At 36.4% G+C, this 72,089-nt stretch overlaps 3 protein-coding genes across 10 annotated transcripts; 2 read left to right on the forward strand and 1 right to left on the reverse strand.

Annotated features, from left to right (window-relative positions):
- The first annotated feature begins 29,039 nt into the window (after positions 1-29,039).
- On the forward strand, positions 29,040-36,387 carry LOC141689539 (succinate dehydrogenase subunit 7A, mitochondrial-like). Of its 8 annotated transcripts, none has more exons than XM_074493867.1 (5): positions 29,040-29,234; positions 29,331-29,399; positions 30,390-30,428; positions 31,070-31,172; positions 35,997-36,387. In XM_074493867.1, exons 1-5 carry the CDS (start codon positions 29,151-29,153, stop codon positions 36,038-36,040), a joined length of 339 nt encoding a protein of 112 aa, XP_074349968.1. In that variant the 5' UTR covers positions 29,040-29,150; the 3' UTR covers positions 36,041-36,387. The 8 variants fall into 8 exon arrangements, with proteins under 8 accessions (XP_074349968.1, XP_074349969.1, XP_074349972.1 ...); XM_074493868.1 differs by having other exon boundaries at positions 29,041-29,234; positions 29,331-29,378; XM_074493871.1 differs by having other exon boundaries at positions 29,042-29,204; positions 29,331-29,378.
- A 169-nt stretch (positions 36,388-36,556) lies between these two features.
- Positions 36,557-39,495, forward strand: LOC141689538 (pentatricopeptide repeat-containing protein At3g62890-like). The gene has a single exon (XM_074493866.1). It carries the CDS (start codon positions 37,027-37,029, stop codon positions 38,971-38,973), a length of 1,947 nt encoding a protein of 648 aa, XP_074349967.1. The 5' UTR covers positions 36,557-37,026; the 3' UTR covers positions 38,974-39,495.
- Positions 39,496-41,032: 1,537 nt separating this feature from the next.
- LOC141689098 (uncharacterized) lies at positions 41,033-42,914 on the reverse strand. The gene is made up of 3 exons (XM_074493273.1): positions 42,262-42,914; positions 41,936-42,084; positions 41,033-41,431 (listed from the first exon to the last, which is right to left on the reverse strand). The coding sequence occupies exons 1-3, from the start codon at positions 42,557-42,559 to the stop codon at positions 41,312-41,314; spliced, it is 567 nt and encodes a 188-aa protein (XP_074349374.1). The 5' UTR covers positions 42,560-42,914; the 3' UTR covers positions 41,033-41,311.
- Positions 42,915-72,089: the final 29,175 nt, after the last annotated feature.

The following is a 72,089-nucleotide window of genomic DNA, read 5'->3' on the forward strand; positions in this document are numbered from 1 at the left end:
TAATAATTTAACCATTACGAGTTTTAAGGCGATTCCTTCGCGAGTGTCTTACCAACTGCCTAACACTTTTACCATAATTGTTTCATACACTAATTAACCCTTTTTGGTCTTTAACCTATGTTTCAAAGTAAGGCGAGGGGAAAAGTTTCGTTCGCGAAACGCCGTTACTTAAAACGGTCGTTTCTCCTAAATCGTACATCGGAATCAAACGAACTACATATCAAAACGAAGCTCGTAAGATGAACTATCTAAAAATGGCAATGGTCATAATCTAGCAGGGAGTTCTCGGGTCCAAATGTTATGAACAAAAGCAGTCTAAAGTAAATCGGACATTACGACGACTATATTTACGCGATTTCCCAATTTATACCAATTCAAAACAACCACAATTCAACCCCAATTCACAATCCAATCAAAACTCCATCCATATTACTTTACAACAGCCCCAAATCAACTCATTATAATCAATTTACTTAATCCTAAAACTTGAATTTAAACTATACTACATTCTTTAATCAAATCATAAGATTTCAACATTCCAATCTCCACCATTCCAACCTAAACTCTTAAACAAACAAGCTTCAAGCTACTCTTTACTCTAACAACCAAAATCAACCTAATATACAAATTAAAGCTAGGGTTTGTAGATGATATACCTTCCTTGAAGTGGTGTGAGTAGCTAGGAAGCCTTAGGAAGCCTTGAGGAGTCTTAGGAAAGCTTGGATCTTAAAGGAAAAGCAAGAAAAATCAAGTTAAAAACCTTAAAATCACTATTCATTATCGTCTTCATTGATTTATTGGAGAAGATAGAGAATGAATGGGATGCTTAAACTCATAATATAGCCATATCTATGCATAAGGAACACTAGGGAATTATCTTACCAATTTAGGAGGCTTGGATCTTGGATTTTAAAAATTCTTTCCTTTGAAATTGTAAAAAGCCGAGAGCAAGCTTTTGTTGAAGAGAAATAGATTTCTTTTGTTTTGATGAAATGATTTGTTTGGCTTGGTGGATGTAATTTTGTTTTTGTTTTGGTTAATTACCTTTTTAGCCTTAACTTTGTGTGGTTCTACTTCAACCACATCTCCTTCCTTCCCATGTCATGCTTATGTCATGCTATGATGTCATCTTCCCCTCCTTGTCCTCTTCTCATTGGTTGGGTGACATCATCCTCTCTAATCCCTTTGATTAACTTCCTAATTGTTTGCCTAATGACCGCTGATCTGTTATACGGTTCGCTTAACTTTCGTTTTCGTTTATCGTTTGAGGGATCATACCCGGGATCTTATTACTTAGGTTCCCTTAACCTTTCTCAATATATTATATTCCTTTTATGATCCTCTCTTATAATCCTTTAATTTAAATCTTTTTTATCCTGTTACCTTATACTCAATTCTTTCTGTATCTAATGGATTTTCGGGAAAAATCAAAGTGTTCGGTATTGGATTCTGACGATCTTTACATACACTCATATACCATGTAGAGTACTAATAAAATCTCAGAATATCCATAACAGAACCCCTACATAGTGTGGCATGAAAAGTTTTCTCATTCAGCTAAAACACTATTCATAAGGGTTACAAAAAGTTGAAAATTTTGGGGGTTATTACAGTCTCCCCTCCTTAAAAGGATTCCGTCCCAGAATCAAATAGAAAACAAATGGGGGTACTTTTCTAGCATTGCGCTCTCTAGTTCCCAAGTTGATTCTTCTACATTATGATTCTGCCATAGTACTCTGACTAGCTTGATCACTTTGTTCCGAAGCACCTGCTCCTTCTTATCTATAATCCTTACTGGCTTCTCCACGTAAGTCAGATCTGGTTGCATATCCACCTGCTCGTACTCCACTATGTGTCTGGCATCCCGATGATACTTCTAGCATTGACACATGGAACACATTATGAACTTGTTGCAAGTTAGGGGGTAAGGCTAGTTCGTAAGCTAACTTTCCAATCCGTCTTAATATCTCAAAAGGTCCAATGTACCTTGGGCTTAGTTTTCCTTTCTTTCTGAACCTCATTAATCCCTTCCAAGGGGATACCTTTAGCAGTACTAAGTCCCCGACTTCATATTCCTTGTCCTTTCGGGCTAGGTCTGCATATTTCTTCTGTCTGTCTTGGGCTGCTACAAGCCATCCTCTGATAAGATCCACTATGTCTTTGGTTCTTTGGACCACTTCGGGTCCGAGCATCTTCCGCTCTCCTACTTCATCCTAGTATAAGGGAGATCGATACCTTCTTCCGTACAGGGCCTCATAAGGCGGCATTCCGATGCTAGCATGAAAGCTATTGTTATAAGAAAACTCGATCAACGACAAGTGGTCATCCCAACTTCCTTTAAGGTCTATTGCACAGACTCTCAACATATCCTCTAGTGTCTGGATGGTCCTTTCACTCTGCCCATCCGTCTGGGGATGGTACGCGGTACTCATATTTAACTTGGTCCCCGCACATTCTTGAAAGCTCCTCCAAAATCTGGAGTTGAACCTGGGGTCTCGGTCTGAGACAATGGACGCTGGGACTCCATGTCGCGTCACTATTTCCTTAAGGTAAATGTCCACCAGTCTATCGACTGTGTATCTCTCATTGATAGGAATGAAATGGGTTGACTTTGTCAGTCGGTCTATAATTACCCATATGGCATCATGATTGGCTTTCGTCCTTGGCAAGCCTACAACAAAATCCATCGCTATCTGTTCCCATTTCCACTCGGGAATCTCCAGGGGTCGTAAAAGTCCACTGGGTCTCTGGTGCTCTGCCTTTACTCTTTGGCAAGCCAAACATTTGTTTACCCATTCTGCTACATCCCTCTTCATGTTGGGCCACCAGTAATATTCCTTCAAATCCCTATACATCTTGGTACTTCCCGGGTGAATGGAATACCTTGAACTATGGCTTTCATCCAAAATATCATCTTTAAGCTCTTGAACGTTCGGAACCCAAATCCGGTAGGAGTACCTCATTATCCCTTTATCATCTTTCTCAGTATGGATCTCCTCTCCAGTCATTGACTTTCTGCCTTCATTCATTATTTTCTTTTGGCACAATCGGATCTTTTCCAATAACTCTGGCTGCATTGAGATCTCAAAAAGCTTTTCAGTTCCGATTCCGGTTACCTTTACTTCTATTTCCATTCTCTCAAAATCCCTTATCAATTCTTCCGAAGTCGTTACCATTCTGAGTCTTTCCTTTCTACTAAGGGCGTCAGCCACCACATTGGCTTTCCCCGAATGATAGAGAATCTCACAATCATAGTCCTTGATTAGTTCTAACCATCTCCTCTGGCGCATGTTGAGCTCTTTCTGCGTAAATATGTACTTGAGGCTCTTATGGTCTGTGAAAATCTCGCACTTCTCTCCATACAAGTAGTGCCTCCAAATTTTTAAGGCAAATACTATTGCCGCGAGCTCAAGGTCATGAGTAGGATATCTAATCTCGTATTCCTTCAGTTGTCTCGATGCATACGCAATCACTTTACCGTGCTGCATAAGCACACACCCTAATCCTTTGTGTGACGCGTCACTATATATCACAAAATCTCCTTTTTCGTCCGGCAATGCCAACACCGGGGCCGTTACCAACCTTTTCTTTAATTCTTGAAAACTGTTCTCGCATTTCTCCGTGCATTCAAACTTCTCTGTCTTACGAGTAAGTCGTGTCAAAGGGGCTGCGATCTTCGCAAAGTCCTGTACAAATCTACGATAGTAGCCGGCCAATCCTATGAAACTCCTTACCTCTGTGGGTGTGGTTGGCCTTTCCCAATTTGAGACTGCCTCTATCTTGGAGGGGTCAGCCAATACTCCTTCTTTATTGATCACATGTCCTAAAAACTGTACTTCATTCCGCCAGAATTCACACTTCGAGAATTTGGCATACAACTGCTCCTCTCTGAGTATTCCTAGAGCTATCCTCAAATGCTCTGCATGTTCTGCCTCAGTCCTGGAGTAGATCAAAATATCATCGATAAAAACTATCACACACTTGTCCAAGTACTTCTTAAATACTCTATTCGTTAAATCCATGAAAGCCGATGGGGCGTTGGTTAATCCAAAGGACATTACCAAGAACTCATAATGCCCATACCTGGTACGGAACGCTGTCTTGGAAATATCTTCGGGTTTAATCTTTAGTTGGTGATATCCAGTTCTCAGGTCAATCTTGGAAAAATAAACAGCATCCTTTAGCTGGTCGAACAGATCGTCTATTCTAGGTAATGGGTACCTGTTCTTTATGGTTAGCTTGTTCAACTCTCGATAGTCGATGCACAGCCTCATGCTCCCATCTTTCTTCATAACAAATAAAACCGGTGCTCCCCACGGAGACACACTGGGTCTTATCATACCCTTATCCAAGAGTTCATGTAATTGGATAGCTAATTCCTTCATTTCTAACGGGGCTAACCGGTAAGGTGCTTTTGAAACTGGCGCCGTCCCAAGAGCCAATTCAATAGCAAATTTAATCACTCTATCGGGTGGTAATCCCGGAAGGTCTTGTGGGAATACATCTTCAAATTCGTTGACTACTGGAATATCTTGTAAGTTGGGCACCTCCTTCTGCGTGTCCACCACATAGGCTAGGTAGGCCTCATTTCCTTTTCGTAGCATCCTTCTGGCCTGGGCCATAGTCAAAAATTTCTGCGTCTGCCTCTTTCCTCTAAATATAACTTCTTTCTTCCCTGGGATATTTAACTTAACTTTCTTCCCTTTACAGTCTATCTGAGCATCATTGCTAGATAGCCAGTCCATTCCCAAAATTACATCAAACTCCCCTAATTTAAAAGGGATCAGATCAACACTAAAAGATTATTCCCCTATGCCTATCTCACAGGCTGGGTGAATCTGGTTAACAGGAATAATTTCATGATTGGCTATTTCTACTTGTAAGGGTTCTATCAAGGGTTCAGCTTTAAGTCTTAATTTACGCGCAAAGTCCCTTGATATAAAAGATTTAGTTGCTCCCGAATCAAATAAAACGTTTGCACTGACTGAATTTAGAGAAAGGGTACCTGCTATCACATCTGAGTCTTTCATAGCATCCTGGACTGTCATGTTGAAAGTCCTCGCAGTAGGTGGCTTATTGGAGGCAGCCCTGCTGGCTCCTGAAGCTGCTGGTTTGTTCATTGGGCATTCCCTCTTCCAATGACCCGGGCGTCCACACTGATGACAAGTGGTGGTTGGAATGACGGCAGGGGCTGATGAAGGGCATTTGTGAGAATAGTGACCTTCCCGACCGCACTTAAAGTAGGTTATTGGCTTTCCTTTACACTCCCCAGTGTGCATCCTTCCACAAGTGTTACAGGCTGGGGTCGAGACTGGTTGGAATAGGACATTCTTGACTTCTGGACGCTCTGGCTCACACTCACGCTCATTGGCCGCTTAAACCCAGTGTTCTTTCCCGGTAGGGACACTGCTCCTCGATTAAATCTAGTTGGGAAGCTCCTTCCTGTGGAACCTCCACCCATGCTCATACTTTTCCTCTTTATTCCCTTCTTCTCCCTTTCCTTCTGCATCTGTTCACTTCCGGCTTCTACAATCGTTGCCTTTTGCACCAGAGTGGCATAATCCGTAAGCTCAAGGATTGCCACCCTATTCTGAATCCACGGTTTCAGTCCCTGCTGAAACCTCCTAGCTTTCTTTTCCTCGGTGCTCACAAACTCCGGCACAAACCTTGATAACTCAGTAAATTTCGCTTTGTACTCTGCTACAGACAAGTTATTCTGCTTTAGCTCCAAGAACTTGAGCTCCATCTGGTTTTCCATAAACCTCGGGAAATACTTTCCCAGAAATAACTGACTAAATCTCTCCCAGGTTATAATAGCATCTGTCTCCATGTTTTTCTTGGCCTCCCACCAGTAGTTAGCCTCTCCTTTCAGAAGGTAGGTAGCAAATACAGTCTTCTGTGCCTCATCGATACTCAGAATCTCAAAGGATTTCTCCATTTCCTTTAACCATGCCCTTGCCTCAACTGGGTCGGCTGATCCGTGGAACTCAGGGGGATTAAGGGACTTAAAAGCCCTGAAAGAGTTTGCCACAGCATTGTTATTTCCTTGAGGGGGTGGGTTGGGTTGACGTTCCAAGTTCTGCCTTAGGAGTTGCATGAACTGGCTCATGGGATCCATGCCTGGGTTTGGTACTGGTTGCTCAACCTCAGTTTCTCCTTCTTCAGCCTCTATCTCAAATCCCTCAATATCATATGTTTCCTCTTCCTCTTCATACAGGGAGTCATCCTGCTCCACATAATCCTCATCTTCCTCTTCACTGTGTTCCAGGTTCCTATCATCCTGGTTATGGCTTCCCTGGTCCTCAGATCCAGGGTTCGCCCTAGTTCCAATCTTTCTTGGCGGCATGATACTGATAATAAAAAAAAATTATTGGGAAATTCAACGTTAGGTCACAATCAAACACAACATTGTGTCTTGCACAATTTTATAATGGGGAGAATGTATCTCACAATTTTATTATTTTATGACAGTTCTAATACGAAGTGCAGTAATAATATTGATAAAAACAGTGATCTCGTCACTAAGGAACTGAACCGAAAGGAAACAAATATATACATAATACGAGAAATACATAGTTTGATCTGGTCAAAAGTACAACAGTGCTACAGCCATCTGTCCCAAAAGTGATACACAAGAGTCTATCTGTCTAGTCAGAAAAAGGGATGCTATATACAAGTCAACTATCCCGGAAAATTGGCTCTTACTAAGGCCTCGGCTAACTAGACAACTAGACTATTCCATCGTCAATCCTGAATCACACACCGGAGCGGGTCAGCTCCCATACCCTTTCCATCGCACGACAGAAGATATAATCGGCCTGTCGCCTGGAGATCCTACCATGCCTGTCCCCTGGAGCGATCTGAGCCTCGCTCGGGACGTGAGCTCTATCCCCGTAAGCTCCCTCCTCAAGGATCGGGGTATAGAAGCCCTAGTCTCATAAGCTCGGGTACACCTGCCCGCCCTCTCCGCATCCAACTCCCTCCTGGCCTCATCCAGTCGGGCCTCGGCAACAGCCACTCGGGTCATCAGTACATCCTGAACATAGCCGTGGGCTAACGAAGACTGCCTGTGGGTAGGGTCAAGAGGTGGTGAATTCGGAGCCGCTGGGGGTGCCTCCTCAGTCTGCCTAGGCTCGGAAGTATGGGTCTCTGAGCTGTCATCATAAGGGATCCAAGATAGTGGTGGAGGGGTAGGAGCTCTGACCACCGGAAGTGTGGGTAAAGGGGTACCAGCATACACTACCATAGGTCCGACACGCTCCTCAGCTACTGGGACCCCGGGTCCTCCTCATCTGGAATAGCAATGACCTCTGTCTCTGACTCCTCTGAGGGGTCCTCCTCATCTGAAATAGCAATGACCTCCGTCTCTGACTCCTCTGAGGGGTCCTCCTCATCCTCCTCCATCTCAGGCTCCTCCTGATCCTCAACATCTAGCAGTGCCTCATCATGCTCACGCTCGAACATCTCAGGGTCCTCTATCTCAGGCGCCTACACATTAAACGAGCTAAGTTACTATCATGATACTTATAAGGGTTCTTGAAGGGTTTTAACTGTCAGCACTACTTTAAGTAGTACAACCATGAACTTTGCAAGAGTTCTTATTATCTTTGTGAGTTTATTATTATATCGTCGCATCATCTCTGAGGTTTATAACGCTTGGCTCTGATACCATTTCTGTAACACCCCCAGATCCGGGGTCAGAGATCCGGGTCGTCACGGTCTTTCTTTCCACAATATCACTTCACTTAATTAATAATAAATAACCTTATGCTGTGACCCCACACTAACACACACCACAACCCGTTATAGTCTCAGAGATGAAATTGAAATAAGTACAAGTCCTTGAATCCATAATTAAAAGTTATTACAACCCAAAATGATTACTTGATAAATTTACAGTTAATTGCCATTATCTGCCACAAGTTATAATTATACATAATTGATTCTCAAAAGTAGAATACCTGATCTATCAATAGATCTACCTCTGCAGCTATAGCAGCTACAACATCAACGGGAAGACGCGGGACGCTTCCCACGCGCTTGCGCTGGGTCTGCTGGAGTCTGGCCATCTTTCCTAACTGTTGTTGTGTGATGAAGAAATAAAGCAAGAGTGAGCCTTACAGCTCGCAAGATAATATATAGTGATAACAATAATACAAGTATCTAAATGGATACTTACTAGAATCTTTTATCATGTGTAAGGTAATTACTTACTGGGTATAAGTTTTAAAAGAAGATGAAGTTACCAATTACTTCGCTACACTTATACCATTTTAGAATCTACTAGAACTACTACTGTTCCAAGTATAATAAGATTCAAGAGGTCATCCCATAGATGAGACCACAATAAAACTTGAAAATATTTGATCTTTGAAATATTTTGAAAAGAAATGAAGTTACGAGATACTTCATTCAATGGATACACCAATAAAACTGTTTGACCCTGTCAATGCTTCGGCAACCACCCATTAGTAGCCTTTCGATCGAAATGCTACGGGTAGTGTTGCAGAATTATCCAAATGGATGATGAACTCATTACGGGAGTTTGCCGCGCCAGGAAGACCACTTACGATGATCAGTCGTAGTAGTACAACCCCACCATTTTCTACATGTAGAGGAGAACCTGTCGGATTTACTTGTCAACCGAACACTGAACTCCTAAGGAATGGACCGCCTTAGCGGAACTTCCAGGCCATTTGGGCCAATATAATAAGGCTGGGCCGGCGCTACTCGACCACTTACGCCACTCCTAGTTCAGATGAAATCCATGACTCTGAAACGTAAAGCTCGTCCCCACTTTCCCCAAGTAGAAACTTGTTGATATGGCTCCACCAAGAAGTCGTATCTAGTTGGAAAGGAAAACTCACCGATATTTCCCAGGCGATGCCTGTTAATGGATTAACTTGTTCCAAGAATTTTACTTCCCGAGTGTTGGGTAAGTAATCAAAAACTCTTTTATCAAGACAACAACCTTGTTGCGAATATAAAATACACCACAGAGCCGGATCCCTCCGGTTTTGAGCGAGTATTTAAATCCCCTTTTTAAAAGGAAGATCTTAAATATAAAAATGAGTTTTGGGATCCGCTCTAACTTTTGAAAATCATTTTAAAGACTTGAAAACACTTTAAAGAGTGTTTGGAATAATGCTGATTTAATAAAGTAAATCAGTCTCAATATAAAGAAATATCTGAATACTATTATTTAAATAATATTCCCATAAAGAGTAATTGAGGTAGAAGTTGGAAAACTTATACTTGAAATGAATAGTAAATAATCAAAGATATACTTATATGAAAGTAATATCTTTATTTGAATATCAAAAGTAAGTTTGATTATCGAACATTATTCTTTAATAAATAAAGAATATTAATAAATAAGAAGCGGAGTCATAATACCTCGAATGAATATTATAAATAATATTCATTAAATAAAATAAAGGAGTCATACATCCTCAAATGAATATCCAAGTAATATTCAATAAATAATATAAAGGAGTCATAAGTCCTCGAATGAATATTCAAGATAATATTCATTAATAAAATAAAGTTATCGAATAAACCTTATTCGATTAATAGTTTTGAAAACTATAACCATATATATATATAAATATATATATATATATAAAATCTACTCGGGATCCTCGACTCCCGGTTTTAGAAAATTCTTTCACCTTTGGGTCCCTATACTAAGGGTATATGCAAATTACCGTTATTCTCTAGCATAGGTATTATCAACTGAACCAACAGATATATATGGCAAGAATACGAAACAGGCATGCATATGTACCATATCACATGCTACAATATATCGCAAGAATTTGCTAATATAACCATCATGCATCTATTACAAGATAATGCATATACAAGTGTATACATCACAACAACAGTATAACGGGTAGAAAACTTTCCTGAGCGACTGGGGGTGATAAAAGGCTCGGGACGAGTCTGGTAACCTATAAACAACAAGTAAGTTGGAATTAAACCAAAGTCACTTGTAAATCTATACTTTAACTAACTTAGACTCTAACGCTTGTTTTGCGCTTACTGATTCTCTTAAGTCACTCGAGTACCCTCGGCTCCACCATTTTTAATAATTTAACCATTATGAGTTTTAAGGCGATTCCTTTGCGAGTGTCTTACCAACTTCCTAACACTCTTACCATAATTGTTTCATACACTAATTAACCCTTTTTGGTCTTTAACCTATGTTTCAAAGTAAGGCGAGGGGAAAAGTTTCGTTCGCGAAACGCCGTTACTTAAAACGGTCGTTTCTCCTAAACCGTACATCGGAATCAAAAGAACTACATATCAAAACGAAGCTCGTAACATGAACTATCTAAATTTGGCAATGGTCATAATCTAGTAGGGAGTTCTCGGGTCCAAATGTTATGAACAAAAGCAGTCTAAAGTAAATCGGACATTACGACGGCTATGTTTACGCGATTTCCCAATTTAAACCAATTCAAAACAACCACAATTCAACCCCAATTCACAATCCAATCAAAACTCCATCCATATTACTTTAAAACAGCCCCAAATCAACTCATTATAATCAATTTACTTAATCCTAAAACTTGAATTTAAACTATACTACATTCTTTAATCAAATCATAAGATTTCAACATTCCAATCTCCACCATTCCAACCCAAACTCTTAAACAAACAAGTTTCAAGCTACTATTTACTCTAACAACCAAAATCAACCTAATATACAAATTAAAGCTAGGGTTTGGAGATGATATACCTTCCTTGAAGTGGTGTGAGTAGCTAGGAAGCCTTAGGAAGCCTTGAGGAGTCTTAGGAAAGCTTGGATCTTAAAGGAAAAGCAAGAAAAATCAAGTTAAAAACCTTGAAATCACTATTCATTGTCTTCTTCATTGATTTATTGGAGAAGATAGAGAATGAATGGGATGCTTAAACTCATAATATAGCCATATCTATGCATAAGGAACACTAGGGAATTATCTTACTAATTTAGGAGGCTTGGATCTTGGATTTTGAAAATTCTTTCCTTTGAAATTGTAAAAAGCCGAGAGCAAGCTTTTGTTGAAGAGAAATAGATTTCTTTTGTTTTGATGAAATGATTTGTTTGGCTTGGTGGATGTAATTTTGTTTTTGTTTTGGTTAATTACCTTTTTAGCCTTAACTTTGTGTGGTTCTACTTCAACCACATCTCCTTCCTTCCCATGTCATGCTTATGTCATGCTATGATGTCATCTTCCCCTCCTTGTCCTCTTCTCATTGGTTGGGTGACATCATCCTCTCTAATCCCTTTGATTAACTTCCTAATTGTTTGCCTAATGACCGCTGATCTGTTATACGGTTCGCTTAACTTTCGTTTTCATTTATCGTTTGAGGGATCATACCCGGGATCTTATTACTTAGGTTCCCTTAACCTTTCTCAATATATTATATTCCTTTTATGATCCTCTCTTATAATCCTTTAATTTAAATCTTTTTTATCCTGTTACCTTATACTCAATTCTTTCCGTATCTAATGGATTTTCGGGAAAAATCAAAGTGTTCGGTATTGGATTCTGACGATCTTTACATACACTTATATACCATGTAGAGAACTAATAAAATCTCAGAATATCCATAACAGAACCCCTACATAGTGTGGCATGAAAAGTTTTCTCATTCAGCTAAAACACTATTCATAAGGGTTACAAAAAGTTGAAAATTTTGGGGGTTATTACACTTTCTGAGGACAAGTTCTGTTGAATGTTCTGATGACTAAGTTCTGAAGAATCTACATCAGAATTTGTGTGAAGAATTGCAAAAATAGGCATTCACTTTTCAAATTAAGAAATCAAGTTCTGATGACTGTTAAGTTCTGATATAAGTCTAAGTTCTGATATTAAATTCTGATTCTTTACTTGACTTATTTGTGGATAAAATTTAAAAACAGTCTCAGTTTAAACCAGAATATGTTGAAGTGGAAGATTAACAGTCACTATATATAGGGATAGTGGTACAAGTACATGCCCAGTCATTTTTACTTGCTTCTTGTGCGCATTAAACCATGTTTTACCTTTCCAATGACTGTTTTTTCTTTTTCCAAGTCTAGGGAGATGAGGTAGAATTAATTCTACCTGACTGCATTAAATTTTTTTGTGTCTCCTGGCATTCTTTTGCCTATATAAACACCCACTTCACATCAGCCTATACATCAATTCTTTTATCACAAACTCACCTTCATTTTCTTTATATCAAAAACATCATGGTCAATTACAATATGTTTTTGAACTATGAAACATTCAACATGGAGCTGAGCTGTGAAGCCTGGCAGCAGGAATGGCACGTCACTGCCATTCCTGATGAGATATGGGACTCAGTTCCCCAGGAGGTACTCACCCACCTCATGTTCTTCTACATGGACTACCATCACCATCTGGAGCGATTGGAGGAGGAAAGGCGGGAAGCTCTCCGCCAGCAAGAGCGAATCATCAGACTCGCTATTCTGTTTGTCGAGAGTAGGAAGAAGAAATAACTTATTTTCTTCTTCCTGTTTTTCTTCATCGTCAGCCTTGCCCTGCTTCTTGAGCTAGGACTAAGGCTGTTGATGTTAGGTTTAGAAGCTTAGGACAATCTTGTAAAGCTCTGATGTAATTTAAATTTCATGAATGTATTCTCTTGATATATTAATGGAATTTCCTTTTTCTTTACAAGTTTTTGTCTCTGACATGTTTGTAACTTAAATGCACTGATAAATCCTGATATATCCATGTTCTGATGACCATTTTTATTTTGATTTAAATTAAGTTCTGATCTTACAATTTCAGTACTTATTTACTTGATTTATTTTGGTCATTATCATTCTTCAATTTTTCTCAGAATATTGGAGTTGCAGTGAAAAATAATTGAATAAGTGGGAACAGTTTACATTTTGAATTAAAACTGATTTACCTCGATTAATGGAATTACTGGGTAAGTGGAACGGTTTTTCTTTGAAAAACTGCAAGTGGGTAAGTTATGATTACTGTTTTCCCGTGCCCATTAAATATCCATTATTGCTGCATGTCTGACAGGTGTTTAACGGTTATATTTTTTTTACCAAGTATAAGTAAGAGAGAGAGAAGATTATACAATCTTTCATTTACTTTTTCAACTTTATCTCTCTCTTTGCTTTTACTCTCTTTCATCTCCTGACGTTGGTTTTTCATACAGACATTTTATCAAACACCTAACAGGCACTCTTAAATCTCGATTTTTCTCATGGCACCTAAGGATTTGATCATTGATGGAGCTAAATTTGTTCCAAACAACTATGCTGCAATTCTCGATCATGCTGAAGCTCCATCTGAGTTGCATTTTGTGCAAGATCTTCTTGCACAAAGTGAAATTGGGTATGCATTGACCCAGCCTTCAACCTTTTCGAGTCAACAAGTTCTGACATTTTGGCGGACTGGGCACTTTGATAATGGTGGTACACATGGTACTCCCAGTATTGTTTGCGAAGTGGATGATTCTACTCATGTGGTAACTCCTGGTACAATTCGAAAGGCCCTACATTTACCAAAAGGATGTACTTTTTCAACCCCAGAGGAATCAGCTCTTCAAGAGTTAATGGCCAGTTTGGGGTATGAGCAGAGTTTGGAAAAGCTTGGGCAGTTAAAACGGGCTCATATCAGAAAGGAGTGGAGCTTCTTCTTTGACTGCATCACTAAAGCTTTTGGGAATAAGTGTTCCAACTTTGATGCAATCCCTATAATGAGTCAGCACATCGGGTACGCAATCATTAACCAAACTCATTTCAATTTTGCAAATGATGTGATAGGTTTTATTGGGGATAAGATGACAGAAGATAGGAATGTTGCCTACTTTGCTAGATTTTGTCAGCTTATATATAGTTTATGTTGTGCTGATGAACCCCAACCTGCCAGTCCTTTAACTCCACCTTTCAAAATTGCAAAACGAGCCTTTAATGATTTGGTAAATGCTGATCTTAAGAAAAGGGTGGTTAAACCTTTATAGATTCCTCAGTCTGTAAAACAGATCTTGGTAAATGCTGATCCTGACACCTATAGATCTATTTTTCCTGATATCCAACCTACCACCACATCTCAAACACCACAGCAACCAACAGAACATACCACTCATACTACTCAACCATCCCTCAGAACATATCTCAAATCATATCTCTCCACTTCACAGATAGCTCAACCCTCATCCTCAGCACCTACTGTGAAGCCTTCATCTTCCAAGCCTAAGAGGACAAATATTGTTCCTCAAACACCTCAGAAGAGAAGGAGGATTATTTTGAGAGATGAGTCTGACAGTGAGGAACAGGTTTCTACATCAGAACCTGTTGTCAAAGAAGCTGAGAAAGTTCATTCTCAGAAGGATTCTGGAATTGGGAGATCTAAGCTTCTCAAAAGGCTTAGAAACATGACTTCTACTGAAACTCCCAAGGAATCCCAACCTTCAAAGAGATACAAGAAACAGAGATCTAAAAGGCCAGTTTCAGATGATGAGGAAGCAGCAGCTAAGGAAGGAGATCATGAATCTTTGATCTCACAAGAACCAGAATCTGCTAAAGCCACTGCTTCTCCATCAACTCCAACTCAGGAAGCTGCTACTGAAAAGGCCAACACACCATCTGTGTCTCCTGTTCAAAAGTCTGTATCTCCTGTTAATCCAGGCACAAGTGCTGAAATTGATATTCAGAACCTGGTTGTGCCTGAAGTATTTTACTTAGAAGCTCCAACAGCAATTTATCATTTCACAACACCTGTTACTGATGCTGCTCAAACTCCAGAACTATCTACTACACCTTCTCTGCATCTAGATTCTGATGATCAGAATATAGGTGAGCATCAGGATATGGCTGTTGATCAGAACTTGGATCCAGATCAGCACTTAGAAGATGATGCTGAAGCCTCAATTGCTTCTCATACTGTTCTTTTGTCAGAAGTTGCTGCTTTTGTAAGTTCTGATGCTGCAAATGCTGGAGATACTGGTGATGCTGCTCCAAAAGCAGATACTGATGAAGCAGGTCCTTCAGGACATGCCCCTCAACAAACTGTTCTTAAATCTGAATTAGTTAAGAAGTTTGTTACCAGAGAAGCACCAGTGCCTTGGAGTGAAACTCCTGCAGGACAGGAGTGGACTAAGGAATGGAACTCAGTTACCTGTGTTCCATCTGCAAAGAATCTTGCTGAGCACTTGACTAAAGCTGATGAGATGTTAATTACTGATGATTTCAAAACACAGCTTAGAGTCACTGCATTGAGTACTAAACATCTACAAGGTCTCCATTCAACTACTCATGCAGAAATACATAAAATTCAGGAAGAATTAATAAAGCAAGAACAAGTTCAGAAGATTGATAAGAAAAAATTCTTCCAACCTACCTTTGACAGAGTTACTTATATTGAGAAGACTCAAGAGAACCAACAAGCTCAGATTGATGATATTATGAAAAATCAAGCTTCTCAGCAATCTCAACTTAATGAAATCCAAGCCTCAGTGGAATTGCTTGTCTCTCTTCTCTTACTTGCTGATGCCAAAAAGGGGGAGAAAGTAATTAAGTCCAAATGCAAAACTGATAAGACACTGAAGGGGAAGGATGATGAAAAGGATGATCAAGGAAACCCTGGAATGGGTAGAGGTCATAGTCGAGGTAGAGGTTTCTCATCAAGAAAAGCTGAAATCACAAGTCACAGGACAAGTTCTGATGTTGGAAAAAGAATCACTTCTGCTACTGGTAAAAGGATAAGTTCTGATGAACTTTTAGATCTTGATGAAGAAATGTCAAGACAGTTATTTCTTCAGGAAAATCCAGGAATGGACTTGGAGAGTTTAATGGAAGAAGAAGCTAGACTTAAATAAAAAAAAGTCACATCTAAATCTGAAGCTTCTGGTAAAAAGACACTTCCAAAACTCAAAGGCATTGTGATAAACGAAAGGACAAATACTGAAGCAACCTTGGCTAAATCACAACCACAGATAGATCCAAGGTCCAAGGGCAAAGAAAAAGTTGGTGAACCTATCAAGGTTTATGTGCCTCCTGTGAATGAAGAAATTACTGATGAAGATGATGATCTTGCTCTGACTTCAAGAAAAGTTTTTAAGACAACCTCTGACATGGCTCAAGTTGTTCAGAGTCAAGAGATAGTAAGTTCTGATATTTCAAAGAAGCAACCTCTGACATAGCTCAAGTTAACTTGATATCAGATGATAAATCAAAGACACTCCTACCAGGATTCACTAAAGCAAAACAGACTCAACCTTTGAAGACTGCTGCAAGTGGTTTTGAAGAAAGAGTAGTTACTAGAAAGGAAGCAAGAGACAAAACTGGATTGGGAAGTGCTGATGAAAGAAGAATACAGAACACTACTAATGATCCAACTTCCTTAAGTGAACCAGGTATTGGAGCAACTCTTGAAAGATTGAATCAACTAGAATTTGTACAAATGGTTTACCATACCTACTTGAAAGAACACATCTTGTTGTACTTCATGACAGATGGTAGGGTTTATCATATAAGGGAAAATGCCATTCCACTGAAGTATTTTGAAGAACTGGAGCATGTATTATTCTTACTTTAAGTGAATGACAGAATAACAAAAAGTGCTGTAAACTTTTTGAAGAATCAGATTCAGAGATAGAAAAGGCTTTATTATGTTAAGTCTGACAGTATATATCTTCCAAAGTACAGAGATCACAAGGGTGATATAGTTGAAATGAAGCCCAACACTGCTAAGATTATAACTACCTTTCTGGGTTACAGGGCTGTGGAATTCAATCTAGAGTCTGATAAGGCATATTTGATCAGACTGGATCAGGATATAAGAAAAGCTAAGATTAATGATCTCAGGGCTGCAATCTTTCAAATTGGTGAAGATACTGCAGAACTTAAAGATGCCAAAAGGAGGATGATTGATGAACTCAGATATGCTGAGAGATGTTTGTTGAAGAACTATCTCTGAACAACTCCTGACATCAGAGAGATCAGAAGATGAAGCCAAGTCAAGATCTACAACTGCTTAAATTCTGATATGAATACAGACTGAAGTTGTTATCAGAAGTTAAAGATTGGTAAAGCTTTAAGGACTGTAAGTTGTAGTTATCTAGTCTACTTCTCATGCATTTGTACTTAATGTTTTTGACATCATCAAATATCTGTTAAACTTGTATATTATGCTAATTTACAAGTTGGGGAGATTGTTAGATATATTTGATAATGTCATGGCTAATATGATTTATGTTTAGTTTTCAGATCTTTCTTAAACATGATAAATCAGTACTTACTGGAAGTCAGGACTTAAGGATATCAGTACTTATATTATCAGAAGATAATTATCAGAAGATGGATATCAGAACTTAAGTACTGAAGGACATTCAGATAAGGACAACAGTTGATTAAAGGAAAGAAGATCGAGATAAACATAAGAAGAGATATGCATGAAGAAGGAATTCTATGAAGAATAGAATACTTGGAAGAAAAGATATCTGATTGATATATTTTAGGAAGCAGAATTATATTCCATATCAATTAGCGATTATCTTGTAACTGTGTAGTATATAAACACAGACATAGGGTTTACACCAAAAAGTGTTATCATATTCGAGAAGATTATTCAATATAACCCTAGCAGCTCTCGTGATATTTGTTCATCACTGAGAGGTAACAGTTCCATACTGTAACAGAGTTTATTGTTTTAATAAAGTTTGTTTTCTATTACTTGAGTTATAAAAGTATGATTTCATTGTACTATACACTGTATTCACCCCCTCTACAGTGTGTGTGTGACCTAACATCTCTTCTTGAACCAAAAGAACATCTTCATCAGCTTCTACAAGCGAAACACTACCCCCTCGATTTTTTTTCAACTCTCACAAGTCTTCTCTTGCCTTTGGACACATAAATTGTATATGACCTAATTCCTCATAATAAAAACACCTGATATTAGGGTTATGTTTCTTAACATACTTCTTTTCCATATCACGCGCACGTACCACGAATGCACTTCCCTCAGATGTGTCACTCGATTCTTGTTTCATCAATCTTTCAGCCTCCAAAAGAACAGCAATAGTCTCATCCAAATCTAACTTCATTTTCCCAACCAATAAAGAAGTCATCACATTATTATACTTCTTCGGTAGAGACACTAGTAGTATAACAACTTTGTCCTCATCCTTCAATTTTTCATCCAAATTATTCAGCTGGTTGATTAAGCCATTAAAACGATTCAGATGATCTCTTAAATCTCCGTCTTCTTTCATCTTGAGCCCGAACAAATCTTTCTTAAGAAACAGCTTGTTGGCCAAAGACTTTGAGTGATAAGTCTTCGTTAACTTCTCCCACAAATTCTTGGGATTGTCCTCTTCAAGAACATCATACTTGATTTCCGGTGCAAGGGCCAACCGGATCGTTGATGCCGCACGTAACTTCATATCTCCCCACTTTGTATCATCAACTTCAGTAGGCTTCTTCCCTCCGAGAGTCGCATATAACCCTCGTTGAATTAACAGATCTTTTACCGTGCTTTGCCACAAGGTAAAATTGTTTCTTCCATTAAATAATTCAATCTCAAATCCCCCAACCTTCTCCATCATGAACCTTGGCTCTTGATACCAATTGTTAGGGGGAATACACACAAGTATAGAACCAAATAAACAATATAAAACACACACTCAATATATGACGCGGAAAAATCCATGTCCCAACTTGTATTATTAATCAAAACAATTATCAATAATATAATCAATCTCACCAAACGGTATTCACTCAATCGATACTTAAGTCAAACAATACTCAAGCATACATTAAAATAATAACATGACTATGTATATATAGTCATCACAAACTTAGCCAACAAGACATACCTAATATGATTACAATAATAATTGTCTACCCATACAATTATTACTCATTTCCATAATAATAATAATTTTCAACACATACAATTATTACCCAATTCAATTATGATAATAATTATCTACCCATACAATTATTACCCAATCCAATTATGTTTTCTATCACCAAGCCCATACTACCTATTGGGTTTAACCCCCAACAAGTAGTGGATGGAGGTTGGGGGTTTTCTTCAACATTATTGTCTGAACCTAATAAAACCTTAAACTGATCCATTACAGAGAAATCAGGCAACACAACATAACCCTTACCAGTAAAGACCTCAATTTTGGTAGGATTCTCAAACTTAATTAAAGTGCTAAGGAAAGGGGGATTCAAACGAATACGTTTATCACGAACTGTAGAAACACAATTACCAAACTTATGCTCATGCAGATTGGCATAAAATTCACGGATTAAATTAGGATAATAAACTTTAGGTAGATCAAGAACAAAATTATCCATTCCAACAGTTTGAAATAAGGCTAAAGCACCAGATTGTTGAAGGAGCTTACCGTTAACTGGAATACCAGGAAGAATGGGACGAGTATCCAAGGCATTATCGGTAAACCTCTGTTCCAAATCAGGCGAATCAAATGAGAGAGCGAGCTTGAGCTTCTTGGATTTCGGAGTTTGAGACACTTCATCAGCACTCTCGGTTCCCAAATCAACCACTGTATTGTCTTGCTTAGAGGTAGAACGATTGGCTAAACGGCTTGATTTTCGTGTTGCACGAACCATGGTGGGAGTGAATTGCGGTGAGTTTGGAGAGATGACAGTAATTAGCGAAATTGACTGAAGCGGCGGTGAAAAGAGAAGTGAAACCCTAACCCGTGGTTTTGATAGACTTTTTAGGTGAGAATTTAGGATCAAAATTTTAAAATAAAATATAATTATCCTTAATTTAACATTTATCAAAATAACAAATTATGTCTATCCATTTAACAATTACCACATTTATCACAAAAAATTAACCTAAAGCAGCACATCATATAACTAGCAACAATATACAGATAATGACATGTAAAAATTAATAAATCAAATTAAACATAAATTATGACATTTAATAAATAATCATAGTAAGCTAACATGAAAATTGATAATAAGCTAATATTACCAAATTTCCAAAGATAGCTTGCGATTATACACTGCACATGCCAAGTTCCCTTCGAATGGTAGAAAATATTGCTTCGCCAAGGGGTTTTGTAAAGATATCTGCCAATTAATATTCAGTATGCACAAAAACTAATTCAATCTTATCTTTAGCAGCATTATCTCTCAAGAAATGGTGACGAACATCAATATGCTTTGTTCTTAAATGATTCACTGGATTCTTTGGTATGTTGATGGTGCTAGTATTGTCACAATAGATTGGAACTTTGCCACACTTGATTCCAAAATCTCGTAGAATCTGAATCATCCATAAAATTTGAGAGCAACAGCTACCAGCTGCCAAATACTCACCTTCTGCTGTGGATAATGCGACTGCATTTTATTTCTTACTTTGCCAAGATACGAGACTTTGTCCTAAGTATGTACAAATACCACTTGTGCTCTTTCTATTAGTTTGACATCCTGCATAATCTGCATCACTATACCCCATAAGATCAAATATGCTTATAATAAGATAAAATAACCCAAGATTAATAGTCCTACTTAAATATCGAAATATTCTTTTAACTATATTTAAGTGTGATTCCTTAGGTTTAGCTTGAAAATGAGCACATACACAAACACTATACATAATATCCGGTCGAGAAGCAGTAAGATATAAAAGACTACCAATCATGCCTCTATACTTTTTGATATCAACTGCCTTACCATTTTCATCTGAAGTCAGCTTGCTGTTTTGATTCATGGGTGTAGATTTTGACTTGACATGCTCAAATCCAAATCTAGTCAGCAAGTTCTTCACATACTTTGACTAATGAACATAGATGCCATCCTTTGATTGCTTGATTTGGAGTCCTAAGAAATAGTTGAGCTCACCCATCATGCTCATGTCAAATTCACTACGCATACACTTAGAAAACCACTCACACATAGAATCATTAGTGGATCCAAAAAATATATCATCTACATATATCTGGATAATCAAAATATCATTACCATTTTGCCTAGTAAATAAAGTAGGATCGATTTTACCTCGAATGAAGCCATTTTGATCAAAAACTTACTAAGCCTCTTGTACCAAGCCCTTGGTGCTTGCTTTAAACCATATAATGCCTTCTTGATCTTGTAAACATATTTCGGATGTTGTTCATGTTCAAAACCAGGGGGTTGCTTGACATAAACTTTCTCTTCCAAAAATCCATTAAGAAAAGCACTTTTAACGTCCATTTGATGTAGCTTGATCTTCTTGTAGCATGTATAAGCAAGAAGCATCCTAATTGATTCCAATCTAGCTACAAGAACATAAGTTTGATCAAAGTCAATGCCTTCTTGTTGATTGTACCCTTGTGCCACGAGCCTTGCTTTGTTTTGAGTAACAGTACCAAATTCATCCACTTTATTCTTGAAAATCCATTCCGTACCGATGACTGAAGCATTCTTTGATGGCTTGACAAGTTCCCAAACATCACATCGTTCGAATTGATTGAGTTCTTTTTACATAGCCGTGATCCAATTTTCATCTTCAAGTGCTTATTTGACATTCTTGGGTTCCTCTTGAGCTAGAAAAGCAGCATAAGCACAAAAATTTGCATTGCCTTTCCTTGTCTTGAGTCCATCAATAATATCACCAATAACCTGCTCTGGAGGGTGATTCTTCACTGTCCGTGTAGCTTTTGGCAATGAATACTTTGAGATATCTTCATGAGAGGTCTTCCTTATCTTAGATGGAGGAGCTAAGTCTTCACCATCATAAATTGGCATTTTATCCTTTGCTTTATTTCCTCTAGGACCATTGAGAGTCATCTTTTCCATCTTTACAATTGCATAATCAACTAGAGTAGAAGTTTCTGCTTGCTGATTTCCAGAGGCAGTTTCAATGTCAGCTTGCTGTTTTCCAGAATCAGTCTCTATTTCAGCTTTCTATTTTGAAGTAGCCTTCTCTATTTCAGCTTGCTGTTGTCCAGCTTCACCTGCATCATCTTCCTCGTCTCTTGGAAGATCATTGTTAGGTTCTTGAAAAGTAACATCTATAGATTCCTCAACAATATGCTTAGACAAATTATAAACTCTATAGGTTTTACTATTCATAAAATAACCAAGAAAAATAGCTTCATAAGATTTAGCATCGAATTTACCATCATTACCAATTGTCTTGAGCACAATACACTTTGAGCCAAAAATCTTGAAGTAACTGATGTTGGGCCTCTTTTTCTTTAGCAATTCATATGGAGTCTTGTCCAAAATAGGTCTTATCAATACTCTATTCAGATTATAACATGCTGTGTTAACTGCTTCGGCCCAAAAACTTCTAGGTAGCCTGCTTTCTTGCAACAATGTCCTTGCTGTTTCTTGCAATGACCTATTCTTTCTTTCTACCACACCATTTTGTTGTGGAGTCCTTGGAGCCGAGAATTCGTGTAATATTCCTCTTTCTTCACAATAAGTAATAAAGTCTTTTTGGAATTCACCACCTCGATCATTCCTTATACCTACAAGCTTTGTATTGAGCTTATTCTCAAGTAACTTAATTAGTTTTTCAAACTCAATAAAAGCAAAATCTTTAGTATGAAAAAACAATACCCATGTAAAACGAGAATAATCATCAACAATTACAAAACTATATTGCTTACCTCCAATACTTTTATAAGCTTCTGGACCAAATAAATCTAAGTGCAAAAGTTCTAAGGGTTTAGAAGTAGATACCATCTTCTTTGCTTTGTGAGTACTTCTAATTTACTTACCTAATTGGCATGCCGAACACACCTCGGTTTTGACATACTTGATTTTGGGTAAACCTCTGACTAGTTTCTTCTTTGAAAGCTTATTAAGCAAGTTCATGTGGGCATGACCCAATCTTCAATGCCAAACATAAGGATCCGTGTCTATTGCAGCAAGACAGCAAGCTGTTTTCTGCAACTCAAAGTCCAAAATATATATATTTCATTCCCTTCTAGCAACTAGGGGGACTTTGTTAGTACCAATAGAAATAATACACTTTTCAATACCAAAATCAACCTTATGACCATCATCATATAACTGACTTATACTAAGCAAATTATATTTTAGGCCTTTAATATATTGAACTTTATCAATTGAAATGTGTTTATTACCTATTTTACCTTTTCCAAGAATTTGAAGAGTTTTGCTATCACCAATAGTCAATCTTCCACTCTTTTTCATCTCAAAACTCAAGAATTGTGCTTTGTTTCCACTCATATGTCTAGTACATCTGTTATCCAAGATCCATTGAGTTGATTTGACTCGTGCGGCAAGACAAATTTACAAAACAAATAAAATAATTCAACCTTTTGGTACCTAGAGTTTGTTGGGTCCAACATGGTTAGCAGATAAAATATATAAACATGTAAATCAGATTTCTTTATCCATTTTTGGATAAATCTAGGTGATTTAACTCTGCCAGCCTGATGATAGTAAACTATCTTTGTTCTGCCATTCTGACCATAGTAAGCTGTTTTCTGTTTGTTTCCTCCATGGTATAATTTTTGTCCAGTATGAACTCTGCAATGTTTTTACAGATGCCCTTTCTTTCCACATCTGTTGCATATCTTCCAAGGCATAGCATAATCATATGGTATGCCATATTTTCCTTCATATCTTAGAGCTTTGTCCTTCTTGTTGGCATTCATTCCAATTCCTTCTCTGACCAATGGAACATTTGTGTTGTTCATCATTGATTTGAGACTCTCTTCTCCTTGAACAAAATATCCCATGCCCCTTTTCATATCCTCAACTTCCTTTGTGAGCAGGTCAATCTTTTCAGCTTGCTGACTTATAATTTCAGCTTGCTGAGATGGTTCTTCAGCTTGATTTGTAGGTTCTACATTTATTGATTCTCTGAGTTTGAACAGCTCCAAACATTCATCCCTTGCTTCAATCTCCTTCTTTAGCTCTGTGATCTTCATTAAATGAGTCTTGTTTCTTTTGAGGAGAATTTTGTTGAAGTTTTCCACATAACTGACTTTAGCTTGAAGATCCTTGATTTCAGCCTCTTTGTCAGCTTGTGTAGGTACCTTCTTGTCAATCCAAGTATCCATTTTGCTCATCAAATCTTGTACCATGGTCTTGAGATAATCATTCTTCTGTTTTAGCTTGCTATTTTCAGCTTTAAGAGAATGATATTCTCCCATAGATACATCCTCACATTCCTGCATGGTTAGTGGTTCCAAAATAATATTTTCAGAAGATAAATTATATTTACAAGAGTTTACCTCACTCTGATCTTCTTCTGAATCACTTTCTAGGTAGCCACTTTCTGAATTTCCTCGAACAGAATCATCATCAAGTCCAACTAGGGTAAGATTAACCATGTCTCCTCTTGAATCATCACTGGAAACTGAGTCATCATCACTCCAAGTCATTAGAGCTTTAGATTTCTTCTTATCCTTGAAGAAAGTTTGTTGTTTTGACTTCAATTTGTAGCAGTCCCGCTTATAATGGCCTGGCTTTCCACATTCAAAGCATGTCTGATCCTTATAATCCTTGTTGGCCTTCTTATTGTTGGAAAATATGCCTTTATCTCTTTTCAGCTTGTTCTTCTTCTCGATCATCTTTCTGATCTTCCTGGATATTAAAGCTAGTTCTTCATCTGATTCATCTTCAGATTCTAGTAAGTTGTCATTAGTGTGAAGAGCTAACTGTTTCATTTGAGCAACTGGAGCTTGCATAGAACTTGATTGACTTTCCTTTATTTTGCTTTCAAATTGTTCCAATTCTGCAAAAACAGCCAATTGATCCATAGTATCTATAGTTGGAGAGGATTCCAAAGCTGTTACCTTTGGTTCATAGATAAATGGCACATCACTAAGTATCTTCATGTTAATTTCCTCTTGAGGGATATATTTGCCAAGTTACTTTAAGGCATTCAGATTTGTCTGGAATCTAGCTTGACTTTCTCGAATAGTTTCTCCATCTCGAAGCTTTAAATTTCCAAACTCATTAATTAGTTTGCTCAATTTCACCTTCTTTAAGCTCTTGGATCCTTCGTGATACAATTCCAGAGTATCCCATATCTCTTTAGCAGATTTGCATGAAGAGACTTTATCACATTCACTATGATATAACCCATTCATAAGAGAATTCCTATCCTTTCCATTGAAACTGTATTTGAGTAGTTCAGCCTCCGTGAGATCATCAATGTCTTTCACTTTACCTTCTTTGTCCTTGAACTCAAATGGACCAATCTAAACAACTCTTAATGCTGGTGGCTCCCTGGATAGGTAGACTTCCATGCGACCTTTCCACCAGTTGTAGTTTTCTGTACCAAGCAAGAGAGGTGCTCGGTAATTCGAGGTTCCTTCGGGATATTTGTCAGCCATTTCGATCAAATACTATTCCTGTTACAGAAAGATTAGTATATTAAATCTCTGATACCAACTAAAAATACACCTAGAGGGGGGTGCATAGGTGAGTATGGTTAACTAAGATTAGTTTTAAATTTTACCCGATAATAGCTTACTGAGATTTTATAAACAGTTTAATAATCTGACAATGATGGTAAGCTGAGATGACTAAATGTAGAGCGGAAAATAATATGCAGAAAAGTAATAAGAACACACAAGAATTTTAGCCAGGTTCGACCCCTAATCCCCTATGGTCTACGTCCTGGTCCCTTACCAACTTGGTAAGAGAATATATTATTGAATCACAATAAGTTTACAACTACAAGATATAATAATATATCTCCCTTTATCCCAGCTGCTGATAATGGCTTGCTGAAACCCTGCTACCCCGTAGTACAAACTTCTCTAGCACTAGTTCACCAAACCCTTGTTCCTCTTAGCCAACTATCCAGCAACTACACAATACAAATTGAACAATACAAATTGAATAATAAAGAGAATACACTCAAACTATAGACTCTCTAAGATATAACGTGTATATATAATTAAGAGCTCGAGAGTATTTTAGAATCAATAAAGTTGAGTGAGTTGTGAGTGTTTTTGCTGCAATTCGTACTAATAAAAACTGCAAGAAACCTCATAAATAAACATACAATAACGTTCAAAATAATCTCAACAATTTACAACGGTTAGAATCCAATTCTAACATTTAAATTAGTTAGGATGGTTTTCAATGTTTAGGTATCCGTTTGATAGAAGAGTGAAAGAATGTTTATCGATCAGAAAAAAGTCTCTTCTATTTTGAAAGAGTATAAAACGTTTTAATCAGAATTGTAGGAGATAGAGTTTGAAGATAAAACAAACTCCTACAAATTAGGAACTATTTTAAAGCTAGAAAACATTTTATATCTGAGCTCTATTATATATATATATATATAACACGTATAATATAATAGAGAAGTCCTTACAATTTACTAAAAGAAGTTCTTGAATTTTCTCCTTTAATATCTATTTCCTTGTTGAATCTGGACTGTCCATCTTGGTTTGCTGTTATTCTGAATAACGTGATCATAGCTTGCTGAAATAGATCACTGTCTTATGACAGCTTGCTGTCATGATTAAGCTGATATATCCTCCAAACAGTCTTAAATAACAATATGATGGCTTGCTGTGTTGTGATCATCAAAACTAAGGAGTTACATATCTTATATTACTTGATTTAGTACAACTCTATTATATAAACTAACGAATACTCTCTAATTTCGTTTTAATAAAATATTATGGATAAAATTGATATAGAAGAAACCCTATAATAATATAAGCACGTTATATCAACCAAATCCAAGTAATTATATATATATATATATATATTAGGTTGTTTCTAATTTTATTTTAATCCGGTGTGAAATATTATTTGATTTTAATTCGTAAAAAAATATTATTTTATTTAAACCCGAATGAGTAGTATATATTATTTCATTTTAGGTTTTAGCCCGATTTTATTATGTTGACCAATGAATTACCTTTCAATTATAAAGTAATTGAGAAAATAACGTGTTTTAGTTGAAATGCAATTGGTTTATATATTAATTAGAATTTAAAATAGATTTAAAATAATAGGTTCCAAAAATAATGAAGAGGCAAAAATTAATTAAAATAACATGAATAATTAAATAAAGGTAACTAAGTAATTTCAGCAAGTATTCAAACTCTTTCAATATTAGTTTATAAAAACACCTTAATTAGAGATACCGATAGAGAGATCAATGAACTTGGAGAATTCAATGAATTTGTAATTGATGTATGAAGCAACCTTGATTTTAAGAGATCAATTATATGTATAAGTTTGGTGAATAAGTGGAATTTTATTCCGACATAGAATTGGTTTGAAAGTAGTCTATTTAGATACGAAATTGATTTGATTAATATAATTATAACTAGCGTAAAAGCCCGTGCGAGGCACGTGCCTCCATATATATTGAAATATTATCTCGAACGAGTTTGCATTTATATAGAAATGATTTTTTAATACGATAAATGATCATTTTAACTTTTCACTGGATTGTCTTACTTCTTTTTTTCATACATACTATTAAAACGGTATTATATTAACTTTAGTGGTGAAAACTTATTTTTTATCGTACAATTCGATTTTAACTTACCCTGATAATTTTGAGATTTGATATTTATTAAAAGCTATGTGATTCTAATTAATAAAAAAATCAAAACTATATCATCATAACAAAAATATTTCAAATTGTTCGTAGGATATGAATCGGGTCAGCTTGGGGTCGGGGAACACACCTTGAATCCGAAACGGGGATTCTTTTATATTTTTAGTATATTTTTTAAATAAAAAATAATCTACTAATTCGTAATACATAAAAATATTGATAATATCTCATATTTTTAATATTAAATCATATTAAAACTGATTTATAATCTAAATAAATGACAAATTAAAAATATATATATTACATATAGTGTATAAAAATAGATCAATAAAATTGTAGATTATTTTAATATTATTATAATTTTTTAAATACTGTTTTTATAAAACTTTATTTAATAATATATATATAAAATAAATAACTCATCCTGATATATATATATATATATATATATATATATATATATATATATATAAACAAATCAGGGTTGATTAAGAAAAATTATAAATGTGAAGTAAATGAAACAAATTGGAAATGAATATGAGGTGAGTGAAACAAATATGAGGTGGTATCATGTTTAAAATTATATAATAAAACTAAAAAAACTAAATAAAAAGGAGGCATGCAAATAATATATACCAACATTTTATATACTAAAAAATTAAAGTAGTAAATAAAAAGAGAGGGTGTAACTTATCTAATAAAAAATTTAATGTTAAATAAAAAATGATGTAGCGCGAATGGTAGTGACATGAAATGTTTGAGTAGGTGGTTTGATGTTCGATTCTTAGGGTATACAATGTTATACTTATTTTTAACATAAACTATATAAGAATGACATTTTTATAATTTTCTATATAAAATGGCAAAATTGTAATCGGATAGCCATTAAAATGGCTCAAATTGTTCTTGTCTTTTATAATAAAACTAAAAAAACTAAATAAAAATGAGGCACGTAAATAATATATATCAACATTTTATATACTCAAAAATTAAAGTAATAAAAACGAATTTGATAAAAAGAGAGGATGTAACTTATCTAATAAAAAATTTAAAGTTAACTCAAGAAGTTATGTAGTGCAATTGTAGTGACATGAAATATTTGAATAAATATTTGAATAGGAGGTTTGGTGTTCGATTCTTAAGAGATACAATGTTATACTTATTTTTAACATAAACTATATACGAGGATGACATTTTTATAATTTTTCAACATAAAAGGGTAAAATTTTAATTTGACTGCCATTAAAATGACTCAAATTGCCCCTTGTCCTTTATAATAAAACTACAAAAATTAAATAAAAAGGAGGCATGTAAATAATATATACCATCATTTTATATACTCAAAAATTAAAATAATAAAAACGAACTTGATAAAAAGAGAAGATGTTACTTATCTAATAAAAAAATTAAAGTTAACTTAAGAAGTGATGTAGCGTAACGGTAGTAACATGAAATGTTTGATTAGGAGTTCTGAATTTTAAGATAAAATTTGCCCTTATCCTCTTATAATATATAAAAAGGAGATTATCTAGGAAAGATAACCGAGAAATATAGACAGATAGAGATAGATTTGCTAGGGAAAAAAAATATAATTATTACTCTGGCCTGAGTGTTGAATTTGATTTACCCTTCTCTGCTCCCATGGCTTTCCTACACAACAGACCTATCTTCTCTCCTCTCCGATCTCATTCTCAGGTCTCTCTCTCTCCCTCTCTCCCTCTCTCTGTAAGTGTGTGTTTATGTAGCTTGCACAACTAATCGATCTGACATCTTATCCAGTTTTGTCGATTGATCTTGAATTTCTTTATCTAATTTTCTCAGAAATCAGAGGATTTGTTAGGTCAATTGAGCCGTGGAATACACACAGAGGCAGGTGCTCGCGAGAAAGCTGTAACTTCTTAATTAATCCTTTCTTCTTGTTTGTTATACAATTATGTGTTTTTCTCGTAATTCGATTAGTTTCTATTGAGTTATCGATTTTTTGAATTATTTAGAAAGTAACAGTTCAGACTTTTTTGGACTATAATGTATAGTAAGCGGTGGCTGATACAGAAAAGGGATCATTTTTATAATTTAGTGTACAAGTTGTGTTTAAGTGGAATTTAATATAAGTTTTCAATATAACAATAAAAATCGAAACAAGTAAGTTGTAGAAAAAACTATTGACTCCTTTAAATGCTATGTCATCTAGGAATCTGGTCAGTTATAACATATATATGTATGATATAGTATTACTTCATGAGTCAGGGGTGAACTTAAGCTCTAAACACCCAATTATGTATCGTTTCCTGATGGTAAGGCTTTTTGTAACTGGTGAAAAATTTAAAATACAAACTGACACTTGTTTATTCATGTAAGCAGCTAAACTAGAACTTGTAAATATGTTTTAAATAGCTTATTGATGTTTAGGTTAAATGTCTATTATGATAAATAGAACTTTTAAGTGGTTGCTAGTTTAGTAGTATGATTAAATGGAACTTAAATAACAGAAGACAGAAACCAACTAATGGAACATTGTTATTAACAAAACATGTTATCTAGAATATATTTGTGCACACACGTACGGATATCCTCAATTTTTTATTACCATTTAAGAACTCGCTAGAATCTGTACGTAATTCTTCCATGTTACTATGTTAATGAGTTTACTAATCTGCTAGTACATGTCATTGAAGTTCAAAAAATTCCTGATCTTTGCAGCACGAATCATCATTTATTTTGTTAATATTAATGTATTATCTTGCTCGATGACAGCTAGATAGAGCCACTTTGTCAAGTGGTTGTAATTACTCTTCATTAAGCTGATCATAAGCACTTCCTAAACTGATCTTAAGGTCTTAAGGATTGGATTAAAGATACCGGTTCCGGCATTTGTTGCAGGAGTGGCAAGATTGTGCTTGTGCACCTTCTACCAAAGGGGTTTGTTTCGAGTCTCTCCCTCCAAACAATTACTCGTCCTCCAATTAACCATCAAATGTCACACATGATATTTGGTTTAGAAGCAATATTGCGAAGATTATGAGATTACTGAGATATATCAGAAGACATCCCCAAAAAATAATGACCTCATCTTCCAATCTCATAAGATTGATGAGTTTTGGACCACAAATTCTTATTAACAAGTGCTTCTTTAAAATCTTTCACTCCGGAAATTTGTTTTTTGTCACCAAATATTTCACTGAAGAATTTACAAAAAAGGCATACATATGCATAAAGCTGTGACCTCTATAGCAGAAAAAAATTAAAACAGAACCTGATCTCTTTCACCTCAAACTTGACTCATGAAGATTCTTCATCATCTGTATTAGACTAAGATAATGAAGTGGAAGAGAAGAATTTGAGGGCCCCAAGATTGAGCTAAATGTTTGAAAGCATAGTTGTTGAGGTTTGGTTGATTAATGCTGTCCCACTTCTATTATGCCTGATTACATGCTCTTTTTGTGAGTTTGCACCTACACTGCTGGACATCAGGACATGTCTTATTATCTACATGGATTCACTTGTTTATATGGTTCTTTTACGATAACATCCATTGATGTGCATGACTTGTTATTCTGCAGCTATTAGCACCTGACCCTGCTCTAGATCGATTCAAATCATACAAGAAGAGTGTGAAGCGCGTTAAGAAGATAGGAGATGTTCTCACTGTCGTTGTTGCTGCTGGTATGGTATTAGGTTTTTTTATAAAAGAAAGAATGTCTTTATTATGCTTTACAATTCAACAAAAATCAGAATAAGTGCTTTTGTGTAGTCAAGTAATTCATGCTTCGTGAACAATCAATACTCCATCGTGTGGGTGATATTAGTTTGACGATCATCATCCAATCATAAATTGGGATTAATGTTTTGACTCAACCCTTTACTCTGCTTACTGCCTCGTAGTGAAATATCTTTGGTCTTGAATTCTATGTGTTGTGCCTAATTATGATTAAATGCTCTTTTCTTTATTCTATGTACATGTAGGCATGTACAAATTGTTCTCAACATGAAATAATATTTCATTAAAAAAGTACAGTTGGAACATGTGAACATTAATAGTTTCTATTAGACTAATTTGCACTTTACATCCCAAAACTTTGGCTGAATCTCAGTTCGGGTCCCAAAGTTTACTGTCAATAAGCATCTCTTTAACGTTTCTGGCATTAAATCAGACGTTAACGTTATGTGATAGAGGGGTATTTCTGACAATGTATATTTTCAAAAAATTTATGCAAAAGTAAATTTTAGTATGCATCACATAATTTATCTTGAATCTTATTTTAGGTCTATAATTTTAAATTGTAACATTTTGCATCCCAAAATTATTTTAAGTATAATAAATTAATTAATTTAAATAATTCAATTTCTTTTTACCAAGTTTTGGTATAATTCAAGTTTGGTTTGCGGCTCAACCACTTGATATAAAAATGAAGAATTACTAGAAAATTAAAATTTAAACGTAAATAAATTTAGGTTCGAGTTGTTTGATAAGTTAAAATATAGAAATAAAAAATGCAAAGTGTCCGGCTAACGAATAATAACTAATATAAATAAATTGTTGGACTCTTTTAAACTCTGGTGCGACTAATAAAGTGAGGGGGTAATAGACAGGAAGTAATTGACTAATTTTTTATTTTTTTGGTCGAGAATCATTGACTAATTGAACTTGAATCTTGAGACTTGAAATCATAACAAAAGGAAGGTTAATCTATATTTTAATAAAATAAATGTGTTTATTTATTTGTTTATATACACTATAAAATATTACTCTAAATATATTTTGCGTTTTGTGTTTTGTGTTTGCGACGTTAAAATTTTAAAAACGCATCCAAACCGCAAATAAACGATTATTGAAATTTTCATTCGCAATCCGCATTTGGCGATTATCTGCAAAACGCAGTTCGAATGAGAGCGGTGCGAGCTCTTAATGCCGTTGAGCGATTTCAATTTTTGCTTGGCTAGGTAATTGTTGGGTCAGTACTTTAGAAAATGGTCACATGTGCCCTTGCCAAGACAAAAAGTCAATGTATTTTCTTCTTTTCTTATATAAATAGAATGAAATGATTACAAACTAGAGTAGAAAAAAAATCAATATGCGAATAGAAGAAACAAAGACGAACATACTGGAAAATGTAATCAACCGTGTTGTCATCCCTATGATACATGGAGGCTATACATGGAAGAACTACACTGTATGTAATGTAGTTCTTGCATTATTTAACCTGCATTATTTAACCAAAGTGTTTGAGCATACAACAGGAGCACCAAACCCAGGCCGGAAGAGAGATTTAGAGAATACGTGGAATGAGTAAATTTAATGCATGTTGCCCAAACTATGACTTTCTGTAGATGCCCTGCTAAACTACTGATAATATATTTTTCCTTGTTTAGGTATTTTTTTAATACAATAATACTAAGATATTTTCTTTTTATTAAGAACTCTTGTGAATGTACCATTCCTAAATTTTTGGATATCGAGGGACCGTGGAGACTGAGGAAGCTGTATATGAAGTTTCTACCCATCGGATCATCAATATCATCAACGGCAATTTACCGAAAATTCAATAATGATGCCGATTTTCCATAAATGTAGGCATCATCCCTACATTTTTCATCAACAAGTTCTTGTCATGATTGGATTTTCGGTAATTTGCTATTACTGATGTTGATGATTAGATGGGCAGAAGTTTTATATACGGCTTATCGGTCTCAGGGGTCTCTCGATATCCAAAAATTCAGGAATAGTACATTTACAAGAGTTTATAGTATTAAAAAAATACAAAAAGAAAAATATATTACCAGTAATTTAGTGGGGCATCTACAGAAGTCATAGTTTAGGCAACATGCATTAAATCCACGTATTCTATAAATCTCTATCCCGGCCTGGGTTTGGTGTTCCTGTTGTATGCTCTAATGCTTCGATTATATGATGCAAGAACTGCATTTCATACAATGTAGTTCTTCTATGCATAGCCTCTCTGTATCATAGGGATGACAACACGGTTGATTGCATTTTCTAGTATGTTTGTCTTAGTTTTTTCTGTCTGCATTTTGATATTTTTTTGTACTAGTTTGTAATCATTTCATTATATTTATAGAAGAAAAGAAAGTACATTGACTTTTCGTATTGGCAAGGGGCACCTGTGACCGATTTTCTAAAGTAGTGACCCAACAATCACCCAACCAAGCAAAAATTGGAACCATTCAACGGCATTAAAGCAGATGCTCGCCAAATGCGGATTGATTGCGAATGAAAATTTTATTAATCGTTATTTGCGGTTTTAAAGTCGCAAAATACAAAATATATTTAGAATAATATTTTATGGTATATATACATTAATAAGCAAATACATTTATTTTATTAAAATCATTATCTATACCCGGTATATACCGCTTAAAGCAGTGTCTGGGGAGGATAAGATGTGCGCAGACCATGCCTCTACTCCGAAGAGGATGCTGTTTCCGTGAAGACCCCCGGCTTAGTGCAATAAATATATAGTGTGGCATATATATATATATATATATGCGTGCGAGAATGAAAAGCAATACCTGAGCCCATGGTTGTATTCAGATGAGACATAGCACAGAGAGAAAAAGTCATCCCAACTCAAAATTCAGTCCGACTCGCTTGACCCGCGGGGTTGACCCTGAATCGCCATCGAGTTTCCATCGTTTGGACGAGCTGCTACCACTATGAGATTGTCCTAGTTCCTGGAACCGTCATTGCCGCCTGAAACCATCATCGGAGAGCTTGAATCGCCGCCGTTGAGTGGAGACTGTCGAGTGAAGTTTCAAATCAAGAATTTGATCCTTGAAACCAAGAAAAAGATCAATAAAACAACACGAGTAACTGATATAATCATTGAATTTGAACAAAAGATGAGTGTTTCGAATGAGGCGATTTTAGGGTTTGTTGATTTGGTACTTTTTGGAATATAAATGCTGAGATTTTGATATGAATCAATAGGACATGAGGAGAGGAGCCTGAATTCATTATCAAAATTAATCGAGGAGAGTTTGTTTGGCTGCAATTTGAGAGTCTTCGACGATGACAATCTCTCGACGATCTCTCTCTCACTGCTGGATTTTGCCTTTCAAATTTATATATAAAATATACTCCCTCCGTCCCAACCAATTCTTTACGTTTGGTTTGAGCACGGAGGTTAAGAAATATGTATAAAGTAGTGAAAAAGAGAAAGAAAATTGGGTGAAGTGGTGGGACCCATTGATTTTTAATGTATAAAAAGGAGATAGTGGAGTAAAAGTAGTGTGAAAGGGAAGGAAAAGTGAGAAAGTGGGGGGACTCATTAACTATTTTTGGTAAGTTTTGAAATGTAAAGAATTGGATGGACATCCCAAAAAGGAAACTGTAAAGAAATGGTTGGAACGGAGGGAGTATAACATATATAAACTTATTTTGGGAAGGGACGCACCAGGTGGCCGCGATTTGAGGGTCTCCGACAATGACAATCTCTGTCTCCCGCAATTTATTTTATTATTAAATATTATATGATAAATAGATTAACTTTCCTTTTGTTATGATTTCAAGTCTCAGGTTCAAGTTCAATTGGTCAATTATTCCCGACAAAAAAAAATAGTCAGTTACTTTTTGTCTATTACCCCTTCACTTTATTAGCTGCACCGAAGTTTTAAAGAGTCCAACAATTTATTTATATTAGTTATTACTAGTTAGCCGGACATTTTGCATTTTTTTATTTCTAAATTTTAATTTCTCAAACAATTCGAACCTAAATTTATTCACATTTAAATTTCAATTTTTTAGTGATTCTTAATTTTTTATATAAGGTGGTAGAGTCGTAAACCAAACTTCAATTATACCAAAACTTGGTAAAAGGGAATTGAATTATTTAAATTAATTAATTTATCATATTTAAAATAATTTTGGGATGCAAATTGTTACAATTTTAAATTATAGACCTAAAATGAGTCGAGATAAATTATGGGATGCATACTAAAATTTACTTTTGCATAAATTTTTTGAAAATATACATTACCTTAAATACCTCTCTGACATAACTAACATCTGATTTAATGTCAGAAATGTTAAAGAGATGCCTATTGACAGCGTTTCCAAATTTTGGGGTGCAAATTGTTTCAGTTTAAAATTAAACCCCGAACTGAGATTCAGCCAAAGTTTTGGGATGTAAAGTGCAAATTAGTCTTTCTATTAATCAATATTAAACATTCTTTATGTGACTCTTGGAACATACTGATTTAGCAAAATCCAGTATTCTAAAAATTGCTAGACGAATCTAGGCGGTGGGGTAACTTTTAGCGATTAAAAATGAATAATTTGACCAACAATCTGGTGAATTTTGATGTAATAGAAATTTGAAAAAGTAATTTTGTTATCGTTTCAGCTTGATTCTTTTTCCTGTTAATATGTTTGTTGTTAGAGATGCTTAAAGTCTTTCATCTTGTGATTTGGGTACTGCTAGTCTGCTACCAATAATGCTCCTTACATGTGTCTGCTGGTGTTTGTTTCAGGATGTTGCTATGAGATATATGTAAGAGCTACAACGCAGAAATAATATGGTGGAAGTGCATAATGACACTTCTCTTTGATGTGTTTCCCCTGCCTTACTTTTCCAGTAACACTTTTGTTGGCTTAGGGAGTCTTCATTATTTTAGTTTCTGGGCTAGGATCTTTTTTGTTACCGAAATAAGGCTATTTAACTCGAGTTATAGGCATCTGATCATGGCCAATGTTGATTGCAACAGAGTAGCGTTTCTTTTAGTTTGATGGATCCAATAATTAATGTTTTAAAAAGAAACTGCTTACAAGAGTTATTGGCAAGGCCATAGAAAACTTGTATTGATATTGGTGCTATTAAAGAGCTTCTCACCAAAGTTAGCAGAAACACAATTGACATTCATATTTTTCGTGAGTTTTCTATGGAAGATGAACTATATAGCTATCATGACAATGTAAGTAACAATGCCATGAACCCTCAAAATTGTCAGATTACTTTCGAAGGATTGGATCACTATATTCACCAGAACCCCATTCTAAATATGCAAAAGAAGTTCATATAGATTGGTGTGGCATGATCTCTTTATTTTTATTTTTTTGACAATCAACGGATACAAAGATCGACGTTCACTGATCATGGTCAATGTCCACATCCTGATAACGAGTAGGAACTAATATTAACAGTGCTCGGATTCAGAAACTTCCTTCACCGATGAGATTGCAGCCAATTTTGATTGCATGGCATGACTGTCGAGGAGTTGTCGTCCTCCTTGGTAAGCCCGGTCGCTTACTTTGATCATCAAACCATGTTGTTGAATTCTTCCTCCCTGTATATACTGACAAACAACAAAGCCGAGAACTCCAGCAAATTAAATAAAAAGACTTTGAAGAAGGTACCTCAATATGTAAAATGCAGATGCTTCTTACTGACAAGTTGATAACGAGTGGACAATTGATTTAGGGTTATAGTAACGATGAGTTGTATAAAATGTTGATCTTTGTTTTGTAACTTACAACCCTTAATTTAATTAATTAATTTCTAAAATGCATGCAAGTTTGAGGGCCAAATCTTTGGTACAAACCATTCGAACATGCTTTTGTTCATCATCATTGTGCAAACCAGAATTAGACGAATCACGTTTCATCGTACCAAGTCGAAAAAATATATCCCAGTTACTGAAGCTAAAGCCACCTCTGATACCTCTGAATCAAATTCTTGCTTTGACAGTCACCCATTCATTCACAGCAGACTCACTTTTAACTCACTCTCTCATTCATTGCTATCTCTCTTGTAATAGCATTGTAACTGCAAGATACTTGTTTGATTATTCTTGTTCTTATTCGTTTTCACCATCAACTTTGTTTTGGAATTTGATGATTAGGGCTTATTCGAAACAACTTATCCATTCTTCGGAATCTGTTGTGTTATTTAAGAAAATGATGTTGGGGTTTTGTTGTCCAGACAAGTATACTTTTACATTTGTGATGACATCTTGTTCGCGACAAATGTCTGTTGTGTTTGGTCAAAGTGTTCATGCACTGGTGATAAAATATGGGTATGCGTTTGATTTGTATGTGGGTAATTCGTTGATAAATTTGTATTGTGTTTTTGTGAGAATGGGAGATGCACAGAAGGTGTTTGATGGGATGCTAAAACGAGATGTGTTCTCGTGGACTAGTTTGGTAGCTGGGTATGCAAAGCAAGGGGAAATGGATAGAGCTTGTAAAATTTTTGGTTTGATGCCTAGTTATAATGAGGTTTCTTGGGCTGTCATGATCTCGGGTTATGTTGGAAGTGGAAGATATGTAGAAGCGCTTCAATATTTTCGTGATATGTTATGTTATGACAGTAATGTGAAATCTAATGAGGCTGTTTTTGCTTCTGCTCTATCCGCATGCGCACATCTTGGGGCTTTAGACCATGGTAAGTGGATACATTTTTATATGAAGAAATTTATGATATGTGTTGCTTCGAACATCTCGACAGCTCTAATTGATATGTATGCGAAATGTGGGAAGATAGATTGTGCAAGTCAAGTGTTCAATGAGCTTTCTCATCCTGATGTTCAAAATTTTACAAGTATGATAACAGGGTTTGCAAATCACGGGCTAGGTAAAGATGCCTTGCGTGTTTTCAATCAAATGTTAGCAAAACAGGTTAAACCCAATGAGATTACATTTCTTGGGGTTCTAAATGGATGCAGCCATGCAGGCTTAGTTGAGGAGGGGTCTTCAATCTTCTTCAATATGGAAAGTTTATGGGGGATTGTGCCAAAGCTTGAGCACTATGGATGTTACGTTGATTTACTTGGTCGGGCTGGCTACCTGGAAAAGGCATTCAGAACTGTCAAAAACATGCCAATGAAGCCCGATATCGTCATATGGAGGGCTTTGCTAAGTGCCTGTAGAGTCCATCGTGATGTTAAACTTGGGGAGCTCATTATAAATCATATTGAGCAACTAGATTACAGCAGGCACGGTGGTGGTGCAGTGTTGCTATCAAACTTATATGCTTCTCTCGGTAGATGGGATAGAGTTGCTCAATTGAGGAAAGTAATGGGTGTAAGAACGAATAATTTAAGTATCGGATGTAGTTGGATCGAGCTGAACGGTGTTGTTCACAAGTTTAGAGTTGCTGATAAGTCACACCCACAAGTTCTAGAGATTCGAGACAAGCTGAGTGAAATTTTAAGAAGAGTAAGAATAGCAGGCTACATAACTAATACTATGCCAGTATCGTTTGATCTGACCGAGGAAGAGAAAGAGCAAGCAATGGCTTGGCATAGTGAGAAGCTTGCTGTTGCTTTTGGTCTGATGAGTACTGAACCTGGGACTTGTATTAGAATAGTGAAGAACCTAAGAACTTGCGAAGATTGTCATGCAGCTCTGAAGGCTATTTCAAATGTTTATTGTCGGGAAATTATTGTTAGGGACCGAACTCGTTTCCACACTTTCAAAGAAGGAAACTGTTTGTGCAATGACTACTGGTAGCTGAAAGACTATCTTTTCATCAAGGTCAATGTCCCTAGATCATTGCCATGGCCAATGGACCACACTTTTCCAGCGGGAACTAGCTAGTAGAAGAACTGACAGGGACCAGGTATTTCATTATATAGTGGTACCACCTAATATTATGATGCAATATGAAACTGCGGAATAATTGAAATAGTCTAGGTATGTCATAATATAGTGTGGTACCACATAAATTTATGATGCAACATGAACTTCGTTGAACAACTGAAATAGAATGGTATGTTACTATGTAGTGGTACCAAATGTATTTTTGACACGGTATGAACCTCACATATTTTAGCAAACCATGACCATTCATTTTATTCTATCTGTGAAATGAATAGATGCCATGAAGCAAGGCATATTTGGTGAAATAATACAAGGCAGTATAATCAATTTCTGCTATTTATTACCCAGCACAGTTGTAAACAAAGCTGAAGAATTTCATCAGTACTGGAGTTGATTTATGGTTTAAATTTCGCCATAGGTCTACAATTTGTTACTTGTTACCAAAAGCCATGAGTTTTTTAACATATATGATTTATTAATGGATTAGAGTTAATTAATCTGAGCTGAAGCAAGTTGTTCATGAGTTTTTTAACATTTATGATTTTTTTTATGCATATATCAACTTATCTAACTCTTTGGACCCGATACTATAATCATAATTAAGGCTTGTGAGTTAAAAGATTTGAGAGCGTCTTGTTAAAATCTAATCTATGGTAGGCTCAACCTTTATTATTCGAAAGCTTTTAGCAATCGTGCAACTCTCTTTTTTTCGGTTTTATAATAAATGAAACAAATGAGAAAGTAGAAAAAAAACTAGCTTAAATATTCCTCTGGAAGAACAATTAGTGCAGGGATTATCCAACCGCAATGTGGGTCTAAGAATAACTCAATCACAAGGTTTAGATGAGTGTATGATATGCCTGTCTTAAGATTAAGAGTCAAGGTTTTAAAGCATAATGATCATTTCTTTGTTTACTATGTCAATTATTTTGTAGGGAATTGCATGTATAGAATATATTCTTTTATATCACTATTCAGTCTCTCTTAGTATTCAATTTCATGATTCTTCTTTTGTTTGAATGTGAATAATATAATTTTATTTTGCGAAAAATATCTTCTTTAGCATAATATAATGTTATGTGTTTGGTAAATCTTCCTTGAAGCATGTTGGGTGTGGCACAAGATCATGATTTGTGATTATGGTCTGTTTTCTCTTATCTTTATGTTATTTATCAGTTTCTGATTTTCTAGAAAACCCTATTTTCTGCCATCACATTTTGCACACTGGGTTTTGTCTGCTTAACTCATAGTATTAATTAATAATTATTAACACATAAATTTTAAATACATATTTAGCTCTTATAACAATTATTATTGAAACATAAATAATTATACATTTTAACTTCTACCAATATATATTATAGAGCTTGTCTTCCGCATAATTGCAGTTCAACATCAAAAAAAACATGCTTGGTGTATCCCACTCCGCACGAGGTATACCACTTTCGAGTAGAGTATTGAGGATAATAGGTCCGGATGCTTGGATACCTTAACTTCACCCATAAGGCTAGAGATACGGTTTCCGTGTTTATACCACTTTCAAGTAAAATATTGAGGATATATATATATATATATCTATACACGATTATACGGATGCTTGGATACCTTAACTTCACTCGTAAGGCTAGAGAGACGGTTTCCGTATTCACCCTTGACTCTGCGGCTTTCACAGTGCAATAACGGGACTAGTACAGAATCAGAAATTAACATACATAAGACAAATGACAGTAAAAATAAAGTCTTTGTTTAACTATATTGTATTCGTTTAGTACACTTGTTTAGACTCTTGCTTAGTGGCTATTAGTTTATCTGTTAATGAAATGATTCTGCTGGTTCTAGATTTGTTGTTACGAATATAAAAATACGTGCAGATCCAATCTTTTATTGAACTAATTTTCAAGTCTCTTCGCATAGTTCTGATACTTGTGCAAGACAATATTCGCATATACTTGGTATAATTGCAAATACGTTTCTGGACAAGAAAATTTGTTTAAAAAAAACCAGTAGCAAATTAGAGTTACATGGATGTCAAATTGAGAAGTCCTGACTATAATTTACATTGCTCTAACTAAATTTTGGCCATTGACAAGGTCATCTTCGACATGCCTCGACTTGGTAGAACAAACCTTATCAACCACTAAACACTTCAAAATATCCAGGATGTACTGTTATATTGATTTAAGTGGATTTGTGAAGCTTAACATGTGCTGCTTTGCTTTGTGTTAATAGAAAGTTAAAACACAACTGATCAGCTGGCAGCCTCATTGATGCTGTGCAGTGAGGGATGCCAGTTTTTGGGTCTAGCAGTTGCTGTTGCAGAGTTTGTGGATGTTGATGTGTTTGTTCGATGTCTATCATGTTTTATCACCTGAATTACATGTTTAATAATGAATCAGTTATCATAGAATTAGAGATATAGAATCATTGAAAAGAAAGGATAAACTGATTGGCAGGCATCTGATACTATAAAGCAAAGGTTTGCAATCCACTTTATGGTAGTAGTTCCAAAGAAAAATAATAGTAGAGAATCTTTCTTTATGATTTACTAATCCAAATTTTTTTATGCTTAGACATTTGGATACTCACAGGCTCAAACCCTAGCACCCTAGAACTGAGTGATGTAACTATTTAAATTGCTGTATGCAATTTGGTTAATCAAAGTTGAGCAGGGAAAAACGATGCAAATCAAGAAACTTCAACAGGGGATAAACCCAAAATCTTTACTAGAGAGGCCGGTACCATTGTGTGTAGATCTCAAAAGAAAAAGATTCCTCTCTTTTTTTTGCTAAGCAAAAGATTCCATTTTTGTTAAATCTCTTTTAGTGATTGAAAAACTATCTAGCTGATCCTTTTTGATAAAGATTATTATTACCTGTCTGGCTTTGTCCTCCAAGGTACTACTTGTTGCAGCTGCAATATTATCAAACTTGGAGCTTGAACTAGTCACTTCCTTCCCACATGGTTCTGCTTGTTTATTGTGCTTCTTTGCATACTTTTTTGCCCACAGCCCTTTCATCACCTCTGCAAATCCCAAAAAAGCTTCAATTAACATCTTACTAATCATCTTGTAGCAAGTTTCTTGCGTTTGCAGACTAAGATGATCAAAATTTATAGTAGGGTGACAAGTGATTTGTAGCTAGTTTGTAGATTAAAATGATCAGAGTGGAACATGACTCTGAACATAGAAAAGGCACATACCTTGAGAGCTGACAAGTCTATAAGTATGTCCAAGAACAAGATTATCAGTTGGGCGGAGAAGTTTGATACGAGTAATACGAAGGGGTTCATTGGTAGTGGCTGTCACAGCTGTGGCAGCAGCAGCAGCAGCAGCAGATGAAGGTGGATACAAAGTGGTTGTGAGAAGAAGAGCAACATAATAGCCAGGGTTGGTCTTCATAATTTCACTAGCAGGAACAGCCACATACATTTTGTCTACTCTGCCTGATGGCTGTTGTATTACCAAACTTGCATTGTCTATGGCTTGACAATTCCCCATTGTGTATCTGGTTGGTCTTTAAGGAAAGAAGATGGATGAGCAAGGAAGGAAGTATGATAAAATGGAAACAGTTTCTTTATAACCAACCTCACTTCCCAACAATATATAATAAGACCAATAAACCAAAGCTCGGGTGAGAGATTTAGGGTTCGAATATTATAAAAACAAATCAATTACTATAATATGTAATTGGTATTTACGGAGATGCGTGTGCAGACAGAAAAAGGAGTACTGGTGTACAGTAAAAAGGAAAGGAAAGGGAGGTATGGTATGGTACAAGAAAATGAATGATGGGATGTGGCAGCTAAAGGGTGTATTTTGAAGAAGACAGGGGAATGTTGTAAACAGAGCTTCACAAGTGATGATAACCTCGTGCTTCTCCTCCAATTTCTCTACTTTTCATACTTGTACTATTACCCCACTTTCACATTTTTCACACATGCAGTAAATGCGGGGGAATTTATTTATTTACTTTTCCTGAAAGAAAAAAAGAATCAATTGATTTACATATTCTTGGGAATTGCTCGAGACACGTGCATGAATTGGAGTAAGCATTTTTCGATTCAGAATCAAAAAATTAAATCGAATTGAACAAATATTTCGGTTTTGATTCAGGTCTTAATTAGTCGAGGCCATTTTTCTTAAAATTTCGATTCTCGTTTTGATTCGGTTCTTAACATCCTAAAATATAAGTTCCTTATTAGAATATATTTAGTGGGCTATTCAATTAGCCATTTATTAATTAAAAAATTAATAAATAATTAAGCTTTCGAGCTTCATTAATTGGGCCTCTTTATTGGACCAAACCAGGTTTAATTATTGCAACGTTAATTACATTCATTAGGGTAATTTTTTACCCTAATCATTTGCCCACAATTTGTAAGAGACATACTCGATATTTCGTATAAGTTAAGTTTTCTTTTGTCCTATCGGGGTATCGTTTTCTAGCGTAAAGTGTGGAGCGAAGTACACAGTTACAACAGCTAGCCTTTGCCGAGCCCTTGGCTTAATATACACTTTTTCTGGATTTTTTTTTATAATTTTTCATATATCATTTTTGTACCAATTTCTATTTATGGGAATTTTCGGAGTTTTTTCCTTAATTTTCGGGAATTATTTCATTCACATGTGTTTTTTTAATTTTTTTCCAAATATTTTTTTGAATTGCTTTGTACATCCAGGTACTTTTCGTAATTTTTTCTAATATTTTAGGAATTTTTCCGTATATCCGAATATTTTTCACATTTTTTCCTAATATTTTAGGATTAATTCCGTACCTACATGAATTTTTTCTTACCTCCAAGTATTTTTTTTATTCTTATGATTTTTTTCGTAATTTTTCCTACTATTTTAGGAATTAATTTGTATAAAAAAACTATTTTTTGTAATTTTTCTTAATATTTTAGAAATTATTTTGTACCAATAGGTATTTTTGTAATTTCACGGAAACTTTTTTGCAAAATTTCAGAATTTCAGGATCAAATTTGTTACCTATAAAACTTCGGGGGCCGGTTTGTCAGCTTTGAAACTTCAAAAGTTAGTTTGTCAGCTTTGAAATTTCAAAGGCAAGTTTGTAAAGTGCGTATAAATTGGGGTACCAAATTACACTTTGCCATTACTCGTCCTCACCCACAACCAGACGTGGTTGAATTATGGGCATACTTGCTCTGCTCGGGGAGATTTTGAACATGATTCTTTTTTACTAGGATTCTGCTCGAAAATACATAATTAATTTTTCACTTCACTTTTTTTAATATTATTATTGTAAAATAATAATATTTATTTCATTTAATATTTTGAATAATATAATCACGAGTGTCCAACTTAGATAAAATATTTTATTATCTATTCGGATAAAATATTTTCTGAATGATAGCCCAAACCGAGTTAAAAATTCTAGAATAAAATTCAACTCAGATAATTGTTTTACAAATAATAGCCCAAACCGTGTTAAAAAATCACGAATAAAATTCATCTCGAATAAAATTTTTCCGAATAATAGCCCAAATTAGGTTAAAAAATATTGAATGAAATCCAATCTGGATTTTAATATTATTATTACTAATAATATTTTCCTTAATTATTATTATTTATTAAAATAACAAATACATTTATGGTAGAGGGGATCTCAGTCGTATAAACTTAAACATGTTTTCTCCTCGACTTCGACCAGCCCTGATCGAATTATGGGCTGATTAGCTCTGGTCGTGGTAAATTCGACCAAAATCATTCACGACCAGAATCTTGGTCGAAAAAATTATTTTAATTCTAAATTGCATCCTAACCCGTTAGAACTATGACTGAGCAAAAAATCGAATTCGAACCAAAACCGATAAAAATCGGAGAAAATCGAGCCGAATAAAATCGAACCAAAACCGTAATCAAAAAACAAAAATTAGAACCGATCTAAATATTGCGATTCCGGTTATAGTATCTAACCGAATCAAAATAATTATTAAATCAATTAAATAAATTACCTTATTTTTAATAATTTATACTGATTTTCTTTAAATATATATATATATATATAACATATAAAAATACATTGCATTTTACTATTCTGTTTTCTTTCAGTACACTAATGTAGTACCATAATGTAAACTTGGCAACCATGTTTAGTTGCTATGTTTACGCAACTTCATAAACAACTATGATTAAATATATATGTTGTACTATGAATCTAATTTCTTTTATCCAGCAAAAACTATCAGCTAAGGTTACCAAGCTTATTTTCAACTGAATTACAATATTCAGCAAGGTCACTGGAAACTTGCACGCTTCAACACCCATCGTTACTCTTTTCAGTTTTTTATTTTCTTAAACATTAGCGCTAACTATCATCAACGTTTAAAGTACTGTATAATTTTACTAGAATAAAATATTTTTTTCTTAGTTTTATTTCATCCGATTTCGTAATTGAAACTGAGCCGATTACAACTGAATCTTATAAAGAGACATCGAATTCGAATCGGTGGTTGCGGTTTTCGATTTTAGAAATCGAAGATAAATAGTTGCGATTTCGATTTTAGCCGAAAACTGAGCCAAATCGGCCCATACATTCCCCTAGTTAGAACGAGATTCTGATCGAATTGTAGAGGTTTTTCCATTTGTGCACTTTGATCGACGACTTTTTTGGTCAGGAATCCTGACCAAATTATGGGCCTTTTCAACGCTCTTATCATGGGCTTTTTTGATCAAGAATCCTGACCCCTTAGAACCCGAATCATATACCTTTAGATCGGGACTCCTGATCCATTGGACCAGGATTCTGATCCGTTATACCCCAAATCCTAAATCTTTAGATCGGGAATCTCGAATTACGAGTTACAAGCCTTTCAACAGCCATAACTTTTTTCTCGTTGTCCCGATTTGAGCTTATAATTTATCAAATTGAAGCCTATACTGGGCTCTAACTTATAATAGAGTTCTCTTCTTGCCACATGCAATCCTTCGTCCTTTAATTTGATGGAATTATGGCTCGATGAGCATTCGCTTGGACGATCGTGCCTTCTCAGGGCCTTCAATTAAATAGAATGTGGCCTCTACGAGCATTCTATTTGGTAGGATGTGATATCTATGATCCTTATTGCTAGTTCAACTGACTAAGTGCAATGACCTACTTGGATGCTCGATTTACTTAAACCTTGAGGTTTAAAGTGTGTCAAGTCTAAATAACTCATTTTTTTAAAACATTTTCAAGCTTGTAGGAGCCTCATCCTCATTATGTTCTTGACAAGATGCGGCCTTTTGGAACCTGGGATTCGACTTTTCTTTCTGCCAAATTCCAGGTGCATTAATCTTTCTGAGGAGTTATACCCCTTGTCAATAAAATCATTTTTTACTTCTTGCGTTATAAGAAAGTCATTTTCGATCCTCAACAATCCTGATGTTGGCTTAATCAAATTTAGAGCATGTGTCATGTCTTCTTCATTCTTCTCGCACTCAAAGGCCTCAACTCTTGGGATAGAGTGATTCCAAAGGGAATCCCAATCTTAGCTTTGTAGGTTAACAAGAATGACATATCTCCTGCATTTACTTTGTAAGTGGCACGATTCACCCATGATATGGGAAGTAGATAGTTCGCCGAAGCATTTCTCGAATATCTAGTCCTCTTCTTCAGTCCATCAAGGAATATTCACATGGTCGCCTCAGCTTGCTCATTCAATTTGGATAAGCATTAAGTAGGAATCACGGTTATTCTCCTCATAATTGTTTGTTCTTTTTTGAAATCCTTGTTGTTGAATTGTTGTCCATCATCCGTCACTAGCATTCGTGGAAGTCCATATTCGTGTATCACACTTTCTCACGAGAATTGTGTTACTTGCTTGGTGGTTATTATAGCTATGTGATTAGCCTCAATCCAAATCGTGAAGTAACTTATGATTATTATCAGGAACTACCTTTGGGCGTTGTCTATGAGCGTGATTGAGGTATCTGTCATATTTTATTCTCATTATCTTTGTCATCAGCCATCATCTCAGACCAATAGAACCTAAATAGGATACATTTGAGCGATAGCCTTGCTCCCGAGCGTAGCCTACGATTCTTCTCATATACTTCTTTCAAGGCCAATTCCGTTTTTTGGGGTCTCAAACATTTTAAGTAAGGAATCACGAACTACTTCTTGTATAAAGTCCTTGCAATTTTATTGGCCTTTAAAGCTTTTTCCTACGTTTTCCATGCTTCTATGGCATCGTCGGGTCACCGACTAGTTTGAGTCGAGTCTCCTAGGAAACAAGTCCTCACACATATCGGTTTTATCAATTTTGTATTGGTTTTTGGGTCTTCGAGACTTAGAAGTAAAAAATTCTCATGTAACTTTCTATCTCTTGAGCAACGGCCTTCATTGCTTTCCTCCCTCAGGATTTAGCATTCATTAAATTGAGTCATGGCTTCACAAGTCTCTCATATCTTGTTTTTGTCTCATGCTTTGCTTTGAATTCCCCATTTACTTAAGAAATCACCAATATTGAGTCTCCACAGACTTTGAGGTTCTTGACCCTCGGGGTTTCAGCCAAGCCAATTCCGGTTACATATGTCACATATTTATCTTCATCGCTCGTCATTTGAGAAATCCAATATCAAGACAAACTCTATTATAGATTCATCAGGATCTTGCAACACTCAATTTTATTATGATCCATCAAAATAGAACGCAATTGTCTTTGAGTATCATCTCTTTCAATTGTTTACATCTTTCCTTTCCCCTCATGGGGTATCTCTTTCTGCCCCCGACTTTTTGGTTGTCAATGGGGCATTTAACCATGAAGTTAGTCAAATCCTGAATCTTAAATGGTATAAATTTATACCAAATTTACCAGGATCAGTTGTCCACTTAAACAACCTTCTACTAGCCTCAGGGTTGTGCATTAGGCCCCTCAGGGGCTAGTATTTCAAGATTTAATCTTGCACACTTGGGAATATAGTGTAATTTCCTTGCCCCGTTGTCATGGATATTGTGAACTTCTCAATACTAGAGTTGTTCACACTAAACTTCACTCTCTTAGTAGGTTAGTTTCTGAGCCTTTATTGTTAGAAGTAGAACAATACTGTTGTCCTCTCACCTCTGTAGTGTTAGAAGTAGAAGCGTATAATTAAGTCGCGAAGACGAGCCTAGGCGCTTGAGTACCTTGGAATCGTCCTTTAAATCAACATTTAAAACTTAATTAAAGTGATAATCGTCCTTTAAAAATTAGAACTTAATTAATGTGATAAATTAGCTTATAAGGACTGGTTATGTAAATTAAGTAGTGTAATCAAGATGTATCTATGTCCTTTAATCATATAGGCAGATAATAAAATGATAAAACATAAATAATCAAGGTGGTGCTAATATTGTATAATTTTAATGGTAAACAAAAATTTAATGGTCTTTTTCTTTTTATGTAGATATGACTGATTAGGATAGTACTTGGTTAAATCAACCTAAGTATAGTGAATTATATAGGAATAGAGTGAAAGAATTTGTGAAAAATTTGATGTCCAAATTTGGCGTCGAAAATGAAGTGAAGTGTCCTTGTCATCTATGTGATAATCGTCTATGGTGGTGTCAAAATGATGTTCATGATCACCTTATCTGCAATGGACCGTCTGAGAGATTAATACAGTGGATATATGAGGTTGCCTTATTGAATACTATGGATTGCGAAGAAAATAATAGATTAGAGGATAATATTGATGAGATGCTGAATGTTGCGTATGGTAATGTGGGACCTGTGGGACCGAATGCAGGCGCAAAGAAAATTCTACGTCTTGTCGAGGAAGGAAGACAACCACTGTATCCAGGTTGTAATAAGTTTTCACGATTAAGTTTTTTAATCAGGCTCTATAACTGGAAGTGTCTTAATGGAATAAACGAGGCGGCGTATAGTGAAATAATAGAATTACTAAAAGAGGTTGTTCCCAATATCAGATTGCCCAAATCTTTTAATTCCGCTAAAACTACCATAAAGGATTTAGGTCTTAACTATGAAAAAATACATGCATGTCCAAACGACTACATGTTATATTGGGGTGAGAATGAAAAAGAAATTAAGTACAAAAATTGTGGTGTTTCAAGGTGGAAGGCTGTAGCACAGGGGTCGGAAAATAATAAAGTCGCAACCAAAGTTATGAGATACTTTCCATAAAACCAAGGCTACAACGCATGTTTTTGTGCAAAGACTTCTCTAAACTAATGCTTTGGCATGCAGTAGACCGAAAGAAGGATGGGAAGTTGCAGCATCCGGCTGATGGTGAAGCCTGGAAGACGATGGATGCTGCATATCCATAATTTTCTTCCGATAATCGAAATGTCAGATTAGGTTTAACTTCTGATGGCTTCAATCCATATGAAAAAATGAGTTCCACACACAGCATATGGCCAATTGTTATTGTTAACTATAACCTTCCTCCCTGGCTAAACATGAAACCAGAAAATTTAATCCTCTCAACAATCATACCTGGTCCAAACGATCCCGGAAATAATATCGATGTCTACATGCAGCCGTTGATCGCGGAACTAAAAGAGCTATGGAATGTAGGGGTGGAAACTTATGATGCTTCAATGGATCAGAACTTTATGTTACATGCAAGCGTCTTATGGACCATTAGTGACTTTCCCGGCTATGCAATGTTGTCGGGTCGGAGCACTAAAGGGAAGTTAGCATGTCCTGTATGTAATTATGAGACGTCATCAAAGTACTTGAAGCATAGCAAGAAAGTGTGCTATATGAAAAAATTCCTAGATCCCAACCACAAGTGGAGGTCTGATAAAAGAAGATTTAATGGCGATGTTGAGACTGGAAAAACTCCAACAATGCTATCTGGGAGGGAAATTGAAGTTTTGCTGGATGGTTATGTGAACACATTTGGAAAGGGAGGTAAATGAAAGGTTAGCTGCGAAACAAACCCTTGGAATAAGAGGTCAATATTTTTTGACTTACCTTATTGGATGGACAACCTAACTCGACATAACCTGGATGTAATGCACATCGAGAAGAATATTTTCGATAATGTTCTAGGCACATTGTTAAATATCGGAGGCAAGAAAAAGAATCATATCAAAGCTCGATATATTCTGCAAGAATCAGGTATAAGGAAGGTCCTTCATCCCATCACTGGTGCTGATGGAAAATCTGTAATTAGGGCGGCGAACTTTGACCTGACCAACAAAGAAAAAGATATATTTTGTTTAGTATTTCAAAATGCTAAGTTACCATATGGTTTTGGTTCGAATATTAGCAGATGCGTGCAAGACAGGAAAATTGTGGGATACAAAAGTCATGATGCACATATTTTTATGCAGTATATATTACAAATTGTTGTAAAAAAACATTAAAGCCTGAGGTTGCAATTACTTTAATCAGACTTGGCAATTTTTTGAGAGATATATGTGCTAAAGTGATTGAGGTAGGTGATTTAAAAAGGTTGCATAAGGAGATTATCGAAATAATTTGTCAACTTGAGATGATATTTTCGGAACCATTCTTTGACATAATGGTACACCTACCAGTACATTTGTGCAAGGAAATAGAATATGATGGACCAGTCCATCAAAGATGTATGTATTCGATTGAGAGATACCTTGGAGTATTAAAACGATATATTCGCAATAAGAGTAAACCAGAGGGATTGATTGCAAAATGGTACTTGGCAGATGAGTGTTTGACGTTCTGCGCAAGATTTCTAAATGATAGCCAGAATAACTCGTCGAATGATTTTGCAAGTCCCGGTGAAGAAACTGGAGGGTATTCTCTCGGCTCAAGGAAGAAAAAAGATGGGAAAGATATTCATTTATCACATGATACGTGGATCACAGCTCATCGATATGTATTATTTAACTATGATGACAAGGAGGTTGAGGAGATAATTGAGTAAGTCCTTATATCTTTAATATTTCTACAATTAAATAAATAAATAAAGTAATGCCTATACATACATTAACAGAACTTACCTGTCTATAATTGTAGGAAGCACCACTCATTACTGGCGAATAATGCAAATTCTAAACTGTATAAAAGGGAAAGAACACATGCTGACGAAATATGTGACTGGTTCAAGGATGAAATAGGGGAAAAAGTCATAGTTTTCAGGGAAGCAGCATCACTGGCAAGGGGTCCCAGATGATTAGCTAGGCAGTTTAGTGGGTATTTCGTAAATGGGTATAGGTTTCATACAAAAGAGAGAGATCATAAGTGTACAACACAGAATAATGGTGTGTATTTGAAAGCCTTGACTACTAGCTTCGCAAGTTCAAAGGATCAAAATCCAATAGTTGGGGATGTAGGCTACTATGGATGTATTGAAGAGATATTTGAAGTTGACTACTGGGGTGCTTTTAATGTGGTCTTATTTAAGTGTACCTGGTACCAAGACGAAAAGGATGCTCTTGGTTTTACGTGAGTTAACTTTAACCAAGCTTGTCAAAAATATGATTCTTTCGTTATGTCAACTCAAGTACAACAAGTATTTTATATTCAAGATCCTGTTGAAACGAATTTTCATTATCATGTTAAGAGGCTATCAACAGAGTTATCAGAAATTGGCATTGAAAATAAAGTTGAAGATGACATTTTTCAGCAGTTTTCACATTCACACGACACTAGCTTTCGTACCATGATAAAAAATCATGATAATGAAGTTACCTGGTTTAGAGATGACGTTCCCGCAAAGGAAATTCCAGATGGAGATAATTAAGTCAGGTGTCCTATATTGTCTTATATTGTTTGCGATTAATAGTTAGAGACTTATCTATCATAAATTAAACTGTAGTGTGTTTAATCAGATAAACTGATTTTTTTTGGAGAATTTAGGTTTATTTTTTGGAGATTTTTTTGGAGAATTTAGTTTGTTGAATCAGACTTATATTGTTCTGCATCTGGTTTATCTGTTTGAATTACACTCTTCCATCAATTATGTTTTATATGTTTAACCTCTTAGTTTAAGATCAATTTTGTTTTATCTTGTTTATCTATTTTTTTCAATTTAGACTATTGTAGTTGGACTTAAATTCCGAATTAGTTACTTGTTTATTATTCTGTCAGTTTGTATCTCTAATTCTTATTACTTGTTGTAGATTCAAATTCTGAAATGAATCCTTTTTAATATGTAATCTAACAGTCTTCATAATGTTTTTTATATGATGGGTGATAGATATACCATACACTTGCACCACAGTGGAGATTTCAAGAAGACCAAGTACTGTGGTGGCTCACTTGTCACTTATGTGTCGGATGCTGATAGATTTTCGTATTCTGTAATGATGGATTGGGTTAAAGAAGATCTCAAGTTTGATGAGATTGGGGGCGTATACATTAACAAAGGGAAGGAGGTGGCTGAACATTGGTAACAGATGATCGCAGTCTCTTTTAGCATATTAATGAAATCGACATCTTTGAAGTGGATTTTTATGTTGACTGCATTGTTGACAAATGAGTAGCCCCAATGACAAAAATGTAGTCGTTCGTGATTGTAAGGCCAAGCCCTTGTATTTTAGAGAAAAATGTAGAGAAGCGTCAGTTTGTGACCTTGAAAGACATCACTGATGAGAAGGAGCGAAGATTAAGTTCAAGAAAGAAACTACAGTATAGTTCTATTGTTCCGAGTATTGTTCCAAGTAATACGAAGGAGGGAAAAAGTTCAAAAGCCATGCTGGAGGTGGCAGGGACGGAGAATACCGGTGAGCTTATGGGGATGGAAGAGTATATGAAGAGATTTGAAATGCCTGCAAAATTAATGAAAATCAATGTTGAGATGGAAGAACCAAAAAAGATTAATGTTGAAGACGAATGATGTAACGAATATGAGGTGATTAGAAACAAGAATGTTGTGGAGCTTAAGAAAAAAGTTGATGAACTTGGATTAAAGAAGATATCAGCTAACTTGTTTTTGAAGAATCCTTCGAAGAAAAAGGATAAGACTGCTGGAAGTGAAAGTGAATCATATTTTCCCAGCCATGAGCTTGAACATGAAAATGGCGATGCTGACATTGTCACATCAAATGTACAATTTTTACTTGTACATATATCAGTATTTATGGTAAATTGTTGTGCCACCTGCTTATTGTTGACTTGAATACACAAATATTTTAGAAATCTAAAAAGGTGAAAAGAGCTGAGGTCGGAGCTGGCCCAAGAACTCATTCCAAGGCTATGAATGTTGCAAAATCTCCTGAAAAGAACATAGTTGGTGATTTACCTACAACTGAGGTATGATTTTATTTTATAATTTGTGTTATTTTTGTTCGTTTTTTCTTGTTTTATTATGTCTTTTTTTTCTGGTCATCTAAACATGTTAAACTCAGGAACATTTTCTGATTAACTTTTTTTCTTGTTTTATTATGTCTTTTGTTTTATTACTGATCAATTTTTGATCTATTTGTCACATTTGATTAGCTTTTAATTTGGATGTAAATTATAATGCCTTTTATTATGCCTTTTCTTTTCAAGGCAAAAGATGCATCACCAGTTCCTCTGACAGAGAAGCTTAAAAAGATGAAAATGACAACTCCTGGTTCAATGGAAGCTTACAATGAGCTTAGAAGATGTCAAAAAGCCCAAGAGGAAATTGAGGCTATTCAGTCACAATCTCAACCACAATCTGAGCCGGAAAAATTTGCAAACACAAACTGGTTCTCTTGTTTACCTTCATATATTTTTAGTTGTCCTGTCTTTAACCAAGTTAATTAAATTTATGTATTTATTGGTTGAACAGATGAACCTGAAGAGTTGAAAAAAAGGAAGTGAGGAAAGACAAGAATGGATCATGTCCATAGAAGAAAGGAGAAAATAATGATTACCATCAACAAGAAGTCCCAGCTTGTATCAACTGATGCCAAATTAGTATCGGAGTTCAGCCATTTTCTGGGGACAATCGTAAGGGATTATGTATCACTAACTTGTGTTAGTTAGAGTAAAGTTCCAAATAAAGATCTCTTGTGGGAGTATGTCAAGGTAAACTGTATATTTTTTAGGGATATAATTATGTGTCATATTTTGTTATTCCCAGTGGACTAACAATGAGATTTATAGAAGGGGGGTTGAATGTAAATCTCAAAAATTTTTCAAGTTTTGAGTAGTTTCTAAGGCTATGTGTTTTAGTGAGCAAATGTGTATGAATGGCTTGAAGCTAATACATACAGATATATATTCAAACATAAATGTACAGAACACAAAGAACTTGAAAACTTTTCTGGTGGATTTGTGTTCCACCAGAGATGTGTTATTTCAGAAAAACTGTGATTCAAAGAATTAAATCACAGCTGGTTCCTAGTACAAACTAGATGATTTTCTCTCTGGATTTTTCTGAACAGCTCTGGAAAATTTATATCTAATTACTAGCTGCTACTTGGTTTATATATCACCAAGTTACAAGTGAAGACAAAACTGTAAAATACAATTAAAAAGGTTCTTCACATGTTTCTTCTTCATTTCTCTATCCAATGCAATTTAGGCTTAGCTGTTAATCTTTGAATACTTCCTTGTTTGCACCAGAATGGAAATGCTGCATTTTCTTGATTCCTCCTAGAGGCTTCCACATTCCAGTTTGTCTCTGTCAACCCATGTGCCTCTGTCAGCTTATGAATTGTCACTATCAACTGCTAATGAACTAAGCATCCGTTGAAGCTTTCATCCGTTGATGCCTTATCCGTTGAGGCTTTATCCGTTGAAGCTTTATCTGTTGATGCATTAGCAGTTGAAGTCTTTATCCGTTGAAGCACTTATTTGTTGATGGATATTATCCGTTGAAGCTTTAGAGACATCCGTTGAAGCTTTGTTTCTTATCCGTTGAAGGTCTTCATTATCAGTTGATACTTCTTCACTTATACAAAATTGCAAGGCATGAAATATTTACAATTAGCCCTCTTATTTGCATATCCACTAGTACTCAACATGACTGATAATTTCCTACAACATCTAAGAATTACAACTTGAATCCAGAGAATGAAATGTGCTACAATACTAAACTTATTGCTAAGTAAAGCCACTCCTTCAACGGATAGCCAAGATGGTCTTATCCGTTGAGGCTACAAACACTAGATTTCTACTTAAGTGTTTTGTTTAACTTATCATCAAACTAATACACATATTCCTAACAATCTCCCCTATTTATGTCTACTAGAACTGTAGGCATAAATTTGGGTTTAGCTTGATGATAACAAAACACTTGACAAATATATTAACTGTAATAAAGCAGAAATTCAAAAGTGCTGCAAAAATGTGTATGCTGAGATGGAATTGAAGAATTACATTGTTTCCAAGGGTGCTCCTTTAGCCTGAGCAGATTAATTTATTTTCCTTTGATCCCTTGTTTTCTTTCCTAGCCTCCTGTCATTCTCCTCTATTTGAAGTTGAAGTTGTCTGTAGAACTCAGCTTCATCTTCTTCATTGATGTCCAACTTAGATTGCATATCCTTGAGAGTTTTATTACTGGCAATTTTGAGCTGATCTTCAAGTATGAAAAATCTTCTGACTCCTTTGTTGTCTCTGAACTCCATCAACCAATGAGGTGATTTGTGAACTGTAATTCCTCTTTCTTGAATGAGTAATGTTCTAGGCAAGGCATTGGGCTCCCACCAAGTTTTCCTTATGTTGGCAATCTTGTTGAGAATCTCAGTCTTGGCAGTCCTGGTAAAGCCAGAATCCCTTTGTATGGCTGAGTAGACTCTAACCAAGGTAGAGTAGCCTTCATTCAGAATCCTGTAGAGAGGCCAAGTTCTTTCCCCACTTCCTTTGTATTTGAACACTAGTCTTTCTGGTAGCTGTCTGTAGACAGCTATTCCCCTTACTTCCTCCAGCTCATCCAGATAGAGTTCAATGTCTGAAAATTCTTTTATGTCACAAATGTGAACATAATCATCCTTAGAGGCTTGTGGCTTAGGCTTAGGCTTCTGAGTGAATTTGATTGAGGTTTTAGGAGGTGTTGATTTGATTCTTCTTTTCTGCTTTTTTGATGGTGGAGAAGAGATTAAGAAGGTGGGCAATTTGATGGTGTCCCAATCAATTGGTTCCTCCTTAGGAATGATTGTTTCACCATGAATGTTTATGAAGGGGTCAGGCATAATGGGTTCAGGAATAGAAGGTAGTGGTTGGATTTTGATTGGGTTTCTTCAGTCTCATCTACCATCTTTCTCTTTGCATTGGCCTTCTTTCTGTTCCCTTTCTGCCATTCCTCTCTTTCCTTACTTCTTTCTTCCATATCATTATCAACCATGTCCCCCATACCTTCATCTTCACTTTTGTCTTCAATTTCTTTCTTTTCTTCAGCTTGACTTGACTTTAGCTGTTTTTTAAGCTTTGCTTGTGCTCTTTTGTCAGCCTTTAGCTTTTTGGCTTCTTCCTTCAACCTTCTGGTTTTCTTCCCTCTTGGCTATTGAGAATTTGGGATGTCCTTGCATTACACAGATGCTCTTTCCCTCTCTAAAGATAATAGCCATGTTCATCCTTTCTACCACATCCATGGTCTCTTTGTGCTTTATGATACTCCCACCCAAAACCTTGTCTTCATCAAGCTTTGGAAGAGGAAAGTCCACTTCTTTCAACTGAGCAAGGCTTAGAGGGTTCTTTGTAGAGTCCTTGTTGGATCTGTTGTTGGGCTTGAGAACCATAGGTTTCAGATTCTTGGAAGAAGTCTCTCCAACCTTATTCCTCCTTACTGGCTTGAGCTCCATAATAATTGGTTCCACCTTTGTGCTATGCTTCACAGATTATGATTTAGAAGTTGTAGAACCAAAAATTTGTTGCATCTTTTCATCAATTTTCCTCCTTTGCTCTTTGACTTGCAATTCAGCTGCTGCTATCTGGATTAGATCAATTTCATCAAGCTTTCCTTTGATTTGAATAGTTGGAGAAGTGGTGATGGCAGGAACTAGCACTTGAGATATTTGAACTGTAACACCCCCAGATCCGGGGTCGGGGATCCGGGTTGTCACGGTCTTTCTTTCCACAATATCACTTCACTTAATTAATAATAATTAACCTCATGCTGTGACCCCACACTAACACACACCACAACCCGTTATAGTCTCAGAGATGAAATTGAAATAAGTACAAGTCTTTGAATCCATAATTTAAAATTATTACAACCCAAAAATGATTACTTGATAATTTACCGTTAATTGCCATTATCTGCCACAAGTTATAATTATACATAATTTGATTCTCAAAAGTAGATGGTCTGAACTACAATGGATCTACCTCTGCAGCTATAGCAGCCACAACATCATCGGGAAGACGCGGGGCGCTTCCCACGCGCTTGCGCTGGGTCTGCTGGAGTCTGGCCATCTCTCCTAACTGTTGTTGTGTGATGAAGAAATAAAGCAAGAGTGAGCCTTACAGCTCGCAAGATAATACATAGTGATAACAATAATATAAGTATCTAAATGGATACTCACTAGAATCTCTATCGTATGCAAGATAATTACTTACTAGATATAAGTAAAAACAAGGAATGAAGTTACCAATACTTCACCACACTTATATCATTTATAAAGCTACTTGAACTACCACCGTTCAAAGTATTATAAGTTTTAAAAAAAACGTCCCATAGATGAGACCACAAGTTAAGACTTGAATATATTCAATCTTTGAAATATTATTGAATGAAAAAGTTATGAGATACTTTATTTAGTCCCGATATATATATATCCACATATATATATCTCTAAAACATTTCCTGGAACCTCTGTTATGTAAAGTATGAACAGAGTTGCAATGTCCAATAAATTTGGAAGGAAAAGAAAACCTTTGGCATAAACCAGATATCTTGCTGATCAGGCAAAGATACCCATAAGTAACCTTTTCTACTAGTAGATGGACGAATTCCCCACTGGTCATCACCCTGGTCATAATTAGGACCTTATGCTGGACTGCCACTCAGCCACTTATGCATTTGATGGACTCCCACTGAGCCACTTACACTATCATGGACGCCCACTGAGCCCATGTTGCTTATGCCGACTCAATAGATGGACTTACTTCCCGAACGTTGGGTAAGTAATCAATTCATTTACCAAAACTGCAACCTTGTTGCGAATATAAAATACACCACAGAGCCGGATTCCCCAGGTTTTGAACGAGTATTTAAATCCCCTTTAAAAGGAAGATCTTAAATATAAAAATGAGTTTTGGGATCCGCTCTAACTTTTAAAAATCATTTTGAAGACTCGAAAACACCTTAAAGAGTGTTTGGAGTAAAGCTGATTTAATGAAGTAAATCAGTCCCCAGAATATTTAGAAAATGACTGAATATTATTATTTAAATAATATTCCCATAAAGAATAATCTTTTATAAAAATAATTGAAGTAGAAGTTTTAAAACTTATACTTGAAACGAGTATTAAATAACCAAAGATATACTTATATGAAAGTATTATCTTTATTTGAATAATCGAAAATAAGTTTGATTATTAACACCTTATTCTTTAATAAAATAAAGAATATATTTCAGCAATATCGAGTCATAGATCCTCAAATGAATATTCAAATAATATTCATTAAATAATATAAACTGAGTCATAAGCCTTCGAATGAATATTCAAATAATATTCAATAAATAATATAAAAGAGTCATAAGCCCTCGAATGAATATTCAAAATAATATTCAATAAATAAATAAGCTGAGTCATAAGCCCTCGAATGAATATTCAAAATAATATTCAATAAATAAATAAGCTGAGTCATAAGCCCTCGAATGAATATTCGAAATAGTATTCATTAAATAATAAGCTGGGTCATAATACCTCGAATGAATATTATAATAATATTCATTAAATAAAATAAAGGAGTCATACATCCTCAAATGATATTCGAAATAATATTCAATAATAAAATAAAGTTAAAGTTATCGAATAAACCTTATTCGATTAATAGTTTGGAAAAACTATAACCATATATATATAAATATATATATATATATATCCATATCCATATATACAAAATGTACTCGGGATCCTCGACTCCCGGTTTTAGAAAATATTTTCACCTTTGGGTTCCTATACTAAGGGTATATGCAAAGTTACCGCTATCCTCTAGCATAGGTATTATCAACTGAACCAACAGATATATATTCCAAGAATATGAACTAGGCATGCATATATATACCATATCACATGCTACAATATATCGCAATCATTTGCTAATTATCCAACATGCATCTATCGCAAGATAATGCAAATACATATATTCATCACAACAACAGTATAACGGATAGAATACTTGCCTGAGCGACTTGGGGGTGAGAAAGGCTCGGGACGAGTCTGATAACCTATAAACAACAAGTAAGTTGGAATTAAACCAAAATCACTTGTAAACCTATACTTTAACTAACTTAGACTCTAACGCTTGTTTTGCGCTCACCGATTCGCTTAAGTCACTCGGGTACCCTCGGCTCCACCATTTTAATAATTTACCTTTACGAGTTTTAAAGCGATTCCTTCGTGAATGTCTTACCAACTGCCTAACACACTTACCATAAATGTTTCATACATTAATTAACCCTTTTTGGTCTTTAACCTATGTTTCAATGTAAGGCGAGGGAAAAAAGTTTCGTTCGCGAAACGCCGTTACTTGAAACGGTCGTTTCTCCTAAACCGTGCATCGGAATCGAACGAACTATATATCAAAACGAAGCTCGTAACATGAGCTATCTAAACATGGCAGTGGTCATAATCTAGCAGGGGGTTCTCGGGTCCTAATGCTATGCACAAAAACAGTCCAAAGAAAATCGGACGTACGACGGCTATATTTACGCGATTTCCCAATTTTAAACCATACAAAACCAACCGCAAACCAACCTCAAATCCAACACTACAACAAACATCCATCCTTATCACATCATAACAACCCCAACCATTCAATTTAAGTCATTCATACATATGCTTAAACTTAACTTTAATCATACTTAAGTTTCCTTAAATCAAAACCACAACAATCACCATTTCATTTCACTACCATTCCAAATCCCAACTCTAAATCATAACAACAAGCTACAATAACATCCTACTAATCAAAATCATCTTATAATATATAGGAATCTAGGGTTTGGAGATGGTATACCTTCCTTGAAGTGGTGGGTGGAGCTAGGAAGCCTTAAGAAGCTTGGAGAAGCCTTAAGAATGCTTGGATCTTCAAGAAAACAAGAAAACGTTCAAGTTAAAAAAACTTGAAAACACTATTCATTGTCTTCTTCATTGATTAAATGAAGAAGATTGAGAAAGAATTAATGGCTTAAACTCATGATATAGTCCTAACTAAGCATGAAGATGACTAGGGAATTATCTTACCAATTTAGGAAGCTTGGATCTTTGATTTTGAAATTCTTGCCTTTGAAAATGTTAAAAAGCCGAGAGCTCTCAAGAACAAGCCTTGGTTGCTTTTGATTTTTTTGATGAGAATGATTTTTACTTGGCTTGGTTGACTTGTTTTGTATTTGATTTAGTCAATTACCTTCTTGCCCTTGAAATTGTGTGGTTACAAAGCTACCACACCTCCTTCCTTCCCATGTCATGCTTATGTCATCCTCATGATGTCATCCTCCCTTCCTTGTCCTCTTTCTATTGGTTGGATGACATCCTTCCCACTAATCCCTTTGATTAACTTCCTAATCGTTTGCCTAATGACCGCTGATCTGTTATACGGTTCGCTTAACTTTCGTTCTCGTTTATCGTTTGAAGGATCATACCCGGGATCTTATTACTTAGGTTCCCTTAACCTTTCTCAATACATTATATTCCTTTTTATGATCCTCTATTATAATCCTTTAATTTAAATCCTTTTTATCCTGTTACCTTATACTCATTTCTCTCCGTATCTTGTGGATTTCCGGGAAAAACCAAGTGTTCGGAATTGGATTCTGACGATCTTTACATACACTTATATACTTCATAGAGTACTAATAATATCCCAGAATATCCATAACAGAACCCCTACATAGTGTGGCGTGAAAAGTTTTCTCATTCAGCTAAAACACTATTCACAAGGGTTACAAAAAGTTGAAAAATTTTGGGGTTATTACAGTCTCCCCTCCTTAAAAGGATTCCGTCCCGGAATCAAACAGAAAACAAATGGGGGTACTTTTCTAGCATTGTGCTCTCTAGTTCCCAAGTTGATTCTTCCACATTATGATTCTGCCATAGTACTCTGACTAGCTTGATCACTTTGTTCCGAAGCACCTGCTCCTTCTTATCCATAATCCTTACTGGCTTCTCCACGTAAGTTAGATCTGGCTGCATATCCACCTGCTCGTACTCCACTATGTGCCTGGCATCCCGATGATACCTCCTTAGCATTGACACATGGAACACATTATGAACTTGTTGCAAATTAGGGGGTAGGGACTAGCTCGTAAGCTAACTTTCCAATCCGTCTTAATATCTCAAAAGGTCCAATGTATCTTGGGCTTAGTTTTCCTTTCTTTCCGAACCTCATTAATCCCTTCCAAGGGGATACTTTCAGCAGTACTAAGTCCCCTACTTCATATTCCTTGTCCTTTCGGGCTAGGTCTGCATATTTCTTTTGTCTGTCTTGGGCTGCTACAAGTCGCCCTCTGATAAGATCCACTATATCTTTGGTCCTTTGGACCACTTCGGGTCCGAGCATCTTCCGCTCTCCTACTTCATCCCAGTATAAGGGAGATCGACACCTTCTTCCGTACAGGGCCTCATAAGGCGGCATTCCGATGCTAGCATGAAAGCTATTGTTATAAGAAAACTCGATCAACGGCAAGTGATCATCCCAACTTCCTTTAAGGTCTATTGCACAGACTCTCAACATATCCTCTAGTGTCTGGATGGTCCTTTCACTCTGTCCATCCGTTTGGGGATGGTACGCGGTACTCATATTTAACTTGGTCCCCGCACATTCCTGAAAGCTCCTCCAAAATCTGGAGTTAAACCTAGGGTCTCGGTCTGAGACAATGGACGCTGGGACTCCATGTCGTGTCACTATTTCCTTAAGGTAAATGTCCACCAGTCTATCGACTGTGTATCTCTCATTGATAGGAATGAAATGAGCTGACTTTGTCAGTCGGTCTATAATTACCCAAATGGCGTCGTGATTGGCTTTCGTCCTTGGCAAGCCTACAACAAAATCCATCGCTATCTGTTCCCATTTCCATTCGGGAATCTCCAGGGGTCGCAAAAGTCCACTGGGTCTCTGGTGCTCTGCCTTTACTCTTTGGCAAGTCAAACACTTGTTTACCCATTCTGCTACGTCCCTCTTCATGTTGGGCCACCAATAATATTCCTTCAAATCCCTATACATCTTGGTACTTCCTGGGTGAATGGAATACCTTGAACTATGGCTTTCATCCAAAATCTCATCTTTAAGTTCTTGAACATTCGGAACCCAAATTCGGTAGGAGTACCTCATTATCCCCTTATCATCTTTTTCAGTATGGATCTCCTCTCCAGTCATTGACTCTCTGCCTTCATTCATTATTTTCTCCTGGCACAATCTGATTTTTTCCAATAACTCTGGCTGCATTGAGATCTCAAAAAGCTTTTCAGTTCCGGTTCCGGTTACCTTTACTTCTATTTCCATTCTCTCAAAATCCCTTATCAACTCTTCCGAAGTCGTTATCATTCTGAGTCTTTCCTTTCTACTAAGGGCATCAGCCACCACATTGGCTTTCCCTGGATGATAGAGAATCTCACAATCATAGTCCTTGATTAGTTCTAACCATCTCCTCTGGCGCATGTTGAGCTCTTTCTGCGTAAATATGTACTTGAGGCTCTTATGGTCTGTGAAAATCTCGCACTTCTCTCCATACAAGTAGTGCCTCCAAATTTTTAAAGCAAATACTATTGCCGCGAGCTCAAGGTCATGAGTAGGATATCTAACCTCGTATTCCTTCAATTGTCTCGACGCATACGCAATAACTCTACCGTGCTGCATAAGCACACATCCTAATCCTTTGTGCGACGCGTCACTATATATCACAAAATCTCCTTTTCCGTCCGGCAATGCCAATACCGGAGCCGTTATCAACCTTTTCTTTAATTCCTGAAAACTGTTCTCGCTATTTCTCCGTCCATTCAAACTTCTCTGTCTTACGAGTAAGTCGTGTACAAAGGGGCTGCGATCTTCGCAAAGTCTGTACAAATCTACGATAGTAGCCGGCCAATCCTATGAAACTCCTTACCTCTGTGGGTGTGGTTGGCCTTTCCCAATTTGAGACCGCCTCTATCTTGGAGGGGTCGACCAATACTCCTTCTTTATTGATCACATGTCCTAAAAACTGTACTTCATTCCGCCAGAATTCACACTTCGAGAATTTGGCATATAACTGCTCCTCTCTGAGTATTCCTAGAGCTATCCTCAAATGCTCTGCATGTTCTGCCTCAGTCCTTGAGTAGATCAAAATATCATCGATAAAAACTATCACACACTTGTCCAAGTACTTCTTAAATACTCTATTCATTAAATCCATGAAAGCCGCTGGGGCGTTGGTTAATCCAAAGGACATTACCAAGAACTCATAATGCCCATACCTGGTACGGAACGCTGTCTTGGAAATATCTTCGGGTTTAATCTTTAGTTGGTGATATCCAGTTCTCAGGTCAATCTTGGAAAAATAAACAGCATCCTTTAGCTGGTCGAACAGATCGTCTATTCTAGGCAATGGGTACCTGTTCTTTATGGTTAGCTTGTTCAACTCTCGATAGTCTATGCACAACCTCATGCTCCCATCTTTCTTCTTAACAAATAAAACTGGTGCTCCCCACGGAGACACACTGGGTCTTATCATACCCTTATCCAAGAGTTCCTGCAATTGGATAGCTAATTCCTTCATTTCTAACGGGGCTAACCGGTAAGGTGCTTTTGAAACTGGCGCCGTCCCTGGGGCCAACTCAATAGCAAATTCAATCACTCTATCGGGTGGTAATCCCGGAAGGTCTTGTGGGAATACATCTTCAAATTCGTTGACTACTGGAATATCTTGTAAGTTGGGCACCTCCTTCTGCGTGTCCACCACATAGGCTAGGTAAGCCTCACTTCCTTTTCGTAGCATCCTTTTGGCCTGGGCCATAGTCAAAAATTTCTGCGTCTGCCTCTTTCCTCTAAATATAACTTCTTTCTTCCCGGGGATATTTAACTTAACTTTCTTCCCTTTACAGTCTATCTGAGCATCGTTGCTAGATAGCCAGTCCATTCCCAAAATCACATCAAACTCCCCTAATTTAAAAGGAATCAGATCAACACTGAAAGATTGCTCCCCTATGCCTATCTCACAGGCGGGGTGAATCTGGTTAACAGGAATAATTTCATGATTGGCTATTTCTACTTGTAAGGGTTCTATCAAGGGTTCAGCCTTAAGTCTTAACTTACGCGCAAGGTCCTTTGATATAAAAGATTTAGTTGCTCCCGAATCAAATAAAACATTTGCACTGACTGAATTTAGAGAAAGGGTACCTGCTATCACATCTGAATCTTTCATAGCATCCTGGACTGTCATGTTGAAAGTCCTCGCAGTAGGTGGCTTATTAGAAGCAGCCCTGCTTGCTCCCGAAGCTGCTGGTTTGTTCATTGGGCATTCCTTCTTCCAATGACCCGGGCGTCCACACCGATGACAATTGGTGGTTGGAACGACGGCAGGGATTGATGATGGGCACTTAGTTGAATAGTGGCCTTCCCGACCGCACTTAAAACAGGTTACTGGCCTTCCTTTACACTCCCCAGTGTGATTCCTTCCACATATGTTACAGGCTGGCAATGGGGGTCGAGACTGGTTGGAATAGGACATTCTTGACTTCTGGCCGCCCTGGCTCACACTCACACTCATTGGCCGCTTAAACCCAGTGTTCCTTCCTGGTAGGGACACTGCTCCTCGATTAAATCTAGTTGGGAAGCTCCTTCCTGCGGAACCTCCACCCATGCTCATACTTTTCCTCTTTATTCCTTTCTCCTCTCTTTCCTTCTGCATCTGTTCACTTCCAACTTCTACAATCGTTGCCTTTTGCACCAGAGTGGCATAGTCCGTAAGCTCAAGGATTGCCACCCTATTCTGAATCCACTGGTTTCAGTCCCTGCTGAAACCTCCTAGCTTTCTTTTCCTCGGTGCTCACAAACTCCGGCACAAACCTTGATAACTCAGTAAATTTCGCCTCGTACTCTGCTACAGACAAGTTATTCTGCTTTAGCTCCAAGAACTTGAGCTCCATCTGGCTTTCCATAAACCTCGGGAAATACTTTCCCAGAAACAACTGACTAAATCTCTCCCAGGTTATAATAGCATCTGTCTCCATGTTTTTCTTGGCCTCCCACCAGTAGTTAGCTTCTCCTTTCAGAAGGTAGGTAGCAAATACAGTCTTCTGTGCCTCCTCGGTACTCAAAATCTCAAAAGATTTCTCCATTTCCTTTAACCATGCCCTTGCCTCAACTGGGTCGGCTGATCCGTGGAACTCAGGGGGCTTAAGGGACTTAAAAGCCCTGAAAGAGTTTGCCACAGCATTGTTACTTCCTTGAGGGGGTGGGTTGGGTTGACGTTCCAAATTCTGCCTTAGGAGTTGCATGAACTGGCTCATGGGATCCATGCCTGGGTTTGGTACTGGTTGCTCAACCTCGGTTTCTCCTTCTTCAGCCTCTATCTCAAATCCCTCAACATCATATGTTTCCTCTTCCTTTTCATACAGGGAGTCATCCTGTTCCACATAATCCTCATCTTCCTCTTCACTGTGTTCTTGGTTTCTATTGTCCTGATTATGGCTTCCCTGGTCCTCAGATCCAGGGTTCGCCCTAGTTCCAATCTTTCTTGGCGGCATGATTCTGATAATAATAAAAACAATTATTGGGAAAATTCAACGTTAGGTCACAATCATATACATCATTGTGCCTTGCACAGGCTCTTATAATGGGGAGAACGTATATCGCAATTCCTATTATTTTAAGAAAGTTCTAATACGAAGTGCAGTAATAATAATGATAAAACAGTGATCACGTCACTATGGAACTGAACCGAAAGGAAACAAATATATACATAATGCGAGAAATACATAGTTTGATCTGGTCAAAAGTACAACAGTGCTACAGTCATCTATCCCAAAAGTGATACACAAGAGTCTATCTGTCTAGTCAGAAAAAGGGATGCTATATACAAGTCAACTATCCCGGAAAATTGGCTCTTACTAAGGCCTCGGCTAACTAGACAACTAGACTATTCCATCATCAATCCTGAATCACACACCGGAGCGGGTCAGCTCCCAAACCCTTTCCATCGCACGACGGAAGATATAGTCGGCCTGCCGCCTGGAGATCCTACCATGCCTGTCCCCCTGGAGAGATCTGAGTCTCGCTCGGGACGTGAGCTCTATCCCCGTAAGCTCCCTCCTCAAGGATCGGGGTATAGAAGCCCTGGTCTCATAAGCTCGGGTACGCCTACCCGCCCTCTCTGCATCCAACTCCCTCCTGGCCTCATCTAGTCGGCCCTCGGCAACAGCCACTCGGGTCCTCAATACATCCTGAACATATCCATGAGCTAACGAAGACTGCCTGTGGGCAGGGTCAAGAGGTGGTGAATCCGGAGCCGCTGAGGGTGCCTCCTCGGTCTGCCTAGGCTCGGAAGTATGGGTCTCTGAGCTGTCATCATCAGGAATCCAAGATAGTGGTGGAGGGGTAGGGGCTCTGACCACCGGAAGTGTGGGTAAAGGGATACCAGCATACACTACCATAGATCCAACACGCTCCTCAGCTACTGGGACCTCATCCGGGTCCTCCTCATCTGGAATAGCAATAACCTCTGTCTCTGACTCCTCTGAGGGGTCCTCCTCATCTGAAACAGCAATGACCTCCGTCTCAGGCTCCTCTGGGGGGTCCTCCTCATCCTCCTTCCATCTCAGGCTCCTCCTGATCCTCAACATCTAGCAATGCCTCATCATGCTCACGCTCGAACATCTCAGGGTCCTCTATCTCAGGCGCCTACACATTAAACGAGCTAAGTTACTATCATGATACTTATAAGGGTTCCCATAAGGGTTTTAACTGTCAGCACTACTTTAAGTAGTCCGACCATGAACTTGGCAAGAGTTCTTATTATCTTTGTGAGTTTGTTATTATATCGTCGCATCATCTCTGAGGTTTATAACGCTTGGCTCTGATACCATTTCTGTAACACCCCCAGATCCGGGGTCGGGGATCCGGGTTGTCACGGTCTTTCTTTCCACAATATCACTTCACTTAATTAATAATAAATAACCTCATGCTGTGACCCCACACTAACACACACCACAACCCGTTATAGTCTCAGAGATGAAATTGAAATAAGTACAAGTCTTTGAATCCACAATTTAAAATTATTACAACCCAAAATGATTACTTGATAATTTACAGTTAATTGCCATTATCTGCCACAAGTTATAATTATACATAATTTGATTCTCAAAAGTAGATGGTCTGAACTACAATGGATCTACCTCTGCAGCTATAGCAGCCACAACATCATCGGGAAGACGCGGGGCGCTTCCCACGCGCTTGCGCTGGGTCTGCTGGAGTCTGGCCATCTCTCCTAACTGTTGTTGTGTGATGAAGAAATAAAGCAAGAGTGAGCCTTACAGCTCGCAAGATAATACATAGTGATAACAATAATATAAGTATCTAAATGGATACTCACTAGAATCTTTATCGTGTGTAAGATAATTACTTACTAGATATAATGTAAAAACAAGGAATGAAGTTACCAATACTTCACCACACTTATATCATTTATAAAGCTACTTGAACTACCACCGTTCAAAGTATTATAAGTTTTAAAAAAAACATCCCATAGATGAGACCACAAGTTAAGACTTGAATAGATTCAATCTTTGAAATATTATTGAATGAAAAAGTTATGAGATACTTTATTTAGTCCCGATATATATATATCCACATATATATATCTCTAAAACATTTCCTGGAACCTCTGTTATGTAAGTATGAACAGAGTTGCAATATCCAATGAATTTGGAAGGAAAAGAAAACCTTTGGCATAAACCAAATATCTTGCTGATCAGGCAAAGATACCCATAAGTAACCTTTTCTACTAGTAGATGGACGAATTCCCCACTGGTCATCACCCTGGTCATAATTAGGACCTTATGCTGGACTGCCACTCAGCCACTTATGCATTTGATGGACTCCCACTGAGCCACTTACACTATCATGGACGCCCACTGAGCCCATGTTGCTTATGCCGACTCAATAGATGGACTTACTTCCCGAACGTTGGGTAAGTAATCAATTCATTTACCAAAACTGCAACCTTGTTGCGAATATAAAATACACCACAGAGCCGGATTCCCCAGGTTTTGAACGAGTATTTAAATCCCCTTTAAAAGGAAGATCTTAAATATAAAAATGAGTTTTGAGATCCGCTCTAACTTTTAAAATAATTTTGAAGACTCGAAAACACTTTAAAGAGTGTTTGGAGTAAAGCTGATTTAATGAAGTAAATCAGTCCCCAGAATATTTAGAAAATGACTGAATATTATTATTTAAATAATATTCCCATAAAGAATAATCTTTTATAAAAATAATTGAAGTAGAAGTTTTAAAACTTATACTTGAAACGAGTATTAAATAACCAAAGATATACTTATATGAAAGTATTATCTTTATTTGAATAATCGAAAATAAGTTTGATTATTAACACCTTATTCTTTAATAAAATAAAGAATATATTTCAGCAAATAATCGGAGTCATAGATCCTCAAATGAATATTCAAATAATATTCATTAAATAATATAAACTGAGTCATAAGCCTTCGAATGAATATTCAAATAATATTCAATAAATAATATAAAAGAGTCATAAGCCCTCGAATGAATATTCAAAATAATATTCAATAAATAAATAAGCTGAGTCATAAGCCCTCGAATGAATATTCAAAATAATATTCAATAAATAAATAAGCTGAGTCATAAGCCCTCGAATGAATATTCGAAATAGTATTCATTAAATAATAAGCTGGGTCATAATACCTCGAATGAATATTATAAATAATATTCATTAAATAAAATAAAGGAGTCATACATCCTCAAATGAATATTCGAAATAATATTCAATAATAAAATAAAGTTAAAGTTATCGAATAAACCTTATTCGATTAATAGTTTGGAAAAACTATAACCATATATATATAAATATATATATATCCATATCCATATATACAAAATGTACTCGGGATCCTCGACTCCCGGTTTTAGAAAATATTTTCACCTTTGGCTTCCTATACTAAGGGTATATGCAAGTTACCGCTATCCTCTAGCATAGGTATTATCAACTGAACCAACAGATATATATTCCAAGAATATGAAACAGGCATGCATATATACCATATCACATGCTACAATATATCGCATCATTTGCTAATTATCCAACATGCATCTATCGCAAGATAATGCAAATACATATATTCATCACAACAACAGTATAACGGATAGAATACTTGCCTGAGCGACTTGGGGGTGAGAAAGGCTCGGGACGAGTCTGATAACCTATAAACAACAAGTAAGTTGGAATTAAACCAAAATCACTTGTAAACCTATACTTTAACTAACTTAGACTCTAACGCTTGTTTTGCGCTCACCGATTCGCTTAAGTCACTCGGGTACCCTCGGCTCCACCATTTTTAATAATTTAACCTTTACGAGTTTTAAAGCGATTCCTTCGCGAATGTCTTACCAACTGCCTAACACACTTACCATAAATGTTTCATACATTAATTAACCCTTTTTGGTCTTTAACCTATGTTTTAAAGTAAGGCGAGGGAAAAAGTTTCGTTCGTGAAACGCCGTTACTTGAAACGGTCGTTTCTCCTAAACCGTGCATCGGAATCGAACGAACTACATATCAAAACGAAGCTCGTAACATTCGCTATCTAAACATGGCAGTGGTCATAATCTAGCAGGGGGTTCTCGGGTCCTAATGCTATGCACAAAAACAGTCCAAAGAAAATTGGACGCTACGACGGCTATGTTTACGCGATTTCCAAATTTTAAACCATACAAAACCAACCACAAACCAACCTCAAATCCAACATACAACCAACCTCCATCCTTATCACATCATAACAACCCCAACCAATTCAATTTAATCATTCATTCTTAGGCTTACTTAACTTTAATCATACTTAAGTTCCTTTAAATCAAAACCACAACAATTACCATTCATTTCACTACCATTCCAAATCCCAAACTCTAAATCATAACAACAAGCTACAATATCAACCCACTAATCAAAATCATCTCATAATATATAGGAATCTAGGGTTTGGAGATGGTATACCTTCCTTGAAGTGGTGGGTGGAGCTAGGAAGCCTTAAGAAGCTTGGAGAAGTCTTAAGAATGCTTGGATCTTCAAGAAAACCAAGAAAAGTTCAAGTTAAAAAACTTGAAAACACTATTCATTGTCTTCTTCTTTGATTAAATGAAGAAGATTGAGAAAGAATTAATGGCTTAAACTCATGATATAGTCCTAACTAAGCATGAAGATGACTAGGGAATTATCTTACCAATTTAGGAAGCTTGGATCTTTGATTTTGAAATTCTTGCCTTTGAAAATGTTAAAAAGCCGAGAGCTCTCAAGAACAAGCCTTGGTTGCTTTTGATTTTTTGATGAGAATGATTTTTACTTGGCTTGGTTGACTTGTTTTGTATTTGATTTAGTCAATTACCTTCTTGCCCTTGAAATTGTGTGGTTACAAAGCTACCACACCTCCTTCCTTCCCATGTCATGCTTATGTCATCCTCATGATGTCATCCTCCCTTCCTTGTCCTCTTTCTATTGGTTGGATGACATCCTTCCCACTAATCCCTTTGATTAACTTCCTAATCGTTTTCCTAATGACCGCTGATCTGTTATACGGTTCGCTTAACTTTCGTTCTCGTTTATCGTTTGAAGGATCATACCCGGGATCTTATTACTTAGGTTCCCTTAACCTTTCTCAATACATTATATTCCTTTTTATGATCCTCTATTATAATCCTTTAATTTAAATCCTTTTTATCCTGTTACCTTATACTCATTTCTCTCCGTATCTTGTGGATTTCCGGGAAAAACCAAAGTGTTCGGAATTGGATTCTGACGATCTTTACATACACTTATATACTTCATAGAGTACTAATAATATCCCAGAATATCCATAACAGAACCCCTACATAGTGTGGCGTGAAAAGTTTTCTCATTCAGCTAAAACACTATTCACAAGGGTTACAAAAAGTTGAAAAATTTTGGGGTTATTACAACCTCCAGAAACTTACCGAACTGCTTATCCAGCTTTTGTTGTTGCAATCTCTTAGGGAAAGGTGGTGGAGGATAGAGCTGTTTCTCCCCTGTATTACCCTCAGGCAGAGTGTGTTCAACAGCAGTCTTCCTTGGTTCCGCCGCTTTCTCCTTTTGCTTAGCTTCTTCATCACCAGCTTCAACTTCTCCTTCTTTTGCTTTTTCAGCATCAGCAACTTTTCCAGACCTTAAGCTAATAGCCTTGACTTTCTCTTTAGCTTCCTTCCTGCCTGGCACTTCAGTATCACTGGGAAGTGTGCCAGGTTGATGATTGAGCACTGCATTGGCTATTTGACCGATTTGATTTTCCAAGGTCTTGATAGAAACCGCCTGACTCTTGCACAATAGCTTAAGTTCCTCAAAATCAGCACTAGAGGGTGGAGCTACACCTCCTTGTTGAGGATATGATTGCCTTTGAGCATAATGCTGTGGTTGCTGGAATCCAGGTGGATTGAAATATTTACTTACGCCTTGCTGATATGGTTGCTGAATAGCATTCTGATTATTACTCCAGCTGAAATTTGGATGATTTCTGTTCTTAGGATGATACGTAGCTGGCACAGGCTGCTGCTGTCGCTGATAATTGTTCACATACTGCACAGATTCATTAACAAGAGAACACTAATCCGTAGCATGAGAACCTGCACAAAGCTCACAGACCATAGCTATCTGATTGACCCCATAGGTGGCTAGAGAATCGACCTTCATAGACAGCGCTTGGAGCTGCGCTGCAATAGCTGTAGCTGCATCGACTTCCAGAATACCTGCTACCTTCCCATGCATCATCCTTTGAGTT

Source organism: Apium graveolens, chromosome 10 (genome assembly GCF_009905375.1).
Source record: "Apium graveolens cultivar Ventura chromosome 10, ASM990537v1, whole genome shotgun sequence".
Classification (NCBI taxonomy): Eukaryota; Viridiplantae; Streptophyta; class Magnoliopsida; order Apiales; family Apiaceae; genus Apium; species Apium graveolens.

Bases quoted from the DNA above. Each gene is read 5' to 3' on its own strand.
- LOC141689539 (XM_074493867.1), top strand. From the start codon at position 29,151: ATGGCTTTCCTACACAACAGACCTATCTTCTCTCCTCTCCGATCTCAT. The intron at 29,235-29,330 runs GTAAGTGTGTGT...TAATTTTCTCAG, and splicing joins CTCCCTCTCTCCCTCTCTCT to AAATCAGAGGATTTGTTAGG. The intron at 30,429-31,069 runs GTTTGTTTCGAG...GTTATTCTGCAG, and splicing joins GTGCACCTTCTACCAAAGGG to CTATTAGCACCTGACCCTGC.
- LOC141689538 (XM_074493866.1), top strand. From the start codon at position 37,027: ATGCATGCAAGTTTGAGGGCCAAATCTTTGGTACAAACCATTCGAACA.
- LOC141689098 (XM_074493273.1), bottom strand. From the start codon at position 42,559: ATGGGGAATTGTCAAGCCATAGACAATGCAAGTTTGGTAATACAACAG. The intron at 42,085-42,261 runs GTATGTGCCTTT...TGGGATTTGCAG, and splicing joins TAGACTTGTCAGCTCTCAAG to AGGTGATGAAAGGGCTGTGG. The intron at 41,432-41,935 runs GTAATAATAATC...CATGTAATTCAG, and splicing joins TGGAGGACAAAGCCAGACAG to GTGATAAAACATGATAGACA.